Here is a 72089-nt window from a genome sequence, read left to right as displayed (position 1 = left end):
TTCCCTTGATTGCCTCAGGGCCCTTAATTGCTATACACACCACACATTACAAATGCTGCTCCCAAATGAAATTTCTTGTGTGCCCTGGAAAATTATCATTAATTTATTGACACCAGAAAAATCATTCTGGCAGTAGTTTTCTAGGATGGGATTTGAACTGCAAGAGGAAATTTTAAATGGAATGGAAAAGCCATTTGAGAATGATCCTCTGAAAATATCTGTGAGAAAGCATGATACACACATCATATGCTCTAGGGATGCATGCGATTTTTTTATTTTACGTGCAGCTGTACTTGCTGTGGAAAGCAGTTGTAGTGATTAACTGATATGCTAGGAATGAAATACAAGTCCAGAGTCAGCAATGAGCTTGCTAGATAAATTAGACAAGGCCTTGAACCTCAATGATGTTTAGAGGTCTAACACCTATACACAGTTCCTATTTCCAACTGAAATAATAGATGTTAAGCATTTAACTAAGGACCAGTCATACAAATATTTTCAATAAACTAAGCCTTAGCAGAGTCTTGCAGTAGTAATTTCTTAGTGATGTTTCCTGATAGGCAGTGAGTATTCATATTTTGAGGAATGGAACTGGAAATAGAATATATAATAGAATATAATAGGATATCCTATTTCTTTCCCAAGAAAATGATATTCCATGAAGTGATGTAAACCAAATTGTGATGCTCAGGCTTTTTATTTACAAACTAGAGACAAGTATATTTATATCTTCCCATTTTAGGTAGAAGATTTATAAACTTCAGCAAGAATTTTATTTATTTATTTAAATAAGGACAAAACAGTGAAGAACAGGCATTGAATTACACACATACTTCTCATTGCTGAAGTCGGTGAACAGAGTTAATATGAAATAAACCCTTATTAAAATGTATTCACAGAGTTAGAGCTGTCTCTGTCTGGGACTATCTGCTCTCATAGGTATACAAACACATCAGCATGCCTGCATCAGGGCCACGCTTCTGTGCCAAGGCCTGGCACTACATCACAGGTTACAAAACAAAGCTTCCAGCAAACACACAAACTTTTTTCACAGATCAGCTCCAGACAGTAATACACCTACCTCACTCATTGAATTAATAATTAGATATGATCTTTCTATATGTAATGCTGGAATTTCATTCAGAATGTCTGCCTTTTTTAAACAGTTCAAAGGAACTTACTAAAACTCTGTCTGTTTCAGCTTTATTCCTATATTCTTTCAAGATTACCTAGACCCAGGGCACATTTCAATTGGTTACTAGGAATTGTAATATATCACTATAACTACTTAAACATTATTGAAAATTACCCATTTAGCCAATATATTGGGAGAGGGATAATTAAAAACCCCTAAAAGAGATTAGTATAGGTTTGCTGAAAGCCAGCTTCTCTGAGACAGTCATGAAATATTCCCAAACACCAGCTACATTTCCTGCTGGAAGTACAGCACAGTACCCTGAATGGCATACCTATAAAATGGCAACAGAAAAGCTGCTTCATATAGTTAATCTATAGGGTGAATTTGTGAAGGCTGTGAAGGTTAATCTAAGGCAATAAGATACAAGTAAACAACCAAAATCCATATTATATTTATTGCATTTTTAGCTAAAATTTTGATTGTATGATAATTCACGAGCAATAGACTGTGAAGGGTGAAGCTGGGATTGATAGAAGCCCTTGGTTAAAATGCTTGAATGTCTTACTTGTTTACAGAGTAAGACTAAAACAACTTCAGTGAGAAAGTATGCTTGTGTCCCTAGCTAGATTTCTTGTTTAGGAATACTATAATTCACTAGGGGGTTTTTTGGCAATATTACTCCTAGGATCTCTTCGGATGGCCCTAAATGGATTAGGAATAGATCCAGTATTCAGAGAAAACAGCTAAGTGGCAGAATATCTGAATTAAAACACACATGTCCTTGCACCATGTCTTGACTAGGTTGCTGTCATTACGATTTGTTAAATGCAAAATCAACAGGCACTCCATAGAATTAGATCTTGGCAAAAGCTCCAGGTAAGTTCTTTGTGTTATATATAATAATGACTCAATTTCTTTGTGAAAGTGAGTGAAAGAAAGCATAAGGAAGGATCAGGTGCAATTTTCTTATGTTCAAACCTTCAAGCCTAGAAGATACCAAATGCTGATATCAACATGCTCTTTTTCTCATATTTAAAAAAATAAATCTTCAGGTACTTAAACCTAGAAACTTATCCTCTTATGCTTGTTTATGGCAGTTCAGAAATCTTAAAGCATCTAAAAGCCAGACAGGTTTTTCATGTGGAAGCTGGCAGAAGTACGGAATTGTCTTTAAGTACATAAATGGTTTTCAGTACACATAGAAAAATTTTTATCCCAAAATCCTCTAGGAGATGACTGATCCTTCCTCTGGACAGCAATATAGAAGTGCTGATACATTACAAGGATTTTCCTCCATGAAAGTTCAATGTTTTTCGCTTAATAAACTAAAACAACGAGAAGAAGGTGACATCAAGGTTGGACTTGATTTCAGAGTCTGTTTTCCAGCCTAATTATTCTGAAATTCATTCTATGATAACATTACATCATCCACAATCTAAATCTGACTTCAAAGGCATGAGACACAAATGCAACATTTTCCTTAGTAAACTAAATATGGAACGAGGTTTAATTCTCTAGCTCTGAGGGCATGCTGCACAACTCAGCCTGAGTACAAATACTTTCCTGTGTTTTCTAAATCTGTATGTCTTTGCTTTCAAAAGACCTCTTCTCACTTCTCATTGGGAATTACCTCTGGACAATTATTTTCCCAATATTTTGCCAAGACAGTATCTTAAAAGGTCCTATCAACTGTTAGGAAGAGCAGTGCTAGAGCCCATAGAGTAGCTACACCTGCAAAAATAGTGCAGCATATACCATTTGGTATACAACAAAAATATAATATATAATATAATATACAACTAACAAACATATAACTTCTGAAGTTTATATAATATGTTACAAGAAAAATAGTGGTAGATTACACACAGGAGTTATGGAAGACTCTACACCTCCTCTTCAGGATGCCCAGGAAGCTCAAAGTATCCTATGTGTCACCAAAAGTGAATGACTACACTCCTTGGGAACAAGGCAGTGGGTGTGCATTTGGGGTGAACTACATCTCTTTTGTGGCCCTATTAAACATGTTGATGATTTCTCTGTTGCTCTTACTGGACCTGGCAAGTATGCAGAAGTCTTCATACAGACACCTAAATTTGGGTCAGTTTAATTTAATCGAATCCACAATTAGTATAAGGATTATCTGGTTTGTGCCTAAGACATGAAACCTGAGGTCTTCTTTCACAAAGTAAGGACAAACAGAATGATAGATAATCCAATTGCTGTTTCATATCTTTCTTAATGAAAACAGTGAATGCTCTGCTTTTTCCAGCTCTTCAAATGCAGCTGGACAGGTCTGGATGTGGCAAGAATCTGCAATCATTCAACACAGAAAAATATTTTTCTCAACAGAGCATCCATATTTTTTTCAACTATCATTTAGTTTCTAGTTTTTCCTTAATTTCCTACTAAGATTTGCCAACATACTCTTCTGAAGAGGGGAAACATTTGGCAGATCACTCATTTAGGAAAATTTCTGCCTGAACTACTCTGCTGCTGGATCAAGAAAGGAAGTGGGAGGAATCTGTGTCTCTCCCAGTCATGTACCTTTGCCACATCTGCCATGGAAAATTAAGTGAATCTATTGAAAATAATCTACTTCATTGTTTACCTCTATAGCAAAAATGCCATCTAAGGTATTAAAAAAGTGAAATGAGGTATTTTATGCTTGAAAGCATAAAAAAATTCTAGAAGGATTAATTGGGGGAAAAAAATCAAAATTTTTAACAAAACTCTCAAATAGTACTAGCTATATAGAAAGAATTAGAAATAATTCACTATCTTTTCACATGGATTAAATATAGGAAAAGGATTGATTTAAATGAAACCCTTCACTACCATAACACTTTTTTGGTCCTTGAAACTGCTGGGTGGACAATATAAGACTCAATCAAATGTTACTGGCAAGGGGTGTCAAGCCTTATACTAGCATGTAAAACTAGCAGAGATTTGGAGAATAGCATGATAGACTGGCAGTCAGGAAACTTGGTTCTAGTCCTAACTGCTCTGCTTTCCACCTGTGTCACATTGTAATATGAACAATTTTCTAATAATGTATTTTGCAGAACCTTTTGGTTTCTCTTAATCCTAAAGTTGTCCTCCCTGCCCTCAAAAAAAAAAAAAAATCCCAAAAATCTAGGTAGCATTACAGATATTCTGAGATATAATTATTTGGCCTTGAGCACTTCCAGGAATGGGAGTATCCAAGTGACTGATATTGATGACTGATTGAAAACATCTGTTTTATGGCAGAGGAAATTGGTAATTGACAATTGCAAAGGACACTTCAAATATTATATAAACCTCTTAAGCCCTTTTTGCTTTTGGAATTCAAATGTAGTTCAACATCTTGCCTATGTGCGTCCGGTCCTGCAAAGTTTCATATTTATTCAAAAGTTAGAGGTGTTCTAAAAACATCTCAGGTATTTATTTAACTTAGCCTTTACCATTTATTCAAAAGGTAAAGATGTTCTAAGAACACATATTTGCAGTTGCTCAGGTGTCTTTTCAGTTGGTTACATGCATGTACATCATTCCTCAATTCATCCAGATTTTGTCAGGTTAAATTTGGGGTTTTTTCCCCATATACTAGTTCAGAGTGTCTGAAGAAATAAAATTATACAGCCCAATACATCTTTTTGGACAACAGAAATTCTATACCTTGTGTGAGGGTAAATCAAATGAATTCCAATCTCAAGCCAATTATGTAAAGATTAATAGGTGCCATATGGGTAACTACAAGAGTTTAAACAAGTATTGTAATTATTTCTCTTACTGGAGATACTGAGCATATTTAAAACATGGTATGAGAAGTACAGCTTGCTAGAAGTGCTAGTTTTGGGGTTTTCTTAATTATTTTATGCCCATAATAATAAGAAAAAAGACAATTAAAACATAAAGCAGAGCTTGTTTAAAAAGTTAATAATTAACTACAACTCTCGGCACTATATCTCCATTACATGTATGTGAAGACAGTTCTAATATGAAAAGAATGATATCTGTGTCATTGACCAGATCCTTAAACACTTTTTTTTTTATTATGTGGTTTAAACTGGTGAACAATTTGCTATATAAATATTCCTCACAGAAAGCTATTTAAGAATGAAACTTATGGCAATATCATTATCCCTCTGTATAGAGAATATGTTTTCCTTTAGACACAAAAGGAATTGATTATTTAGAATTATGTCAACATTTATCACTGAACCAAATTAGTCTAAGACCAAAGAAATACTTAAGCTCAGCCTAAGAACAGATAACACAAGGTAAGTGGCTTTGGACCTCACAACTTGTAGAGAAAGATGATTTCATGCAAAAATCTAAATACACATTGATTTTGCCACACAGTCATTTAAAATGTATAATAAATCCTCTTTAGAGAATACAGAAAACAACTGCTGTGATTTAAGCATGGAACTTATCCGTCTTTACCAGCAATACAAAACAAGAGGCAGAGGCACTCTCCAAGGGAATAGATAGTATAAAAATTCCAGAAATAGGCAAATAAAATAAAATAAACAAATAAAATAATTGACATAAACTATCGATTCTCTCTTTTCTCCCATACAAAAACAAGAAAAAAAGTTTTGAAATGAAAACCGGTTTTAGCTTTGAGTTTTTTGTTCATACAAAGGCATACAAACAGGCATGCAAGCAATCACTAGGTAAGGATTTATGCTGAGAGGTATGAAAAGTAATAAATGCAAGTCTCACAGAGGGCACTTAAGTTTTAAAAATATATTTCTTAGGACTTTTATTTCCTATCCTAGAATCTGTTTAGTTATAGTCAAAGAAAGACATAAAACAGTGTGAAAGACTGCTTTTGTAAAATTGTCCAGTGTCGGGTATTGAATAATAATTTTTGTTATGTCTTTTAACCTTAGCCACAGCACATGAAGAGGCAAAGTAGAGTCATGGAGGGAGATTTTTATAACAGTCCATTTATTCCTCTTATGGAATGAATAAGATTCCAGTGATGTTTTAGTATATATTTCATTAATATAAAAAGGGCAAGAGGCAAAGTCAAAGTTTCACAGTTTGATTGTCCTCTCCAATCAAAATGTTCAATAACTGCAATGAAGTGAATTCTGCCAACACTGCTTACCTTTGTTCATGGGACAATGAAAGGACCACAGATGATTGTATTGCTTATTAAGAGCAATATTGCAAGCAATGCAGTCTTTACGCTTGGTGTCTAAACAGGGTTGAATTCCACCTGCGGGCAACCTTGCCCTTTTGTACTAGCAATTACATTATTATAAAATATGAGCTTTATAGATGAACTAAATCCCATCTAGAATCTTCACCCAGAAAAACCAGCACTGCTGTGCCTTGTTCAGAATTTTTGTATTCCAGAGCTGGCATCCAGGTGTGTACTTGAAAAATATCTTTGATTTTACATCTACAATAAGCATAACACAATTTAAAAGCATAGATGCCACAGAGCTTGATTTAGAAACTGATGCTTTTATTAAATTTAGCTACTTTTCCCCTGCAGCTTTACATCAATATTGACTTCAAAGTGATAGTAGCTTTCATTAAATTGAATTACTTTCTCCTGTAATTTGAAAAGTAATGAGGCAGTTACTAAATGAAGCTGTTGACAAGAACAGAGGCTATTAAAAATTACATGGCAAAGTATGAGTCATAAACAGTGATGGTTAGTGTTCAGGGGTGGTTTCTGGATAAAATTGCACAAAATCCACAAAATAAGGAATTTTTCAATGTCATCTCCTCTGTGCAGCTAAGAAATGTGAATTCTACCTGATTAATTATGTTTCTGTTCTGTTTCAAACAGGTTCTAAAATGATGCCCTGCTCATTGTACCTTCCAGTTGAGCATTAACTGATACAATTAGTATCTGCTGTCAGAAATTTCTGGTTTGTGTCATTTATTCTTTTATTAAGGGTTGGACTTGATGATCTTGGATGTCTTTTCCAACCTGAATGATTCTACAGTTCTGTGATTCTCCTTAGAGAGAGAAGTAGAGTTTGCTAGAGAAGTATTTTGTGTTTTGGTGTGCTTTCTAAGTGCCTTTCGCTTTCCAAGGGAAAGTTTCTCAGTTTACAGACAAACATGTAAATATGGTGTTCTATAAAACTGATTAAAAACACAACGAACAGTAAAGGAAGAGGATGAGTACAATGCACCTTCGGTATTCTTCAATGATTTACGCATAGCAGCATTCACAACAACAGGAGTTTTCCAAATCCTAAAGCCTTTATACCTGGAGTTCATTTTCCTGGATTCTGTATTGCTTTTCAGAGCAACAGTAATGGGAAACTGTCCTGTTTTACAGGATGACAAAGAATTGGCCGTTCAAAAAGAAATAATCTGAGCATGTTCTCCTTTGATCTTGAATCTTGAGCATACTCTGCTCTGGTCTTCCTTCTGCCTTGCTTGTTGATTGGTAATTTAATGCTGAAATTGACTTTAACTTTGCAAGTGGTCACTTGATTTAGTATATCAGTCCAATATGATGGAACTTTGTACCAGTAGCTCATGATCAATTGAACAAAATGGAGATGTTCACCACTGGTACTCTTTGGATGTTTCCCTTTGCAAATGGTGCAGACAACAGTGATCTGTGGTCTGTGATCTGTGAACTGTGATCTGTTATAGTTTCAAATCAAATGTCTGTATCACATTTTTGCCTGCAGGGAAGTTTCTGCCAGTTCCCAATTCTATTTCTTACCATATATTAATAGCGAGAAAATTGATGAAAAACTTTATGTACACATTGGAAACAGGGCATTCTAGATAGGTGGATGGTTTCAACCTTGTTTCCATCAAAATGCACATATTCAGAGCTACTGTAACACACTTCAGAGTATACAGAAACACTCCAAGTGGAGCTATAGGGAAAATTCACACCAGAAATAACCCTTCTCTGCACTCTGTCACTAATATTATGGATTCAAATGCATAATTTTCAACATTTCTTTTAGAAAATGTGAGTTTCTGTATCTTACTTTAGAGTTTAAAGTGAAGTCAATGTCTTGCTCAAAAGCAAGGATCAGCTGGTGCTTTTCCATTTACTAGTGCTAACTAAAATCTAAGAGAGGCAACGCACCACAACTGCCCCCACCCCAAGTATTCACATTACTGTTTAAAAGCCCAATTTAGTAATGTGTCTGCCACCTCAGACCACTCAAAAATATTTGAACTAAAGGCAGTAATTGTTGCACTATGAACTAACTCTGAACACCTTGTCTGTTAAACAAGAAATGTGCTCATGACTTCTAAATAAACTTATATCACAAATAGGCCTTACTAGAAGTGTGGCATGTTTGGCATTTGTCTCTGAAAGATCTCTGAAACAGGCACTGAGCACAGTAGTCAGTAAGTATCCTTACTTGCTGGGCTGCAAGGAGACTTATGAAAAATGGTTCTTAATTACTTGTTTCATGGGTGATAGCCAATTCTACTACGACTAAATGAATGTACATGGCAATATTATTGACTCTTCTTTCCCAAAGTCCATGTTAAATGCTTAGTGTACAGCCCCATATCTGTAAAGATCTATGGATCTGACAGGAATTTCAATGATTTTTCAGTAGCTGGCTTGTTCAGAAGTGCAGAGCAATAGAGCTGAACACAACTGAATGCCTGCTCAATGCACACTCTCCAACCTTATGGGTTAAAGTAACAAAGAGGGGAAAAGAAAAACTAGTAGTAGTGTCAAATCTGTCTCCCAGTTACTTCATCACTTCAGTGCAATTTGATGGTTTGCTTTATTTATTTACTGAAGTTCCATCAGTATTAGAGGGGTTTTAAGGACCAGAACATAAATTTTTTTTGAGAAAATTTACATTCAGTGAGAACTCAACAAGCATTTTAAAAACTCCACCTCTTCTGCTAGCTGAACATGGCATTGAAAGTAACTGGTTCTCTTGAAGAAGGACCTGGTTGAATACTTAACATTTTTACATTCCAATAAGTAACTAATCAAAATGCATTCTGCAAAACCTGACTCTATGTCATATATATCCTCCCTTTTCTTTAATGCTTAAGTCACAGGAGGCTAGAGTGTAGATAGAATGAAGTAGAGAGAAAGGAAGGAAGTGTATTTATATATGGAACAAGTTTCCTAACTTGCATGAAGTACAAGAAGACAGTAGAAGGTAAATATTAATAACAGACTTGGTTCAGTTTCAGAATTAAAGCACTTTTCAAGGGATTCTCTTGGAAAATGATATCCTGTAGAAATTGTAGCAGATAGAATGGAAAAATTCCATCACCAAAAGCTAAGCACTTTTACTGAGTTATCTTTACTAGGAAATTCCTTATGGCAGGAAAAAAAATATTTCAGTTTTAGAACTGATGCATTTTGAAACTTCTGCAGCTACCCATGAGCTTGTTGCCTTTTTGTGGGCCTCTGTCTTGTTACAGTCTCTAGCTGAGATCCTTTCATAAACAGCTTCAAGATCACTACACCTGTGGTCTGAGCATAGGGGATGAAATCCAGCATAGTGCAAGAAACTTTGCAGCCCCACTGTCACCATGCCCAGCCTGATAATGCCCTGATCCTGGATGGGTTTCCAGACCCTGCCCTGCCCCTCCAGGGAGCCCCTGCTGCCCTCAGCCCCCTGGATCAAGGGATCTTCTGGCTCACAGGTGGCCAACAGTCTGAGAGTCCAGAAGTGGATGATGTCCAGGTGGTTGGATCAAAGGGAATGGTGAACACCAGTGTCAGTCTTTTGACCCACCACCAGTGTGTGGTACCTTTTCTAACTGGAAGAGTTATGCTCATATAAGAGAAGGTGTGTCTTCAAATGACATACGTGATGGACATATTATCCCTGCCCAAGCTTCTTTAAAGGTATTGTTTCTGAAGTTATTAGAGGTAATTTTAATTATGCCAAATTCAGGAATCTCATTCTCAGATAAGGATGGGAGAAATACATTAAGATACTAGTAATTCAAATATATCAAGACAAATATTTTGTTGTAGCCCATAAAACTTTGCCCAGCCAAGTTCCAGTCAAATGTCAGTTTTAATTTCAGTAACCCTTCTTCTTCAATAACAAGTAGTAGTTTATGTGGGAACTGTAGATTTTTCTTCTGTATAAAATTTAAGGGGTTTAAAAAGATTATTATAAAGGCTAGCACACTTTTTGCCCCTCAGACATTGTTAGTCTTATCTTACCCCATTGACAAATGATTTTGTCTTCATTCAAATTTGCCTGTTCACCTTTACCTCTCATATTAATACATCTCGTATTGCTGTGCATACACTTTGTAGCTCTGATTTTATTTTTACTGACCATGCAACAACAAAATCAAAATTATATTAGATTGCTTATACATTCAAATAGAAAGGAAACCCTGCCTGTGGGGATAGAAATAATCATCTGCAATTTAAACTTCCCCTTCAGGACCCTCCAAATATAGAGGATGTTAAACAATAATATGTGGACAAAAGACTGTGTGAGTGATGACATTTTAGAAAAAGCAAATGTTGGCATGGGAGTATAGTCAGTAATGGAAAACGAAATAAGAAAATTTTATTTCAAAACTGATTATGAACTCCTACTTATTTCTCAAGCAGGACAATTTTTGGGTTTGCCCCTTGAAAGTGGTGGTGTGCAGCATACATTGTTTTCCATCGTATGTCTGCCTTATATGATGGAGCAGTGGCACAGGTTGCCCTCAGAGGCTGTGGAGCCTCCATTCTTGGAAATATTCAAAAGCTGTCATGGTCCTGGGCAACAGGTTCTAGATGGCCCTGCTTGAGCAGGGGACCAGAACCTGCAGAGATTCCTTCTCAGGTCAGCCTTCTGTGATTCTGTGAAATGTGACATTAATTGTGCTTATACAAATTATAGTATTCCATGTAAAAAGTTATTACTGAAATTTGACAACCATCTTGGCAGATGATAGTATAATATTTTTCCAGAGTTCAAATTGTTTGATTTCAAACAAGTAAATGCCAAGCCAATTGTTAGCACATTTTACTTACTATCTGGTTAGAAAATGGCTCTGTTTATCCATTCCAACAGAATGCAAATATTGTCACACCGATTTAACATAGAAATAATTCTCCCAATCTATAAAAGAGATATTTCCTTTTTTTTCTTTTCTCTTATTCTCTTCCTTTCCCTACTCCTTAATATTTTCTGCATATTTACATATATATATATATATATATATACACACATACTCTAGTTTTCTAAAAGGCTGATGGAAACAAACAAGAAAAAATATTAATATCACATTGTTTCATAATGCAGTATAAATATGTTCATGATTTAGTAGCTATTTTTCCCCAAAATCATGTACTAAAATGCTTAGGTTTTCAAAATACCTCTGATCTTATCTACAAGTGCCTTCTACAGAGATAGATTTTTCAAAGGACTAGGTGAATTTCGTACTGTTTTACTCTGATTTTATGTACCTATTGTAGTTTCTAACCCTGTACTCCAGAAATCAGATTTTTTAGAAAATTTCTCCATAAATGTACAGGTTGTGTACCACTAAGCATATATGAGTACCCATATATGTACATATTAAATAAAAACCCACCATTGTTACTTCATTCAGGTTCAATTAGGACTGTTTGTATCATTAGATTTTTGCCCTGATTAATAGAAAACAAGAGGTGTGTGTATTTTTCCCTCTGAGTGTTCCTGAAGCAATGCCAAGGAACAGAGGTTTGGGTTCTGCAATACCATACATATTCACAGGATGTAATCTATATTCCACCAAATAACAGCAAAGACTAAATCCACAAAATTAATTTAGAGAGCTTCTTGTTTCCCCTAAATATTCACTAGATGTAGAGGAAAAAATCAGAGCACTCCCCTGGGATTTGGCACATTTTGGGGTCTGGCAAAATATCATCTAGAACTGGCTCACCAGGACACACCTATAAAAACAAATACCTTTTAGTTTGTATGAGACTGCTCCAAACACCTGGCTTTTTATATTACCCATTATTTTCACTGTGCTTAGCTTAAACTCTGGCTCTGAGTTCAGCTTGAATAAATAGGTTGTGTGCTGGGGGCTCTGCAGGGGTTGCCAAAAGAGCCTCTCTCTCAGTCAAAGAAAATTAATGACAGTAAAATTACTTCATGGTGCAAGCTAGAGTTTCTGTCCCATCCATGCAACAAATCCAATTCTCTCCTGCTTTATTTCCTGAAACCTTCATGCTGGAAGAGATATACTCCACTGTATAACCATTTATTTATAAAACATTTATTTCAAAAGCAGTAATTTTTTAAGAACACCATCAATTTAAAGTGAGTTTTGTTTGTTTCCCTGCATTACCATTTTGTGTTGTTGACCAGGAAATGAGCCTGGGAACAGGAAATCGTGCATGCTCTGTTGTATTCATTAATGGAGGTGACAGACTATGAAACCAATTTAGATATCCTTTTAAAAAGCTTTGCCAACGTGTATTTTCTGTGAGTTTTTGAAGACTGTAGCTTTAGAATTCTAAACTATACCATCAGCTCATGTAAATTAGCAAATTTTCCTTGAAGTCAAGATCGCTGGCCTGATTGACACCAGCTGAAAATTTGGCTTGAGCTTTTAACAATCACTGTGAAAAAATGTTGGTGTTGTTTTTCTTGACTAAGATTGTTTGCCAAAGTGGAAAATGAAGCAAAAGCTTCAGGGCTAGAAGAGTTTCAGCTATGCAGCTCAAAGACAGCTGGGACAATGGGCCATTGCAGGCAGTTGCTTCTTCCACATGACAGTAAAGTTAGATGAAATTTTTTTTTATTAAATCTGTGTCCTTTAAACCAATAAATCCTGTTCATTATGCCAGGGCATTTATGCCCTAGCAGAAAGAGATCAAGGGAGCTGTCAGCCGTGTCCAGCACAGAGATTGTCTGAAAGCCAAAAGAACTGTAACTTCATCTCCAAACTTGGCATACCAAGTTTGAGACCAGCCCACATAAGAGAAGAGAGGGAAAGCTCAACTCTTATCTGGGGCAGAAAGGCCTCTAGCAATGAGACCATTCCTGTTTTATTTCTTTGGTCAAAGTAAATTGTACCTTGCTTGGAAGAATATCTTCCTGTGTCTCTGTGCACTATTCTTGTTCACAGTAGTAGAGGGCAACAAGATTAGTCAGCTTGCAGTGCAAAAAAGCTGGCATACAGAGAGATCCACCCAACTGGATCATAGCACAGCACCCCAAAGAGACAGGCAAGGATAAGACTGCTGAAGAAATGTGCGTAGTGGAGAGAAAGGAGTGAGATCTAAGATTAAGCCTCCGCCTGGAATAATAAACACTTCAACTCAGCCTGCCTGAAGTAAAATCAGAGTCAGTCATTCTTATGTGATAGAGAAGCAAAGCATTTCAAATAACTTGTACACTTCTTTGTTAGCATTTTTCTCCCTCTGAAATAATTTCCTACTGTTTTGAATGTTCTATAATTCATGCTATTTCCTCAAACATTTCTAAACCAAAGTGCTTCACTACTTCTGTTCCCCATAGAGCTGTTCTGGTGAAATCAGACAAATAAAACATTTTTGAAATCAGTTCATTCATTACAATCAAATCTCTCTGCTTTGTTTATGGACATAATGTAGAAAAAAAACATTTACTTTTTACAGAGTTTTGTCATATCTCATGGTATTGCAACACTTGCCACTTTTACATTGTCTTCTGAATTGTGCCTATAGCTGATGCAGACACACATGAACAGACTGACACAATGCTTTAAGTTTGAATATGTCTGTCAGTGATTACAAGACTGGGTAAAAGCCACCTGAAACAGCAAAACTGGTCATCACTTTCAGCCTACTGCTCCATTTTGTAAAAGGCATGTTCTGAGGTGGGTATTTCAGGCTCCTGACAGTGGAAATTTGGGGCACTGTTTAGAACTCGATGAAGGCCACAGATGTACATCCAGCTTGAAGAGTCATATGATGAGACGGAAAAGAGTTTTTTTGGAAAATAATATGAAAATATGATTGCATATATATATATATATAAAATTAAGAATAGTGTTTGCCAATGTCTGTAGACTGCCCCCACCTAAAGAATGAAAAGCATCAACTAATCCCTACTAATCCCTGCATTAAACTTCCTGATCCTGCAGCCACTGGTTGAGCAGATTAATCGCAGACTAGAAAAAAGCACAAGAGGCAAGGCATAAAGAGGATACTTCCTGTCAATAGATCAACACCACTGTTTCCCTTAAGACTCTTGCAGAGATGATTAATGAATTATGGCCTTGATGAGCAGAGAGTGAGGTAGATTAAAACCTGGATGAACAGCGGCATCCAGAGAGTCATGATCAGTGGCACAAAGTCTCATTGGAGGCCAGTGCTCTCCAAGAACTTGCACTGGGTCCAAGCCTACTCAACATCTTTATTAACAGTCTAGATGAAAGGGGACAGCATGTTCACAGCCAGTTTGCTGATGACACAAACTGGGAGGAGTGGCTGAAGTGCCAGGTCATATGTCACAGTCTTACAACTGAAGTGGAACAACTCTGTGCACCAGTATATACATACTGGGGGACACCCAGTTGGAAAGCAGTACTGAAGAAGAGAACCTGGGGGCTCTGGAGGACACCAAGTGGGACACGAGCCAGCAGTGTGCCCTGCCAGCAAAGAAGGCCAATGGTGTTCTCCTAGGCTGCATTAGGAGGAGTGTTGGCAGCAGATGGAGGGAGGTGATCCTGACCCTCCACTCAGCCATTGAGAAACCCCACCTGGAGCGATGGGTCCAGTTCTGGGCCACTCATCATAGGAGAGAGACACAGACACACTAAACAGAGTCCAACAAGAAGCCACACAGATGATTAAGGCACTGGAGCTTCTCTCCAATGAGGAAGGGCTGAGAGACCTGGGACTGTGCAGCCTGGAGAACAGAAGGCTCAGAAGGATCTTGTTGATGTCCATAAATACCTGAAGGGAGGATGAAAAGAGGACAGAGCCAGGCTATTTTCAGTGGTGCTTGTGACAGGATCAGAGTTAATGGGCACACACTGAAACACAAGAGGTTTCCTCTGAATACCAGTAAACAAATTTTTACTGTGAGGATGACTGAGAACTGGCACAGGGTGCCCAGGGAGGCTGTGGTGCCCTTGGGGACACTCCAAAACTGTCTGGACATTGTTGTGGGCAATCAGCTCTAGGTGCCCTGCTAGAGCAGGGGGGCTGAACTGGATGATCTCGAGGTACCTTCCCACCTCAGCCATTCTGTGATTCTGTAATCATGCTCCACTTGAATGTCCCAGTGAAGTGGATTAGCTACCTTTATAAAGGTCTCTTCATATTAAAGCACCTAGTACCAACATAAGACATCATTCAGAACAGGCAATGTTGACCCTTCTTCCACTAAAAACATTTGAAACACCAATATAAAAATCATGACATCATCATAAACTTTTGGCTAACAGCTAAAGTATTATTCTTATTAGGGAAAGAAAAGCTACCCTTATTCAGTTTTTGAGGATTCTCACAGATATTGGTGTGATTATTCTGTCAAATTACTTATACCAGTTTAACTAAGAAGAAAATCCAACCTCTCATTTATCAAATTTATACCATTTTATTGAGCAATAAAGAGCTTGATTGCTTCATAATGCTTTTTGCTAAATTTTCTAGTGCTCAAAAACTGTCTGTTGTCATTATTATTACAATGCTGAAGATGCCTTTGTTATCATGCTTCCTTGTACATGCTCCTGCTATGGCAGGACTCCTTCCCTCCCTCCCTCTCTCTCTTCCTCTCTCTGTGATTTCACATGAGCATTTCCAGTGACAGAGCCCTTCAAGGAGTCTGCCATCCCTCTAGCCCTGCTGTGCAGAGTGATAGCACCACAGACATCCTCTCAAGATTTTCTCTTCTTTTGAAACTCACACCTTTGACTAGGAAGGAAAAGAGGCATTTATGCTCTTGCTGAGACACAAAGCAGCTGGGTTAGGTGGGAGGAGAGACACTGCCTCTATTTCACAGTCACTTCTGTCACCAGGCATGAGTTATGAGAGTTGGGTAGCAACTTCAACTGTGCAGATACTTTTTGTAACTCCGGGGTCAACCCCAGAAGTTTTACTGAATAGCAAGTCCTTCACTAACACATATCAGTTAAGTAGTAGGTTGAAAGATGCTATTTCCTTTACACTGGCTTTTGGGGGAAAAAAAACTGCATTCCACACAAGCAGATTACTTTCCTAGCACTGTGAGGATAATCCACATATTATTACAACTTTTACAACCCTTTACCAATGCATATTCTCTGGATTTTCACTCCTAACCCACTGCTGCCTAAAAATATATATATCAGGAGAGTATTACTGGCCAAACTGGCAGAGGTACATGGTGAACTAAAGATTGGAAACAACAAGCAGAGAGAAGAGTCTTGAGTTGAACAGACTACAGGAATATGAATTCAGTTTTAAGTTCTTGTAAATTATTTAAAATAAAATTACAGGTTGGTCCCTCTGTATCTACAAATTTAATTAAATATCCTACTCTAAAAATTAGGACATTGTTCAGTTTAGAAGACAGGAAGATGTACTTGCTAACTAATCTAAGCAATTTGAGAAACCTATTATGGCAAAATTATAAAACAAACAACTCCCCCACCCCATCTTCCACATCCATCACCTCCTGACTCTTAGAATATTTCTTAAAGATGGAAGATCCACAATAGTCTTTATTTCATCAGAGAACACTGAGAGCTGTAGCTCTGAATTATAAGCAGTTTCAAAGCATAAAGAAGTATTTCTGAAATACAATAAGTGATATTTCTTATCTCATCTTACAGCTATCACTAAATAACTTCAGACCCACATTTGTTAAAACTAATTGCAAATCAATTTCTTCTGCCAGTCCTACAAAACACGGGAATGTAACTCAAATAGATACCCATTTAAGTCTTTTGTTGGCAGAAAGAATAAAGCTCACAGGAAAACTGTTTTCTGAGAGTTTGAGTACTTGTGAGTGAACTAGAAAACTTGAAAATTTGCATAAGATTTTTGTGCATCAGTATACCTCCCCAAGTTCTTATCCCCCTACCAGTCAAACTCCAGAAAAATTCTCATTCTCAGCCTCCCTGATTTCAGTATTTGCCTAATTTTACAAACCAAAAAAAAAAAAACCAAACAAACCCAAACCAAAAAAACCTAATGAGCTTTCAGATGTTGCTTAAAGGTTATTTGGTTTGGGATAGTAAACAGACAGTTTTAAAGTATTGAGATCACTCTTTATTAATATTTACTCTGTTTTATAATAGTATCTACCAGTTCTACTCATGGATCATGTGATACAAGCACATAGGTTCATCTCCTAATACATCAAAGCGCCCTGCTTTCCTTAAGAGGCATTTCTCATTTTCTCTGATATCTCAGCTATGCTAGCTTTTACTGCAAATTTGTCTCACATTTCCTGTTAAACATTTTTCCATGCCTTTGACTTATGTTAAATCAGAAGCTGGGTTGGAAACTCAGCCTTCTCAGTGGTCACAGATTGACATTTTTATAGGAGCGGTTCTGAGTTACTGTTTGGGTGATGTACTGATGTGAGAGAAATAAGAGCTTTATGTCTTCTGAGAGACTCTGGTAGAGATGATGATTTTCCTCAAGTATATTTAGGTGTTCTGATTGGACTGTATCCAGGACTTGTAATGAAAACTACAAATTGAATTGAAGCATTAGCAGAAAAGAAAGAACAACATTTTTATTGTGTAGTAGAAGCAACAGTGCATCTCAGTCAAGGTGTGACTTCCTTATTTCTAGGACAAATCTTTGCACATTACAAAACAGTAACAAATTAGAAACTAATTGCCTTATAACTTTAGAAAACAGCTTTAAAATGCTTTAAAAGCTACCAGAGAAGTATCCAAATTTAAATCCTTTTAATATTAGTGTCAAGTAAAAAAATCACAGCATCTGCACCATCTGCACATCACTGAATGTGTTTGCTATAACATACATAAACCCTCAATCACTGGCAGAAGGGCATGTCTTTATTAATAAGCCACCTAACCCATCTGTCTAGCTATTCCTGTTATTTAAAAATGCAAACCGATCTACTTTACACTGCAGCTCTTATTGGATAAGAGAGAAGGGCTCAGAGTATTTCACAAAATTATTTCTTGGCTCAGTTTTGTGGCTGTGCTGGAATAGGACTATCACCTCCTGTACAGTAAGCACTAAATCAACTCATACAATGCACTTCTTTGTGTACTGAACTGAGCTAAATCCAAAATCTGAGACTAAGTCCTTTTGCATAGAATGATTGCTCTGTTTCTGTGTTCAGTGCAGCCTACAGCCTCAAAGGTCTTGGAGTTGTTCTGACACAATGAAAGAAATACTTATTCAGAGGACATGATCTTCAGTAGGCAAACAACCACCAACAAGAAACAGATGGATTTCAACAGATAAATATGGAATAAAGATTGAACTGACTACAGGGAGATTTATTTAGCAACTGTTTCCAATTTATCTTTGAGATGTACAGTAGCAGCAATTTATAAGAAGTCAGAGCCAGCTTGCTATTTACATTGCATATAAACAAGCCTAAGTGAATAATTAGACCACTGAAGTACTTGTTTTTCAAACTGTGTAGGCTGTTTGGACACCCTACTACCTCATAGCACTTCTAATTTCTTGAGGATCTTAAAAATAATTAGTATTACTACAAAGTCTAATGAGTTTCTCAGCTTGCAGACACATAAGCAAATCTAAAGGCAAGTTCTTCTATTTATTTTAAGATCATACTCTTAATATGGATATTGTCATAGAACATCATTCATTCAGAAATAACTGCAAATGCATCAAATAAAGTTTTTCAACTGCATAACCAGACTTCATATTACATTTCAATATTATTGTTAATATTGTCATAAATGCTTATGCTTTAAATTAAATTTGGAGATTTAAAAGCCCAAGAGTTACTGATATTGGCAACTGAAGTCTTTTCTGTGCCTACTAAGACAAAGCGTTGAGGGTTGTTTGGCCAGTATATCTCAGTTTTTAACCAACAGCTTTGCTGCCAACCCTCAGAGACTAACCCCATTGTTAGCAAAGACAAAACCAATATTGGATAGAGCACTGGGGGCAGATATTGAATTGAATAACTGGGCTGATTACTGCAGGAATTGATGCAGATAGTAACACACAAGAGCTTCATGGCCATTTTGGTTGCATGTTCTTGATTTTCCTCCTGTCCTTCTATTTTCCAGTGCCTTACCATACCAAGCTGGTCTGACTGAGGGGCTTTGCTGGCTTCTGAATATTTAACACCCATTATTAGCACTTTTTAAAAAATGCTATGATGGTTTAATGATGTAGGAATCTGTCTCCCAGCAAACAAGACAGCACAGATCATTGATCAGCCGATGGCAAATTTCAGGTGTCACATTAACATCCTATGCTAACATGGAGCAGGAATCACATTTTATTGTATTTTCACTTGTCATGTCAAGGACTTCTGCTTTACTAAGAATAATATCAATAATATAAATAGCGACCATATATAAAATACTATCTCCATCATTTATTTCTGACAGCAAAGACAGGCTAAAGCTAGGACTGCCAGCATGGATTCTTTTCCTATATTCACAATGCATGTTTTTATAAAATCATATGCAATTTTCTGAGTGTTAAAGTATCCTGTCATTTGTATATCCAAAGCTCTCTAAGATACATAATATACACTGAATGAAACAAAAATCTTCAGGCTTTTCACTCCTTGTATTCACCCCTAGAGTTCCACAGATTCTATAAAAACCCTTAAGCCATAGAAGTGTGACTGTACAGTATTTCATACAGTATTTATATACATTTCTGAAAAGAATATTGCACTGTATGAATAATCTTTGTAACTTCCAAATATTTATGTTTCTAAATCTTGCCCTTTGTATGACTGCAGAAATTGCAGGAAATAAACCCTCCCTTGTGTATTCACTGGAATCTGGGTTATCTGGCTTTTAAACCAAATTCAAAACATACTTCAAAAGCAATTGCCACACAGAAGACACTCTTAATGTGAGTAGCTTGGTTACATCTCTGCTATATGAAGTAAAGGGTCATGCATTGTCCTGAACATAACTATCAATACACGCAACAAAAGCTGATGTTATTTTCCTCTTTCAAATCCACTGAGAATCCATAGACAGCTGATACTCTTGACATTTACATACAACTTGAATCAATTTCTTCATTTTAAAAGCTGTAAATTTACACAAAGGTTCTCCCAACCTGTGTTTCAGGTTTGGTTTCAAAATCATTTTATGCAAAATTTTTAGATCAGATAGTCCTCCATGCAGAAATCAAGACACAACAAAGTCTGTGAACCCTTTAATAAAAATTCCTCAGTATCCACATTTTAGGAAATGCTTATTAAGTTTCCTTAGTTTATGTCCAGCTAGTACTATAAGTACATGTCCCAAGTTCACTAAAGCAAAAAATTGGCTTTTCTGTATTTTTTTTCATCAGCCAAGTTTTCTAATACTGTTAGTTATTCTTTTAGGCTTTGTGTGAATTAGTTGTGAGCATCTGGCCTACAGTTGCTTCTGCTGCATCAAGAAATACCAAAGTGTAGCTCCCACTCTACAACTTTCTGGAAATGTCTGCTCATTGACTTATTACTTATAGTAAATACAGAAGAAAGTTTCTCAAAAAGGTGGTGTTAGTTGGAATATTTAGATAAGAACAGGATAGTCATTGCATGGGGGAAAGCAACAGAACTCCAAAAATTTGGGCAATGGAATATGTGATGAGAAAGGGGTGTGAGTAACTTTCTTCTTGTTGCTCTGTTGATTAGTAGAGCTGCTCACAGCAAATATTCACCCATGGAATGTTGGAGCTATCTCCCTACTCCCACCAAGCACTAATTTTATTGTTACGGCCCCAAGGGTCCACCCCTGCCCTATTGCACTGGAACTTGCACTTTGGTTTCAATCCTGAAAAATGCTTAATGCCAGTGTTGCAAAATCTATATAAAAGCTTCTTTCAATGGCCACCACTTGCAGAAAAAAATAGGGTTGTACATAAAAGACTCTTAGTCTCCCTCATCAATTTGACCCTGGTCAAAACTTGAAAAAATGAGGTTTATCCATAAGACTTCTGATGCAATTAATGAAAGTTTTGGGTCTAGACTGCCTTTACAGTTTTAGAACCTCAGATTATGGCTGCTTGCAATGTTTAGGTCAGAAAAAAAAAAACAAAGACATATATTCAGGGTGGCTATTACATTCTTTCTCTTGAATCAGGACAAAAAAATCAGTGAAAGGTATTCTTACAATGTAAATTAATTTTATTCAAAACAGATTAAAAAAACCAACAAAGCTTGCCTAACTACATGAGGTAGTACATGTAGCAAAAGAGAAGGCAGAATATGGTATTCTGAAATATGAAGAATATGAATAAGTTTACAAGTTGAAGTGAAATAAATTCAACAGCAGAAACAAAATATACCAAAAATAAAGTTTAACAGCTTTTCAGTCTTAAAGCACCAATACACTTTTCATAGAAAGAAACATAGTATCACCGCTACATGTTCTTCATATACCATAATATGGTAAAATTAATGTATCAAGCTGTTCACCATAAATGAATTCTTTAAAATTGTGAAGCAACAAATGACATAATTGTCACTGGGCTTCGTACCACTATACTTCCTGGCCTGCAGGAGTATTTGCCAGGTCACAAGGAGCAAGGTGAGCCTTTGTTACCATTTTCTTTGGTTTTTTTGAACATTTACTCCTATATTATTGTTAAGCATATTGATAACATGTACAGCTCAAGGCTGTAAACTTGCAAATTTTTTTGAATGTGTACAATTCTACATTTTCTCTGAATCCAAATTTAGGTAAATTGAAGGAATCACATGGCAAAACTAAAGCATGTGTTTGTGCAGAACTTCAGGCTTATTCCTTAATTCAGGTTACTGCACTTCTAAATACAAAGATTTTATTAGATCCTTCAAGGTTATATATGTCTGTTTCACACACCCATCCCAAGACAGTGGAATATCTGTGAAGGATTGGGCCATAATGAATTATGGATATTTGAAGGAAAGAGCTTAGCAGCATCTAATAAATATTTTATTAATCTATTTTTAAAATAATAGACATGAATGGCCCAGTCTCTTAAGAATATTTTTTAAAGGAAAGCATGTTAGCATGACCTAGGGCTTCTTCCTATATTTTATAGGAATTTATCCCAATTTATTTCAAAATAGGTATTTGTACTTGTTATGATTAGTGTGAAATTGAGAACAATCTAGCTCTTCATTGATGCTTTCATGGCTAATGCTACTTTAAATCATTAAAACATTATATATGTATTTATTTTACTTTAAGGCATGATTTATTTTATCAAAATATTGGGATGACTTCTTTTATGTACATTGAAAATAAAAACTCAGGCCTCCCTCTGGTATAGTTTTAAGGTTACTGTTAGTGGCATATATAAAGCACCATATAATAATATATTCAGATGAAGAAAACAAAGAACATTTATGAGCTTTGAATTACTGTATAGGAGTAACTGCTAAGAAAATATAGCAATATTTAACACAGGATTCAAAGTAATGTTATATATCATTATAGATTTTCAAATGAATTTTTCTCCCATGTTTGTTTTTACAGATTTTTTTCATTAAGATTTATATGCAACTTAATTTTTTTTGGTGGAAAGCAGTATACATCTTCTGTACAATAATGTTACAGCTTTATACAAATTTCAGGAATCACACGAAATGGCCTGTATTAAACTTTTCCAAGTGCTCTGGTTTCACTTGCCTGTTACATGTTTTACTTGCTAGATTCAAACAACAGCAAATACTCTGAAAGCCTTGCTTCCTGGTGGATTCTGTAAACTGAAACATAAAACCAGTTTTTATGTTATTTTTAAGACCATAACACTCCAATAACAACTTTTTAAAAAATTTCAATTGTTAATTCTAATATCCTGCAGCACTTCTTGTGACAACTCCTCAATTTATCTATCTAGGATTTTTTTTAAAACTGCTACAAATAAAAACTACATAAATTTCGGATTTTTTTTCCAAAACAGCTTAATAGGAACAAAATACAACATAGAAAAATTCAAGTAATCCTTTGTGACAAGGGAGAGTGGTTTAAAGAATTCAAGCAAAATGCTATAAGTGTTTTGGAAATAGAGAAAACATACATCTTATGCTTACTCTTCTAGCAACTGTATTTGGAGAGAACTTGCAGACCTAGGAGATCACTCATTTGTTGATTGCTTATACAATGAATAATAGATTTCAACAAAGACCTAATGTCTAACAAAACTAAAGGGAATGCCTTCTGAATGAATAAGTATCTGCTTCAAAAGAAAAGAAACAAAAAAGCCCAATTCCAATCAAATGTTAATAGAATAAGTGTCTTTGCCTTAAAAGTTGGACCATGGACCAGCACGTCTTATTTAATGGTCCATTTTTTTTTTCTTCAGCCGACTCGGCCTGAAGATTATCTGGGAAGGAAAGGGAAATGGAGGTGGAAGCAAGGAAAGGCACAATGGAAGAGGTTGGCTTCAACAGCATTAGAATTCATCATGTTCTGCTTCACAGAAAACTTGTGACTCTCTTCCGAACTTCTGACCTCCCAAACTTTACCAAGATGATTAATATGTAAATATATGTGTATTTATACATATTTAAAATTTATATTTATTTATAGTATCTAATACATATATTAAAGTATAAGTAATCATCAAATTTGCAACATTCTTCCTGTCTGCCTATATTCAAGAAAATTTATATGGACAGCAAAAGTGTCAGTAAGGAAGAACTCTAAGGGAATTGGATGATCACAAAGTAAAAAAATATGTAAAATAAGTCATCCATTGAGCAAAGAAAATCTGTATTTTGCAAGCTTCCAGAATTGTTGAGAGGTCTGAGAAAAAGGGAGAAGACATTCTCCTACCCACCATTAAAAACAAGACAAAAATACTCATTTTCCTACTTCTGAGTTTTCTGCAGAACATTTTTTGAAGTTTTTTCCCACTTAAATTTCTCAGAAAGACTACAGTCTAGTTAGGTAGACATCATTTTTAGTCTAAGAAACATTCTTAGCTTTACTGGACGAAAAGAGTGGTACAATATTTTAAAAATAATTTCTCTTTCTTCCTTTGGAACTTGGAGAACCCTTTCAGGGATTAAATTAAATCTACAACACACAGCCATGTGTTATCATCACACAATGTACAAATACACCCAATACAAGTAGTGAACTTTCACAGCATCTCCATGTCTTTCCCAAAAACACTGTTAAAAACAAATTATTTTAAAAAAGAACATCAAAAATATTTTTAAATTATTGTGAATTTTAATGTTTGTGAGTATTAAGAATGATTCAGGATCACTGGTTTGATACCATGTAAATCACTAATGAACAGTTCATCAGGAACCAATGAACCTGCATCATTAATGTCAATTTTTTAAAAATCCTTAAAGGAGTAACTGTAATTTTCTTATCAAATATTGTGTTAGCTGCAACAGAACCAGCAAAGCAAACAAGAGGTTTACTTTATTTCATAAGCAGCTTTTCAGGGTAATGTTGTATGAGCTTAGAGGAGGCAGGCAGCTCCACTAGCTCAGCTTCTCCAAAGTCACTGCAGCTGCTGTTACACAAGCTCTGTAAATCACCCCTGGTGGCCTGTTGGTTTGGCTTCTAGCACTGCCCCAGCTACAAGCAGACACAATGCCAGGCTGTGGACCTTATCGAGCCAAGAGTGAAGTGTAACCTTTGCAAATGGGCTCTGTACCTTTCTGAATATATCCCATTCTGGAAGGAAGCCACATAGACCTTTCTTTTGTCCACTGGCATCACATCAACGTAGCCACCCTGGTTGCGGACCACACCCGCGTGCACTGCTGCCCGGCAGATGCTGGAGATCTGAGGAGGGAAGACACAGATTAGCTTTGCATTCCTCCTTTTACTTCACCATTTTTAGGAAAAAAGACAAATACAGGTATTTAAACCAAGTCTAGGAAACATAAAATAATTATATTTATTGCATGACTAATTTTATTAGTCTTACGATATTTAAATCAGCTTGATTAGGAATTAGGCCATTTTATAGGAACTCAGAAAGAGCTTTCAGATCGCTTTCACCATGATGCAAAAATAATTTATTTCAGGCTATTTCACTTCAAGGATCAGGAAGATGTTTGAATACTTCAGCCTTTCAAAATGAAAGGATCTATCAGTCAAAGCTTCAAATATTAGTGAAATGATCCATTATTGATGGATCCATTCGTGAAATGATCCTCAAATATTAGTGAAATGATCCAATTAAAGGGAGCATTGCAGTTTTCTATCCAGGCATGGGTAAATATTAAAAGCTAATTAGATGAAGGGTATAATGAGAGCATCAGACAGAAGATAGAGGTCTAAAATGAAAGTTCTCTGTTAACAGCACTTACAGCTGCTTGAAACATATATTTTCTGGTCAGAAATTCCCCTTGTGAACCCATATGTGAATAAATATCCACAGAAGGACTTCTCAGTGACATTCTTGATAACTTTAATTTAAATAATTGATTTAAACTTGCACTACTCTACTACTCTTTCAGCATTTTAATAATTGTCAGAAGAATTAAACTTAGATATTCCAGAAGGTCGGTCCCAATCTTTAAAACATAGCATAGCAAACTGAAGTTCCAGCTTCAGTGTATCTCCACTTAAAAACGAGGTTTTTTAGTGGGAAAAGTTTTCAATGCAATAGGTTTCTCCACAAACAACCTTTAAAAATTTAGCCAATATAAATAACTGGTGAAACAGGCCACAAAAAACTGCATTTCTTCCAGTTATAATTGGAATAATTTATATATGTTATCATAGCCATTTTCAATCTCAATGCTATATAAAATCAGGAATTTAGCAATGATTTTCCTACTTTTATTCTAAGCACAGGACTTCCCAGGTTCACTCATATATAGTTTGTCTTTTAATGTTACAATATTTAAAGCAGTAAAGATCTGAAATAATTTATGCAAATAATCTTTTGCAAAGATGCTTTAGAGTCTTTCTTTCCACACTGCTGGGTGCAGTTTTTGAACATGCCAGAAAGAATGCCATTTATACCCCTCTGTACTTTTCCTCCGCCCAAGGTTGCAAAACGTTTTTTATACCCTGAACACCAATAGATGCCTTATTGTTTCGATTATACCACACCTTATTTATCCATACTGTGGAGTAACTAAAGAGCAGACTGATCATGTGCAATTTCAAATACCCAGGGGGAATAATGGCCTCTGCAATAGAGGATTACAGTCAGAAGAAATAAAAGATGATATTTACAAGCAATTAACTACACTGAAGAACTAGAAGAAACTATTCATTCTATTCATTCCTAGCACAATAACACAGCAGTAGCTTTGTTTTCAGTTTCCACTGGAGATATAAAAAAAGGCTGGAGGTACAACTGGGGAAAAGAAAGATCAGCTTCTTCACCTCTATAACAGTAACCAAAATGTACCCTCACCCTTTACACCATGACATAGGGGTATACTTTCATAATTACATTTGAGGATGGCTAGGACGTGGTGGCTGTTCCAATACTATTTGGAAGTTTCTAGTCAAGTAAAAAGGAAAGGAAAAGTCAAGGGATGGAGATTTTGACAGAGCAGGCTGACTGCTTGTTGGAAACAATGTCCAGCAAAGGATGTGGCCATTGTTAGGGCTGGCACCACAACTGGACCAATCAAGTGTGGCTGGGCTAATGCACAACATTTCAAAGGTGAAGGCACGACACTTGAATGGAAAATGTGAAAAAGGACATGTCGGAAGACTGGGGTTCATGAAGCCAGCTCAAAGGCTATTTTCAGATGAATAACAAACTGAAATTCTGATGCTACATTCCAGATGAGACTGGAGAACAAATTCACATAGTTTTTGAATAAATGAACAATTACATGAGTATAAATTCAAAATTATGAACTAGTTTGTAGGAATAGCTCCAAATAGATGCATATAATAAATGCATAGTTTGTAGGAATAGCTACAAATAGACGCATATAAGAGTTTTATAAACATAGAGAGAATATATTTTTTTTACAAAATATTATCTGTCTTTATCTCTCAAGAACTTCTCATTGTCTTGGAATGAGACGATTAGACATTTAAATGGAATCAGATTCCAGTAGTGATGTCACAGGATTTCCTGTGCTCAATATTATGTCATGCAGATCACACTTCCTTGAACCACTATGGCAAGCCTCCTGTTGATTTATGCAAAACAGGATTTCATTAGGTCTATCACAAATTTCAGCATATTATTTGTGGTTTACATCAGCATCCCTGATTTCCACTTTCTGGAAAACTTCAAAGATTTGGGTTTGTTTCTTTAATTTTGATGAAGAAATTCTAAAGGATGCATAAGACAGTATTTTAAAGTTAGTATGAACACTTTATACAGCATTATATGGCCGTGCTTTATTACTGTGTTGCGAACACTCCTAAGCTTGTTACTATTTTTAACAGGTCATGGGATCTGAATACCAAGTTAATTATTTTCCTTCTTCAGATATTCAACAAATACCAGTATCTACCACAGTATAGCATTACTTTACAAAGGCATTTAAACCACAAGTGTCTTTAACATACCATCATAGGAATAGGAACTATTTAATAGCTTTCTACATCATATTCTCTATATTTTACCATAGCAGAGAATTATGAATACTTTTGCAAAAGTTTCAGGGAATATTTCTATATATGGCTACTGAAACAAAAATTTATATGACCAAAGCCTTCAAATGGTATAAAATTTTACAACTCCATCAAACTCTTTAGATAAAAGATATTTCCTGTTCTCTAGCCCCTGGAAGAAGTAAGGTAGACAAACTGAAAAATTCAAATGAATTCTGCTCTGCAGACACCTACTTATCTCCTTTACCACTGTACTAAAAACTACTGAAAACATAATCTAGAACAGCACCTTCACTGTAAATGTCTACCCTGACAGCACCTGAAGTTGATAAGAAGACTCCCATCTCTGGTTTTCCACCTGTATTTATATCCATTTTTTCCTAAAAGCAGTATGGCTGCACACATCTTTGTATAATGATGATGAATAATGAGATAGTACACCTAAAATAATTTTAAAGTATACCTATATAAGACTAATTAAAGTCACCTGGGACTTCTCCAGCCAAAGAAAATACATATTATGAGACTTCCCCTCTCAAGATTAAACACAAGCATGTCTTCTTTCTCCTACAATAGTCTCTTCTAACTCACTGGGAAACTTTGTCTGTAGCCCTTAATCACAATCACAGAGTTGAAAGAAAATCATCTTCCACAAACTGGACTGGCATTGAATCTATTTTCACTGCCCCTTTTATGCACGTTAAGGATCCAGTTCACAAATCAATTATCTTTCTGAACTGGAAATACCATTCACACCCATTACACCACTTATGGACAAGAGCGTTTTCAGGACAAGACACTCAGGTAATCCAATGGACATCAGTTAGTTTCATAATGCTGAGGAGTAAATATTTCACACATTTCAAAGAACTGGAAAGTAGTGAAAATCATCATCTGACCCAGCTGGTTGCCATACTACTCTTTATGACATCCATAGGACAGTCAAATTAGAGTTTACTGCCAAAAATACAAACTGCTTTCTCTGCCACTACATCCTGGCTTCTTCATGGAAACATGACAAAGGAGGAGCATAAATTAGAAATCTCTTTTCAGACTTCCTACCCACCTCAGAACTAAACATGCTGTAGAAAAGACAGGGAAAAAATTTACTAGCAAACAGAATGATAAAAAAAAGTCTGTTAAAATAATATGACAGTGTGAGATACTTTACACAAATATATCAAAACTGTCGCAAATACTTAGCTATTCACACAAATAAGAAATATTCAAAATAATGAGACTCTAGACATTTATTTTAAGAGCGATATTTTTTGTATAGTCTGACAGAAGTTATGGTTGCATCAGGATTTAAAGTGCAAGGGTTTAAATGAGTATACACTGGTAATGTTGGACAAATGTTGAGCAATGGGAATTTTGATAAAAAAATCTGAAGTATGGGTTCAGAGCCTAGTGAAGACTACAATGAGTTTCCAAATAACCTTCCATATCATCAGCATCTGACTACTGCTACCTTAAATGGGAGCCTCTGAAAAAGATTTTTTGAAAAGAAAAGGTTTTTTTTGTAAAAAATCATCATATGGAAGAAAACTATATATCAATATTCTATCTTATAGTTACATTATAATTTTTTTCATAGAATTTTATGTCTCATTTTATAACACAATGTTATAAATCCCTGTACTTACATCAGAATAAATCCGTGTACCAACTACACGAGCGTAGTGTGGATTTGCATGCATGCAGTTGTGAGGACAATACACCCTGAAAGACCAAAAACAAAATCAGAAAGAGTTAGGAAGAGTATCAGAGGATTAATATATCATGTTCAATGACATATTTAAGTATAAATAAGCATAATTAAGTATAAATCAAGTTGATTGTCTATACACATGGGTCAATAATCCTATTTTACATCTGTCAGTTTTCGAGGTTTTGACCATACAACTGAAAGCATTGCTGATGTGTTGAAGTTCATATGAAGTGCTTAAAATCATACTTTAACAAGTCTGGTCTTCTTTCCTTTGGATAAGTAGATGATGTTCTTGTTCAACATATGTGAGGCAAGTAGAAAAGTCAGTGAGGAGACAGCCTGTTCATTATTCTATAATTTATCTAAGTGCCCTATACAAAATGTACAGTCTCAGAAGAGGTAGATCTGACTGAAGACCTGCTTTGATGCTGATGACCTGGTGACACAAGCCAATTTAGCAACTTATAATGAAGCTGAGCATTGGCATATGTGGCTAGAATGAAAAAACTTGGAAAGTGGTGAGACTCCTAGCTGATTCTGGGAGGTCAGAAACCTACTAAAACAAACACTGTCCTTATTAACTCCATTTTGTTAACATTTGAGGAAAATTTTCTCTGTGATTCATGTCTTCTATACCTTCAAAATGAACAGGAAAAACACGTGGGAACCTATGTATAGTACAAAAGGTGTCAGCATTTTATTTGCTAACTGTGATATGCTACAAGCAAGAACCATCAGCTGACTTTAGGTCTACTCTGAGCTATTTCATTTGAAAAATTGAGCCACCCTACATGGGGCAGCTCTGGACAAGTGTTCTTCTCTAAAATGTTATCCAGGCTCCAATCAATATTTGGGAAGTCAAATCACTTGGGCATGCTAGAGTCTTGCCAGATGGGTAACTAAAACCTGCTGATAAGATTCAGGAAAGATATTTTGTCAGAAGGAAGCAAGAAGTTGAAGAAGCCTGTTGAATTGCCTACTGATTTATGAGCTGGGAGTAAGAGGGAAAAATGAGGTTGTGTAATCAATGCCATGGCTGACTACTGCTTGTAATTCCCAAGACTACACTTCCAGAATTAAGAGCATGCACGGAATCTTGAATGAATCATTGCCATTGTGAAGTTCCTTAAGTTGGCACATCAGCATTACGTAATTTTAAACTTTGTACTTATTCTTTAATTTTCCTAAAACCAAAACCTGTTTTTCTGTCAATGAAGCTGGCTTTAGTTTTTAATAATGAAAAGAAAAAGAAAAAGATAGTAGAATGTACCCAACCATTCCTGTGTTCTAGTCCTTAGCTTACTTCTCCACATCTTCCAGCTCGAAGCCAGGAGTCATAGCCAAACACCAAGTAAGTCCATGGACCCAAGTGCTACATGAAGGGATGTTTTCCTAGCAGTTATGGCTTTGTACTTGTTTCCTGTGTTGGCTGTAGGATTGCTATGAAAGTAATCCTGTGGATATCTCCAGCTTAATTTGTGGTAAATCATGCTGCAGTGTATTTACTTTGACTCATCTATGGTTTTAAGAATTGTTACCAAACTCCTTTGTCAAAATATTGCAGTATAAGTGTCTTTTGAAGAGTTAAAACACAGGCTTCAGAGAAATCACACAGATATTTAAAGCCAACCTGCAGACCAGGCCTTACCTTAACCAGATATATTTAAATATTTTTTTAAATCCAGTTTCTCCAGAACTCCCAAGCAAATTAGTAACTTCTATGATAATTATCTGAATTTTATCCTTCTATTGTATCTGTTTTACAGGTAAATAAATTGAAATAAAGTGTACTTTGCCCAAGGTGCATATATATAATAATGGAAAATGAAATATAAAAATGTACTTTTATTCACAGTCTTTAGTGTAAGGATTTCACTAAGATTAGCAACAGGATCTTACTGAGTGAAAGAAAAAGAGATTTTCCTAATGAAAAATCCTGCAAATCATCTTTACCTACCTTGCCTTCTACTGAGACCAAAGACTAAAACATGACTTGAGCATTTTTGACTTCATTTTTACAGCTATTGTTGTCACCTTTCTCAACAACTTAAGATGACCTAAATAATTAGTAAATGGCAGAAAATAGAGCAGCACTTAAAATTAATAACATTTTATGAACTTTACCTTGGACAGTGTGAGGCTGGTTTTTGAAATGGGCACAGTTGCTCCACTGTGGTTTCACAGGTGATAGCCTGAACTGAAGAAAATAAAACACAAACAAGTAAATGTTTACTATTTAGAAAAAACAGAGTAGTACTGAGTTTGTAAGAAATAAATACTAACCTGTTACTTTAGAGACAGTGAAGGAGTTGGCAGATTGGTATTTTCTGAAGAAATATTAGAAATTATCAGTAAATAACATATTTCAGTGATTTATTTTAGCTAGAATAATTTTTATTAGAAAATATGGAACTAAAGCCAAGAGAATGTCCCCAGACAGTTTTTACTCACTGCACCCTCTTCTCCCCAGTTGGAAACATATTTATTGCAATGACATATCTACTTTGTACTCCCAGTGAATGTGTTTCAAAAACAGGAACGCATGTTAAACTTTCAGGAGTTTCATTTGCAAAGAGAACTTGCGATAGGAACCAATTAAGCAATATATTGGCCCCTCATAATGTAGCATGTGGTTGCTCAGAAGCTTTCATCTACCAAAAGAGCTCATTCACCTTTTGCTAAAGGTTCATTCCTATCAACAACTCCAACACCAAGAAGAGTTTCTCCTCACAGCCTTCCTGAAATGTTTAATTAAATTTTACTCTTGGATCTTGCATCTCCTGTTATCATAAGCATCATTAAAAACCTAGTATAACATGCAAGAGTTCTTTTTTTCCCCAGTAATTATATGGCACTCAGATGTACCTGCTTCCTCTTGCTATAAAAAGTCAGGTACATAGATTATGTTGTTTCATTACAAGTTGATGAATGTTTCTATTTTATTCCCCCCATCTTCTATTTTCCTTCTCTTTTGACTCCTGGGATATGTCTCTGATTGTGGTATTTTTCATCTGTAACAAAGAAGCTGAGGATGCCTTTGGCACCCATAAAGTTACTTATTAAAAAAGAAAAAAAAACAACAAAATAACCCCAAAAAAACAACAAACCTAGGAAATTATTCCCTATTCACCTTTAGAGCAAATTGCTCCTGTGGACCTCACTGTTTTGTTTGCCTGCATCAGTTTGTTTACTTGTATGACCCATCAATTGCACATTGGTCATTTATTGGATTAGCTTTCATTGATGTAGCTCATACTTCTGTTGCCCTAGCACTGTCAAACATTGATGTAGGAATATGATTCTATTATTTAATAGCTTGTTGAGATATTCAGAACAGGTCCCTATCCCAAGAAAATCCAGCAGCTGAAAAAACATTGATATTAGCTATCCTGATACGAAATCAAAGGAGCTGAAGACTAGGACACTTGCTGTATGCTGCCCTGACACTGACTTTTCTGTATTCTCTATTCTGTTTTGCAATACACAGTAGAGGAGAGATCCACTTTATTTCATCTATTCTGGAATATAATAAATAGCAGTTTATGTAAGGCTCCATCTACAGACACTGGTGAGAGTCAGGTAGCTGCAAGGCATCCCCTGCCTTATTGATGGGCCTTTTGAAGGTTTGAAACTTTGACAAATAATCTTTATTTATCCCACAGCCAAAATAACTTCCCCTGAGTTCCAATTCTCAGAGGATAGGTGCTAAATACACTCTGTAGCCTGGACAATCATACAGTTTTTTCTCATATAGCATAGAAACTCAGAGATTTCAACTGATGGGAAATCAATTGGTTCCAGTTTAAAGAGTTTTTTACAGCTTATCTACTCCTACATTTGTAAGCAAGCTGGCTCCTTATATGTTAGTATTGATATAATCTAGATCTATTTCTTTCTTTGTATCAAAGCAAGTAAAAAAAGAGAAATGTTTGTCGTATCTTCATTTTTAGGCAGGTAAATCAAACAGAGTCCAGTCATCAGATGACCCAGAGAAACTGATTGATATCAATTCCTTAAGTGCTACCCAGGTAGTCCAAATTATAGGCCATTGAATTTGGTCTACCATGTCAATGGTCCTCTCCGTGCTGGCTTAGACATATCTGTTGAAAAGGGAAATGATGACAGGTGTCACAGCCTGTATCATTTGTTTGCACAGCACAGAGTGAGAGCACTGCCACTGATTATTACCTATCTCCCTGACTCTTGGGTTTGCATGTGAGCCAAACATATCACTCAGAAAAATTCTGTTTTCTTTCAGCTCAATATTACCCCTTTGAGCTATACATGTACCACTATTACACATATACTAAATATAGACAGAAATAAGGACATCAATGTAAGGCTCTGAAGAATACATTATGATATAGTGGAGTATAATTTGCAAACACCAGTAACACCTTAGATTCAAATATATTAATACTGATGTTTTTCTATCATTGGCTAATTATATGTGAAACAGCCAAGCATTCTCTATTTCTATGTGTTGCTTTTCTGGGTTTTTCTTTAGCATGTCTACAAGTATTTGGAGCTGTTTTCCCATACCAGTCTTAGGGAAGGCACCTCAGCAGTGCAGTACACTTCCAAACTAAGTTTCCACAGTATGGAATATTATTCCATCACTGGCCAATGTAGAAATCGTACAAAATATTGGTGAAAAATATCATATGTAAACTGTGGAACTGTGATGAAATTACCAAAGCATCCAGGAAGAGATATATTTTCTTCTTTTTCCATACGCACACTACAAGAGGGTTATTTACAAACATGAATGTGTAATATTATTGCTTTGTTAACTGGCATAGATTGCTCTGTCCATGTCCAAAACACATAAAATAATCTGTCAGTATGTGCTAGTTTTTGACAATAAATATGTATATATTACCAATTAATTACCTGAATACTCTCAACATTATTTAATTACAAACACTAACACACTGCCCAAGTCATTCTGTAAATTATTTAACCTTCTTTCACATTATAATTGTGCTAACTCTCTGTCCACCATTAAACACTGGCTAAAGTTTCAGAATGGATACAATATCTCTATATCCACATGCCTTTTTATAGCATTTTCATATTCTTTATGACAAACAGCATAGCAAAACATTATTTAAAATGTGATGTATTTCATTTGAAACAAAAATAAACAGAAAAAAACCTTTTCATACATTATAATTTTAAGAAAAAGCTTACCCAATTGACTGAACACCATTTCTGTAAGACTTGATAAAGTAATTTTTCCTCCCTTGCCTAGTCACATCAACCCAACCACCTTCATTGTCCAGGATGCCATAATGTATGGCAGCTTTACAAATACTGGATTGCTGAAAAACAGAGCAGGAAGAGCAGATCCACGTCAGACAAAAAGCAGGTTTTAATTACAATGTGTCATTAAAAACTTGGTAGAGAGTCTTTTATGTTTGACTTAGTCTGTGTAGGTGTTATTTCAAGCAAATAAACCATCATTTTGCCTAACTCAAACTATTCTCATTTACAGTACACCTGTTCACAGTACATGTCATTTTTTTGTGTAAAACAGTGTTTTCCTGTTCTACAGAATAAACTATATATTCTCTTCTAGTATTCAGGTTACACACAAGCAGGTCCATCTTACTGAAACAATTTATACAAGTATACCCACAAATTGCTGTACTCCTCCTTTATATGTAAATATGTGGACACAAAAATTCTACTTCTGTGTATGTACAAGTATGAAGTTCATTTGCACAGTACACACAGAATAGCAGATACAAATTTATGTTATCTGATGCTTTCTTAAACATTTGTTGTAAGCTTTTAGCTTTGGTGAATGCTGACATACTAAAAATCCATTCTTAATACAATTTTAACTAGTATGCCAACAGAAAAGACATTTCATCAAACACTCTACTGGTACAAAATCTAATTTAAAAGTATTTACCATTTCATAATGTACACTCCCAATAACTTTGGCTTTGCTATCCAAACAGCCAGCAGGACATTCATACCTAAGAGAATTAAATACAACTTGGTTTTAAATCCTGGGATTACAAAAAGGGGAAATATTCCAGCTCATGTACAAATATAGCCTTTCAGAAAAATCTCAAAATGACAACTGTAAAATTTACCATACCTATTGCAAGTGGTTCCTTTGCACTGATCTCTTAGCCTTACTTCACATGAAACAATCTGAGCTAAAACAAGGAACAAAAAGCAAATTCACTGTAATGAATTTGATACTAGAAAATTCAATTTTTTTGACCACTTGCAAATCAGGTAAATTCCTTACACATTTGCTGTGTGCTTATCACTTCATTTTTCTCACTGTCGTCTGTGCCTGTGGAGGCTGAAGGTTGATGTGTTCTTGGCCAGCTTTGCACAGTTGCATCCTGGGCTTTGGATCGCTGGCGTTCAATCTCATTGGTTTCCTCTTCTGGTTCATGGGGGGAATAAGGTCTTTCTGAATCCTCTGTTTCAGAAAACAGGCAAAAAAGAAAAAAAATCTCTCAGAAGAAAAATAAAATCAGTGTGGAATGTAAATCCCTTACCATGTTTTGGTAAAACAGCTTTGTTCTCATAAAATGGTGGACAAAAGGAAGAAAGCAAGGAAAAGTCTCCACTGCTTCATAAGATGGAGAACTCAAAATTAGTAGAACATCTCAAGTATGTTTGTGATTGATAGTGAGAAAATATATATACTTTTTTTTTCCCCAGCATGTGCAGCACAATTGAAGTATGAAACTGCTCTTAACACTCCTGTTTTCATATCTTCATGCCATCAGAAAACCAACTGGACAAGGACAATCTCTGTTACACATGGGCAAAATTTTACCAAGTTCATAGACAGCATGAAATTAAAGCTTATTTCATAGTAACATTCACCTGAAAACCAGGCTCTTCTATTCATACAAAGTGAAAATAATTCTGAAACACTCATAACTATATCTACATTTCTTACTTAGAACCACAAGAAAGCTATTTGGGCACACACATGCAGCTTTCATATGGTCCATATGAAATCTCAGAAGTTATTAACAAAATTGCTAAATGAGCTGTTCACAGAGTAGAACAAAAAGAAGTAGCAGCTTCTTTTTGCTGTCTTTCAGTGCTATAAACACTATTCAAAAAATTGTAAGTTAATAGTCATCCTAGCTGACATTTTCTTTAATTACTAATGTCTTCTAGCTTTGTTCTTGGTTTTTCACATGCACCACATGTCTATGTTACAGAGATATTTTTTCCCTATAAACAAATTACTGCATAGACTTCCAGTGTAATTATAGAAAGGCATATAAAGAGCGCACAATGAGTCTCCATCTTTGTGTACATAAACCCCTGAATCAGCACTTATCAGCAGGAGTTCAGTGCACTCCATTCCCTCTGGTGAAACTCAGCCTCATGTATCACAAGTACATATTCCCATCCAGCATATTAAAGTAGGGCCTAACTGGTCTTTGGGCACATATGCAATACATTTTATCCCACTATGTTAAAGCACAGTGAGGAAAGAAATCAAAAGGAAAGATACATTTCTATTCCTGTTTATAGTTGTAACAGTGAAATAGTACATACCTCTATAACAAAGGTTTTCTCTACAACCTCCTCCAAAACTAGGGGGACATGCAGAACAGGGGCGGCCAGGCTTATAAGGAGCATGACCCCACCAGTTACCCCTTTACAGGAAAAAATAGCAAAAAATGCCTTAAACAATGAGCACATTAACATGTTAATATTCAACAGCATCTAATATATCAAGAAATAAATAATGAAAATCAGCAGGCACATAGATGATAACATTCTTCTGATACTCCCAAGTTACAAGCAATAGGATGAGAGAAAATGGCCAAAAGTTGCACTAGGGGAGGTTTAGATTGGATATTAGGAAGCATTTTTCACTGAAGGGGTTGCCAAGCACTGGAACAGGCTGCCCAGGGAAGTGGTAGAGTCACCATCCCTGGAGGTATTTCAAAGGAGTGTAGATGTGGCATTCAATGACAGGGTTTAGTGGCGGACTTGCCAGCATTAGGTTACTGGCTGGAGTCAACGGTCTTAATGGTCTTTCACAATCCAAATGATTCTATGATTCTACACCATATACACGGGATCTAGTTGAAAAGTCCATGAAGAAAAAAAAATTAAGAACTGACATAAATCACTGTAGGATCTTTTCAGACTGGCATAGCACCATAAGACTAAATTTCTCCACTTCATGAGAATGGGCTTCACTCTCTCCGAGATGGAATATCCTACAAAATTTGATCTTAACCATGGGCTTTTTTTTACACATTCCTTTAAGTCACAGTGGGGAGATACGTTTATTTTTCAGAAAAATATCACACTATAATAAATGTCTCTGATGCTGTATATATACTAAAACACAGGCCAGAAAACTGAAGCACCAGAAAACTCACAAGAGTGTTTGTGCAGCCAAAGGCTGTTTGGGAACAATGCTCTATATTGTAACGGTACAAAAGCCAGAAAATCCAGACTGATTTCCTTGCATATTATTTCCTGGACTATTATAAAGTATCTTGCCCCTTCAAGATATTTTTGGGTGTCAATCTACTTACTTAGGAGAATAATTGCATACAAGATAAACTGCTTTTGGCCAAATCTGCCCCCAGATGTTCATGTTATGACACAAATTAATTGCACAACCGATTCTGCTACTTGTAGCCCAAACAACCTATGGGAAAGAAAAGAGGAAAACCAAAGATGATCAACTTAAAATCAAAACTATCTCCAATATACAAAACTCAAATTACCAAAGTGATGTATTCCCCTCTGTTATAAATGGCTTGAAGTGGCCTAATTACAGGTGTCAAAGGCCATTCAGTTATATCCTTATCAGAGAGAAAATTTTACCTTGCTGGTAAAGATATGCCTCTAATTTTATACAAATGCTCTAAGCATATATTTGAAAGTGTAGCAAAACATTTGCAAAACATGATCTGAAGATCTGATTCTTGGAATCACAATTAATTGATAATTGTGAGCTGGAAGTTATGGTCCTGTGTGCTGGAGTTCCCAGTACAACCTAAAGACCCAGAGGGGTTTGGATAGGTTGGACTGACACAACAGATATTTTTCAGCAGTAAAAGGAGGTAAGAAAGGATAAAAACAATAACAAAAATACTCATACACTGAATAGACCCAAGTAATGGGTTTTAAACAAATATGCTTCTATGCCATTGCAACCTAAGGTGGCTGTGCCCCTCTATTCATCTTTCATTGTAGATCTCAAAAATAATAATCAAAATTACAAAGTCTGGAATTTTCAAATAAATAAAATATGACAGGTGTTGAAAATCTATTTATTCAAGGTAAGCCAAATCTGTAGATCCAGCAGGATTTAAGAATTGAAAGAGAGAACTATTGTGAAGAACTAATACCACAGAAAAGCTGTATTTATGTATTGATCTTGCATGTAATAGTAAATGTAATTACAGGTTATAGATACGGTAAATAGGAATATAAAGGTGATTTTATTTTAAAATTAGATACAATTGTAAATTATGCTAGTAAACAGAAAATAAGTGCTTAAAAATTAATAATTTTTAAGTTTTCCAATTTATATATTAAGTTTTCAAGATATATCAAAAATTAAATGTGGAGCATAATATGATCTGAAGATCATGTATTTCCTGCTCATTGAAAGCATGACTGGTACCCCTCAACAAAAATTCAGGCTAGATACACAGATTTCAGAAAAAGGAAGTAAATTATCACTAATTTTAAAATCTTCCTGAAGTTAAAACAAAAAGTTAAAACTTTACGACTACTGTTTGATCTGAGGAATTCACCTAAGAAAACTTTTTTTTTTTAATGATCTGTTTCTTCAACATATTATAGGAAGGGCTATCCAAATTATGCAAAATGCACTGAGCCGTAATACTCAGTTTAACACAGGGGATTGTGTTAAACTGAGTATTACTGCTAAGTTTTCCTCAATCCTGCTGATATTTATGAGGATGAAATCTAAAGATTTGTATGACAATCTTACTTTGTCATTGATACCCAGGGCTCATAACTTGGAGTCTAAACAAACCCTTCTTGGGCATTTGTGCTGTGGAATGTACTGCAGGCTTAGTGTGCTCTGTCACACAGCAACCCAGCTGGAAGTCTCTGCCACTCTTTTCCATAGGTGATTAAAATCAAGCACTCCTACATACCTGTGTGTAATGTGTACAAACAGGACCAGAGCATCTATATGGACAATATGGATTGCATTCATGAGGATGGGGATATGTGAAATCTCTCACTTCATCATACCATGCTTGGACATGAAATGTTGGAGGTCTGTACCTAGGAAAGCCAGTAGCAGTGTATTAGATCATTCAGAAGTTGTAGCTTCTGCCATTTTTTTTCTTTTATTAACAAGCAAATTTTGTTAGATTTTTAAGAATCTCATATATTGCACAAAATAGTATCTTAAACTACCTTCCCCAGTGTGCCCCCAGATTTTGTCCAATTGATGGAAGAAGGCTTGCTGGTCCATGCTCCCACAGACAGGTTTCAGCCCATGACTCTGCAGATCTCTCCAGTTCTGTGTCCCATGTCTGAAATATAAAGGAAAACAAAGGGAAATTTTCTTAAAAATATTTGGTGTGTATCTTATTCTTTAAAAAAAAAAAGAAAAATTGTTATTTTTTTTTAATTTTTGAAGTTTCTTTTACTGAGGCAGAAGACTGAAAAGTAAGAATTGAAAAATGTACGCTGCATTTGCATTTCACAAGAAAGAAAAATGCTTTCACTAAGAGAAAAAAAAGTTTTAAGCCCTTCTCAGCATTCACTTTAGAAACCACGTGCAGCCATGCTGCAGTGAATAAAGCACAAATATGAAACTGAAAGGCTTAGCTCAACTTTCCAAGCTAAATTACATGCATTTTTTGTCCTGTGAGATTGTTTTTCAGTAATGGGCATTTTTCTTAAATGAATGGGTATTATCCAACCTGCTTTCAAACAAGACTTTATTTCCTCTAAACTAATAGTTTATGTGAAATGAATGAGATTTCCTCTTCCTTTTCTATAACCACCTTTTGTTGAAATAATACACAATTCCAATGCAAATTATGAAAACTAGAGTAAGGCTGTTATCCATTGATTTTATGGATAGGTTAGCAAAAAAAGGGACATTCATGATAGTAAAGAGGCATGCTTAGAAGAAGTAAAAAAAAGATTATGAATTGTTGTTAATCCTTAATTTTTATTCTTTAAGGGAGATGGAAGAATAAGCGTGTAGCTGAAAGGCAAATCCAAGTTTCTTTCTTTCAAAAGCATACTATGACATACTTTCCTTGAAAAAAGTCATACCATATTGTGAATATAGTGCAGAATAGTTTTTACTGCACTAAGCTGGGGTTTGCTCAAAGTGGTCCATCGCTCTAGTGCAAAGTATCCATAATTTTGCTTGACTTTTGGGATTTCCTGATAGCTGCAGAAATAGTTTTCAGATACCTGACTAATACCAACATTCAGTTTAGGAAACTAGAATGCCTCCAGGAAAGAAAAACATGTTGATAGAACCTGAAGTATTTCATCATATGTTCAGACTAAATTTCATTAAGTGAGACTATGCTATCAAAATAACATTAATTCAGTATTTCCAGATCCAAATTCCCATGCAGACACTGGAGATTGTATCTACTAATTTTTGGCATAGATAAAAGGCAGAAAACTCATTAACACAGCCAAAGATTGCACAAATATAACAGACAAATTCCGCATGCTAAAATTTATTTTTCTATGGATTTTGATATGCAGTTTTCGAATTATTAATCAGATAACTCATCAAAAACAAGTATGTCCTTGGTTATGTAAGACCATTATTATGTAAAGACTTTATTCACTCAATTTAATCCTAGAATATCTGTTCTTGCTTCTCTTCTTCAGAAATCTGTAATGTATTGGATTGGATTTTGTGTGGTATTATTAATATTATCAGCAAGTAAACAATTTGCAGGGTATATTTTGACTCCCAAAATGCAACATTTATTTTGACAGAAATACTCAAATAGTATAGTAATGACAGAATAAATCTTTTAACCTACCTATGGATACAAAGACCACTGACTTTAGAAAACTGTATGAATTTTCCACTCACTCTCCTAGGCCATTATTTCTGTGTCATAAACCACAACATTTAATCTCCAGAAATAAATATTCTAATCTTAAATCATGAAGTGACAGTTTGTATAATTTTTTTCCCCTTCCCTTTAGTTGTCACACCACCACAAAATGTTGTTCTCCCCATTGTACCCATTGTAAAAACACATGATGATTAACACACTTGCTCCACATAAATACTTTGTTCTTATAGGCTGTAGTAGAGTTGCTTCATCTTCTACCACAAAATCACAAGACCATAATATTTTAAAATAAAAGCCACTACAATTTGTCTTTGTTGCATATATTGTATTGTCACCTCAAAATCTTATAATATGTAGATTTAGTTCTTAGGATGAACGAGTCATAAAGTTAATATATTTCCCAAATAATTGCTTTTAAGAATGGTTTTGCCAACGGAACTCTGAAATACAAATTTAGAATAAATTAGACTTACGATAGAACAAAAATTTCAGCACTTGCTCAGTTTTAGACCTTCCTACCTCCAAGGCTAGCTACAATTTCTTATAGCTCTTACCACCTCCAGAAAGACAGAAGATATTCTCTTGTAAAGCATCCCCCCACATTTTCCACTTTTAAAACATCAGTCACGGTTAAAGGAATTGTACTATTGCTCTATTTTTCTCACCACACAAATTTAAAAATATTTTATGCAGCTATTTTAACTGAAATAATTATACTTTTTTTTAAGTTTAGAGCTAGGCAATCAATAGTAGTTGCCTGAATCAGCTCTTCAAACCTGTGAAGTAATTACCTTTAACAAAATTTTCTTTAAAGAGTGATGAAAGCTATGCATGACAGAGCCATCCAGAACTCTGAAAGTACAGCTTTTCGATGAAAAACTGAAATTCATCGTTAATCCTCCTGACAGATGAACATCCACACTCCAAGTACTGTTGAAATTGGATATGGTCTTGAAAAAAAATTCCATCTTCTTTAACCATTTCTCTGCCTTCATCCACAGTATAAGATATTGTCTTTACTCCCTTTACCTTACCTAGCCAGAGATAAGCACACTTCCCACTTTCTAGGCCTCATCATAATGCACTTTACTTGAAGCAGCTTCATTTATGAGTACCAAGATATAACTTAGTTTCCTTCTCATTTAATCACTTAAGTATATTTTGAGATGTGATGGAGTAAATATCATTAGTGTTACATATTCAGATATAAAAAAAATCAGTCAAGTGTAAATTCCACTACAGGGGGAAAGAACTCGTTAAGTGCAATGTTCATTGTTCTATGGGCTCATTTTCTCATCAAAGCTTCCACTTCCTGAAATGGAATAGAAGTTAAAATAGAAGTTTCAATAGAAGTTAAAGTTAAAAAAAAAAAAAAAACCAAAAACCCACCTGTCTACTAAGGAATATAAATTTTATAAAACATTCTGGAAGAATGTCCAAATATCTCTGTTCCAAAGAGTTTCCTAGAGATTAGTCACTTTCTTGATTACCAGAGACTTCAAAGAAAAAACATTAATAAAGCATTGTTAATCTCCTACACCCAGTAGACAAAAAAGAGATACAAGTGCTAGAAGTCATAATTACTTGTGCCTCCAAAACCTACCATGACAGAAACCATAAAACACAAATCCAAACCAATGTGGAAATGAAAAGGTTTTCCAATCTCTAGGATCACTATAATGATCTTTAATAAAAAGAGGGAAAGATATTCAAGGACCGTTTTCTCCAGACTCAAGGATGAGGCATACTGATGAGCAAGAAATCAGGCAAAGAGAGCAAGAGCCCTGTGTGGGTGAATAAAGAGCTCCTGTCATTACTCAACCATAGCCAGGAAATACACAGGAGATGGAAGCAGGGTCAGGCCAGGGTTGTCAGAGTAAATAAAAATGAAAGAAGGAAGGCCAAGGCCCTTCAAGAATCTGGTCAAGGACAAGGACAGAACAAAGGACTTGTCAAATACATCAGTAACAAAGGAAAACTAAGCATACTGTGGGCCTGTTACTAAATGGAGGGGGGCCGTGGTAGCAGGACACAGAAAAGGCAGTTACTGAACACCTTCTTTGCATTGGGTCTCACTGACAAGACCAGCGCTCAGGGATCTCTGATCTAGGAGACCAGAGTAATGGAATGATAGCAGGAAGACTTTCCCTCTGTCAAGTAGGATTGGGTCAGAGAACATCTACCCAAACTTGACATCACCAAGTTTATGGGCCCTAACAGGATGCATCCAAAAGTGCTGAGAGACCTGGCAGACACAATAGTGAGGCTGCTCACAATCATGTCTGAAAGCTTGTGGAGATCAGAGTGGTGCCTGAGGACTGAAAAAATGCAAATGTCACCCCAGTCTTCAAAAAAGCACAAGAATGAGGACCCCGGAAATTGCCACAGAGGCAGCCCCACCTCAATCTCTTGAAAGGAATGGAGAGCCCCATTTTGGTGGCCATCTCTACCAATGTGAAGGACAAGGTGATCAGGAGTAGTAAGCACAGATTCACAAAAGTTTAATCATGCTTGACCAACTCGATTTCCCTCTACCTGGCTGAATGAGGGGAGAGCAGTGGATATCATCTACCATGACTTCAGCAAGGCTCTTTACACTGTCTCACACAACATCTTCATGGTCAAACTCAGGAACTGCGGACTTGAGTGAACAGTGAGGCGAGTTGAGACCTGGCTGAGCAGCAGATCTCAGGGTTGTAATCAATGCCACAGGGTCTATTTGGAGGCCTGTCTCTAGTGATGTACCCCAGGGTTTAATAATGGACCAAATATTGTTTAACTTTTTTATGAATTACTTGGATGAAGGGGCAGATGTCTCCTCAGGAGTTTCATTGATGACACAAAGCTGGGAGCAGCAAGCAAAAGCCCAGAGAGCTGTGCAGCCCTTCAGAAGGATCCTGATAGAGTGAAGAGACAAGCAGAAAAGAACCATCTGAAATTCTGCAAGGCAAATGCAGGGTCCTGCACCTGGGGAGGAAAAACCCCAGGTATGAGGGTGCAAAGAGATCGGAGCCAGGCTCTTCTTGGTAGTGCCAGGGAATAGGACAAGAGGCAATGGGCAGAAACTGATGCATAGGAAGCTCCCCCAACCTGAGAAAGAACTTTACTGTATGGGTGACTGAGCACTGGAACAGGTTGACCAGAGATGTTGCTCAGTCCCCCTCACCAGAGATATTCAAGAATCATCTGGATGCTGTCCTTTGCCATGTGATCTAGAATAACCCTGCTTGAGTAGGGAGGTTGGACCGGGTGACCCACAGTGGTCCCTTCCAACCTTACCAATTCTGTGATTCTATAAATGGTATCCTAATCCCTGATGCAACCACTTGGCAAACTGTCTTTAATTTATATCTGACTGCTCCAGTAATGCAAAAATTATACCCTGGTGCTAGTAACATGAATTCGTATGAAATTTCTGAAACAAATTAAAAACTTGTACAAGAAATCTGTAAGACTGCAATGCCACATCACAGCTTACAGGTATTTTTGAAGGCCAATTCTACAGTTACATGTAGGTGGAATTTGAAGAATTCTGAAGATTTTCCACTGAATTATCAACATGTTTCAGACATGGGATCAAGAACAGAAAGGAGCCAACCACTTTACATTTTTGATACTACCTTGAATTTTGTTCTTCTCTTTCAGTAATTAAAATAAGAGATCCAAATTTCTTTCCTCAACTAATTATTCTAATTGAAGTTATATGAAGAAAAGCTGTGCATCTTAATTAATTCTAAGGATAAAAGACTGTTTATTTTAAAGTATTTTCATACTAATCCTGTCAGATTAGTTCCAAATATAATGCATTTCATGCACAAAGTAGGCTAAATGAAACAAACAGGTAAAACAATCTCCCCAAGTATTTAAAATATACCTCTTTAATGGAATACAAATTTTATTCTTGTGCTTTTAATAGCATTCCCTTATTTCACTTACATGATGGCAAGCTTTGAGTTTCAAACAATGAAAGCATCTCCATATACAAACAAAGATAAACACCTAAGTTTTATTGTTCATTCAGATCAAATAACACAATTAATGAGTTCAAATACAAAACTAATTAGTGATCTTTAAAATGCCAAGGTGTTTGGGATTTTAAAAGAAGCCAGAATAAAAATGGAAGAATATGAAGAGTCACCGCAATCTATTTATTTTACATCCTACCAGAAGTAAGCATTTCTCAAATTTTAACCACAATGTCATTAGTGATATTAAAATCTGGCTACTGAAATAAATATAGAGCTGACCTGAATTAAGCTTTAAGCTTAATTCAAGAAGTTCTTCCACAATACTCAGAAACAGTCAGTATTTTACAGATTTAAACTAAGGACATTTTAAAACAACTTAACTCTTTGAAAGAAATTGTAAAGTTGAAAAGAAATCTCTGCATAGCTATAGACAAGACATCCTTTGTTTGCCAAAGGATGAATTAAGTCTTCAAATGCTGTTAATTAAAAATATAGGAAATTTCTTTCCATAAAAAGGGAGACTATAATTTTTTGAAAAACAGGTGTGCACAGCACCTTATTTCTCATCCAGCAGTTCCCTCATCCATGCTCTGATGTCACCAGGTTTCAATGACTGCTCTATGAGAATTCCTTGGTAAATGCAGGGTACTGAAGGGAGCACAAGAAGATGGAAGTTCATCAAGGTAACTGATTCCCAGCACTTTGACTGGGAATCATTTGATACTACATGCAAGGTAATTCAACTTGTTTATCAAGAAAAAATATTGCTCACTTTGTCAGAAAACTACCACGAGATTTATCTTTTGGACAAGGTACCATCATCAGGGTTGGCTTTCTACATTGAGATAGGCACACACTGAAAATTTCACAAATTTCTTGGCAGTATGAACCTCCTTGAAACTATTCCTTTTGTTTTGCATAACACTGCTAGAGTGCACTTTGAAGTTGTTCATGGGTATTCATTCCACACAGAGAGACAAAGCAGAAAAAAACAAACCCTGAAATGCAATTAGCATGAATGTCAGGTTCTCAGCATCAATTCTTTTGCTCTACAAATCTGCTTGAATGGCACCACAACAGTTGTCAACACAGGCATTTCTTTCATCAGTATCCTGTTAAAACTAGTTCACCATCAAAGAAACACAGATATGGCACTATCAGTGTTTCACAAATGTTCTCAAACACTACTCTGTCTGAAGCCAAAACCCAGCTGGGCAGGTTAAACTAAATTGTAGCAGCAGTTACTGCCTCCAGCTGCTGAGTCTTTTTCCACCCCAGAAGATTGCACCACATTTTGCAGCAGGGATGTTGCAGAAAATATGGATCTTATGACTGCTTCTGGTTTGCACCATATCACATTTACATAAACCACAACTAAAGCCAGTTTAGCTTTACATACTGGACTACAAATTTTGGAATTTAACCTGTGTCAACACAGGATTTAGGTACAGTGTGGACTGAAACCAATGTCCTGCTTATTGGAGGAGCTGCTGTTTCAGTGAGACTACCACATCTTAAATTAAAATTCATCAACAGCCAAACAAATTACATGAGGTGGGATTAATGTACCCTGAATTTAAACAGCCTCAAAGCAGATACCTACATCTGAGCTAATTATCTAAATAACTTTTGCAGTTACATAGACAAATAAGCATCTACAGAAGGAGATAATTTTAACCACCCACTTTTAACTGCGATAAACTGTGTGTTGGAGGTTCTCATTTTTCTCTACTTATTAAAGGGGACTGGCCCAAATGCAGACATCTACACCACAGACATCAAAAGCATTGTGAGATGAATCCCACCATTTGTGTTGCATGAGTGTTAAATCAAAAATGTACATTCTCATCCAAGGCGCACCAGCAGGAGTCCACCTATTACACCAAAAAGTATTGCAACAGAACTGCAAAGGCCAGTAGCTCAAAAAACATTTTCCAGCAAAAATAATTTTTAAAAAACCCTCAACAGAGGTAACATTTTAATTGGATATATTTTCACATGTTGGAAGGCAGAAAAAATCATATGGACTGGGACTATACAGAAATTAAAGAAGAGCTAAACTTCAAGCTCAGTAAAGATGGAAAAGTAAGTACAGTGGGCACCACTGAAAGTAAACATTTACCATGGCATAGTATAAATACCTCATTGCTGTATACATTCTAAATATAGGGAAAGAGTGGTAAAGTAAATACCACGGTACAGTATGGGTATTTATTTACTTTTTAAAGGAATCCACTGTATTAAGACTAATGACACTGAGAAGGAAAAAAAAAAGTAAAGATGAAACATAGAATGAGAAATGCCATGAGCAAATATGCCAGAAATACAGTTGAAAACTAGAAATGACCTGCATGGCACCAACAGAGAAAAACAGAAAGGTACACTTAAAAATTACTTCAAGAGACTGATCCTGACTGTAGTCTATCTAGCCTTTTCCACTGAGCCAAATATATGTGTATTATCCACATTTTTATAATTTAAAATAGTAACAGTACTTTCAGAATAATATTGACTTTTTTTTCCCTCTGGATTTTTATGACTGTAAGAGTAAAGAGGATCTCCTTGGTATGCAACCTAAACCTCCTGCCCTGCAATGCTAGCTGATGATTTATTGTCACATAAAAAGAAATCTCTCTCTTTCCTGTAACTACATTTATTTATTTATTTATTTCCCTGATTAACCAAATTCAGCTGCTTCATTCCTTCAATCATCTCATAAATCACATATTCTGTCTTCATAATCAATCTTATTAATCTTTTTTATTGTCTCTAGAATGGGTAGACCAGAAATGGACATTTCCATTTCAGACAAATTCCCATCAGTTTCACACACGGATAACTCCCTTTACAGATTGGTGCCACATATTATTTTTTAAGTCAGTGCAACTCCTGCATCTCTATGTTGCAGTTTTACCTCTACATTTTATCCCTTGTACTTCAACAGTTTGATTTCTTCCTCATTCCATACCTTGCAGTTAAGTTTCAGCATGTTAATCCCCAGCCATTACTTCTACTTCTCAAGTTCTAATTTTAATCATGCTCTTTAAAACAATCCCATCCTGTGCCCAGAATATATATATATATATATATATGTGTGTGTGTGTGTGTATAAGTATATGTACACACACACTGCAGTTTTCAGGTGTACTCCTTGCTCACACAAGTCATAAGTGTTCAACCAAAACAGAAGAGGCTCCAACACCTTCAATCTTCTGCCTGTTTCAAAGGAGATTCTGACAATTTTCTCTCACAAAAACATCAGGGTAGAGAGTATCAAGAACTTTCCAGAGTCAAAATATGGCACCTACTACTTCCCTAACTACTGGGTGATTAAAAGAGTAAAAATGGATTGGTTTGACATTATCTCTTTTTGATGAACAGGCATTGGCAGTTTTCATCAGCTTGTCTTTGAGTCATGCTTCAGTGAGACAATTTCATCAGTACAAAAATACTGAAGGAAGTCCATGAAAACTAATCATAATTAATTAGCACATCTGAAAAGCAAATAATTTTCACTCAACTGAGATGCTTACCTCCAGTCATTTGAGTCAGAAAAAAAATGTGGTCTCCCCACAGCCTGAGGTCCTTTATGCAGCAGTGACCACAAAAACTCAGGCAAAAACACCAGGCAAAATTTCTTTGAAAATAAAAACCCAACACTACTAACTAGTACTGATATATTCTTTTAAGTACAAAGAAAGAATAGCTAAAATTGCCAAACTTTCCTCTACCAAGAAAGTTAAGACAGGCATTTTCTGCTGGAAAACTACTACCTGGCTAGAAGCGAAATGTAAGGAACTTACATGGTACCATGTGGCAGCCTGGAGTTTATAGAGCTTTAAACTGGGCAGAGATCCCTGAATAGACCTTGAGGTTTCAGCTACTCTCTTGGAAAAGAGTAAAAAGCAGGAAAACTGTGGCTTTTGCCTGGAAACAGGAAAGTGGTATATGGCCAAAAATATTGTTCCCAAACACTGAAAAAATTGCACCAATATTTAGAAGTATCTCCTTATTACAGTTTCATGTGTTTGAGCTCCTTGTGTTGAAGAAGTAAAACCAGGAATAGGAACCAGCAGACATGACTAATCACGTTTAATTCTCTGTGTACTCTAAGCATGTTAAAAACACCATGCTGGAATATTCAGCTTTCCAAGGTGTTCTGAAACAGTGCATTTTCTTTGCTGCTTTTTAAAAGGAGGGCATTGAGACTGTCGATGAGGACATGACTAAAAATCATTCACTTCTATATTCTAACAGGAATAGAAGAGAAGCAACAGCATGAAAGCTGATGTTAATTTCTCTAGTTTGTCCATTGTCAAATTATGAATTGCACACATTCATTACAAATAGTATTCATGAATATGTATAGCTAATCACAAACTGACCAGAGCACAGGTCCTTACCTCAAATCCTAGTAGTGATTACCAGGTTAAACTCACTGTGACTGATTGCTTTCATACAGCAGTTTTAGACATGTTACAGAATTTCCTGGACTTTGAACAGGAATTAGCTGTGGTATCTCAAATATGTGTCAAACTAAATGCTTTTAAAAGATGACCACTGTGTTTTGACATAAGTGAATTGAACTTACTGCCAGAAAGCATTCATTGATCATTTGTGACCTGGCATTACTCTCAGAAATATTTTCAAATAAAATCTCAAAAAAACATTGGAAAATGTATTAAAGGAATCCCTGACCACTTGAAGATCCAACAGGGAATTCAGGACAAATCTACTGTGATATGTATCAGGCAGCCAAATTTGGGATTTAACAGCCTCATTTGAAGAAACTGTTATCTTCTTTCATAATAAAGTGAAATTTATCCATCTTTATATTACTAGAGGATAGTCTTTTGCTTGAATCACACTTTTTTAATGATAGTGACTCACACCAAATCTAAGGCTGATTATATATACATAGAACAGGATAACTTCATATCTAACATTTCAATGAAATAATGTTGGGAAATATTTTTTTTTCTCAATTAAAAAGAAAAAAATTAGTTGAGGAAGATTCTGAGGCAAATATCATAAAAATGGCAGGCAACAGGGACTATTCAGGGAGCTACTTTCATAGATTTCATTGATCCATTCTGTGTTCTGTTCATATGTTATACTTTAGCTTAGATTCTGCTACTACTGATTAATATTTAATGATCTTCTTTAATTTGGGGACAAAAAGCTTCTCAAAAGGAAAAGATGAACAGTGTCTGTCCTGTGTTGCTAATTATTTTATTTTGGGAGAGCTCCCTTAAACTTTGAGACAGTGAGCCTTTTTGCTACTTTCCACTTTCAGTTTCTTTACTTGGAGTTGCTTAGTTGTTGTTGGCATTACATCAATAGAAGTCATACCACTTTTTTTCCTTGGCCACTTCACATTGCACAATCCTTTGCTAAAACTGCCAGGGAGAATAAGAGGATAAGTCAACGTCACTGTGTGCTTTGATGCAGAGTCAGTAGCCTTTGAGCACAGGCAAAGGAGCTGAAGCACTTCCACCAATCTTTGAAGTGAAGCAGAAAAGTGGAAAACCAGAGGGAAAGAGGGCAGGTTCACTCTGAATAGAGCTGCTCTGTTCTTGGCACCCAAAGTGCTCTTCAGCCACTTAGGCAATTCCACAAACCAAAGCCCTCTGCTCAAAAGGAACAGGAATTGTTTTTAATCAAGCATCCCTGAAGAGTTTTGGCAAGATGGGTAAGATGCACTAAACAGAGACATCAAAATATTTTGTCATAAAGGTCTAGGAAATTTAAAAGGGCACTTCAGAACAGAAAAATTCACCAAAACATGAATATGCATGGTGAAGGTCTTCCTTTATGTTTTCTAATGCTGTTTCAGTTCTCCTAGGGATACTACAAGAATAAATAAAACCTCATCTTGGAGCTTACAGATACACATAGAGAGGAGCTGCTACTCCCTGATTAAACTGATCGTAAAACCTAAATGCATCACAAAACAGCAAGAAAATTTATTTTGATCCCTATTTTGATCCCTATTTTGATCCCTTATTCATGCCTATGATGCCATGAATAATCTTTTACTATTATGCAAGAGCTCTATGCACTAGTGGGTTCATATTTATCCAAAGTCCAATGGTTTCTATTTAACTATAACAGAAGATTGCCTACAGGAAAATTTAAAAAAAATCTGAATAAGCAAGATTTCCTATTTTTTTTTTCTTCTGAAGTCTTCCTGAAGGTACTGAAAGGGAGGCAAGTCTTCAAGCCTCCCAAAATATAAAGTCCTTCATAGAAGTCATGAATTAGTCATGGTTTTGAAAGGAATTATATGGTATTAGCACTTTCAACACATCACTACCAAGGTTTTCAAAGACCTACAGAAATATTATACCAAACATTATACTAAACTAAGAAAAAAATATATCTTTTTCCCCCCTCTGTGAACAAAATATGGGTTCAACACTGCTGCCAGATACACATCCAGAATTTTCCTGAAGAACCACACAGCTATATGGTACAGCTATACACAAAATATGTACAGCTACAAACAAAATATGCACAGCTATACACAAATAAATATTCTAATCTGAACTGTTTTAAAAGCACCTCTAGAACTTTGTACTTTCCTCACAAGTCTTCCAAAGTAAAACTTTATAGAAGCAAGTTATGGGCTTTGCAATGCCATCCCTGGTATTTATTGGCAGGATCTGGCCAAAAGACTAGAGATAACAAAATAAGCAAAGACTTCCTTGCCCTAGAAGACACCGGTGTCTCCAATTACAGTAATTACAAAATGCAGTGCATGGCTTGGGGCCAAGAAATACCAGGTTGAAATGCTCTGCTATCTATCAAGCTGAAACCTGAATACTCTTTAAGTACAGCAAAGGCACATGCAAGGAATGAGGATCTCACATTAATCATTTGACTTCTTTCTTTGGGAAAATATGTATGAAATCAAGGAATGAATACTAAAAGAAGGATTCAAAATAGAGTGCATATAAATTCATTAACCAAAATTACTTTTGTGAATATTATTCTTGGTGATTTATTTTATTTTGCAAACTACAACTGTTTGGAATATAGAGGAATTAACAACTTCCACTATCCAAATAATAATGATGATTTTTATAGTCTTGTCTGCAATAATCACGAAGGAAATCAGTTTTCATTAATATATTCAGATTTAATAAGGTGCAAGGTTACCAATGAAATTATTGGGAAAAAATGTTTCCCAATTTCAGTTCATGATAGACAACTAATGCTTCAAAAAACAATATATATTAGGAGTTCAGGAAATTTTTTACCTTTTTATTAAGCCTTTACAAACTAGTAAGAATTTATTAATATGCAGCAAACCCTTTCTAACTGAATAAGAGAACTACTTCACATGAATCCACAACAAACCCTATATCAAAGCACAATGGTTCCCATTTTTTCCTTAAAGGATAGGTCTTTGGCAAGAGAGGCTGGGCAGGCACAGGCAGCTCCAGCACAGCAGAGGGCCAGGCAAGGACACCTGAGCGCTGCAGGGCAGCAGAGCCACAGCCCCCCTGCTCTGGTCAGACTGAACAGGGCCAGCAGCCCTTGGCCATAGTTTCCAGTATGTCTCTTCCACACGGATGTACCCCAAGTGCACACATGGTGTGAAGGCCACACTGGTGGCAACAGCCCAGGTGGGACATGCTGAAAGCATGACACAATGCTCTAAGCTCTGCTCAGGTGCTTTAGAGGGGGAGCAGGGAAATCTCATTCCTCTCTCCTCTCTTTCCAGTGCTGTTAAATTCATGTGTGCAGCAAAGAGAAAATGTTCCTTACACCTTTCTTTAAAAGGAGGCAATCCAAATAAAAAATATACAGCATGCATTTGCCATGCATTTTCATAACACACAGTTCATCATAACCTCAAAAAAAGATTTTTCTTTTTCTATTTAAGTCATAATGTCAACAACCCAAAAACTCTCTCAGCTTTGAAGGAGGAGGTCTAGGAAAGAATGATCTAACATGCAGTCATAAGGTCATATAAGGCCACTGCAGAAGAGTTTAATGAATTTTTGCAGTACTGTTCCCTACAGAGGAGCTTATGCACATTCCCACACCAGAATTCTTCCATACAGGAAAAGAGACAGAAGGTGAGGTGGAGGATCCAAATCAGCCTTAAGAAACAAGAGCCAAAACTGAAAACACTGACAGCATCAAATTGCCAGGACCAAACAATATCCTTCAAGAACCTGGAAGAACTTGCTCATTAACCTTCTGATTACTGCGCAGTACATTATCTCTCTTGTTACCACATTAACAAAAACCAGCACATGGTTGATAATATTTTTAAAAGCTTCTAGAAGATCCTGAGAAACCACAGACTAAAAACTGACTTCCATAGGAATGATTTTATAGGGCAAGTTAAAAAAATATGAAATAAACAGATAATTACTCCCACATATATTACACCTTGAAGGTGTCAACATATAAATGCAGTGAAGTTTTCCACAGAGTTCCTAAGTTACTTAAAAATAACAAACAAAATTAAGCTATCATAAGGAAAAGGAAGAAGTGATAAATGACAGAGAAGGGATTTGAGAATACAAAATAGTTTTCAGATTCCCTGCAAGATGTGTCCATGGTCTCTGCAGCACACCTTCTCCAAAAAAGCCCAAGAAAAGAGAATGCAATATAGTGTTCACTATTTAAGATAGGTAAAAACAGGATAAGAAAAATAAAAGATAAAGACAGGAGACTCATTAATGCTAAGTGATTGGACAACAAAATTATTTATAGCATTCAATGTGAATGAATGCAAAGTAATAAGGACATTGCTGGAGATAACAGCCAACTATATATACACAAGGGTGTAGTAAATGACTTAGCACATTAGAAAGATCTTGAAGTCATTGTGAATAGCTGTATGAAACATGTCAGCTGTAGGACACTAAGTCAAAAAGTAAAAGAATATTAGAAATTATTAGGAAGTGAAGAAAATAGATACAAGTATAACAATTTGCAGTATGCCATAACTATCCACAGTTTGGTTTGTCCCTTTTGCATTAAAAGGAAAACAGGACAACCATTGCAAAATGGAACAGCTTTTCACATAGAACAGTTTTCAAGTAAAGGAATTAGGATTCTTCAGCTGAAAGCCTTGTGATCACTGCGGAAATTACTATTTCTCACAATAAAGAAAAATAAGGCATCAAATAGAAGAAGTTTAAAGGAAAAAAAAAATCTACTTTTTCACCCACTACATAATTAAATTTATAGAGCTTTGCAAATTGATGCCATGGATTCAAAAAACACAAGTGGACTCAGAAGCTTTCAGATTAATAAAGAAAATTTCATGTGAGAGTATTCCATCTGATGCAAAGAGTACAAGAGCAGATTGAGGAAGTCCCTTAGCTGCTGTTTGCTGGAAGCTGGGGTGCTTCATTGCAGAAGTTCACATGCTTTATTCTTATCCTCTTATCTTAGGAATCCATTACTGCTCACCACCAGAGCCACAGTACTTGGGAAGATGACCTATTCATACAGTAAGTTCAGCCAGACAACCATGAGAACACTTTGTTCATTAGACCTAGCTGCTGTGAATCTGCCTGTACTGCAACTTTAGGTCTCTGAACTATGACAGCCAGTAATGCTTGCTTTTTCAAAGCTAATGGAAAGAGTGTACAGCTCAGTAATGCATGCAACTTTTTCATTTTCCTTGGGTTTTTTTGGGGGGTTTTTTTTGGCTTTCTTTGGCTGGGGTTTTTTGTTTTGTTTTGTTTTTTTTTGTTTGGTTGGTTGGTTTTTTGGGTTTTTTTGGTTTGGTTTGGTTTGTTTTTAATAGAACCAAGGTCTTATGCTGCAGGCCTTATCTCAAAGGTAAAGCTGGACTTTGTAAGTGAGTAATAAAACCAATACCTCCTACCCAATGTGGTTCTCAATCCCACCCATTCCTCAGTTATGCATTCCAATGTTCTTTTATCAGCACTGGTACTCATCTGATTCTGCTGCATAGGGAGATAGTGTCATGACTCAGAATGAAAAAAAAAAACAACCTAAAATACATTTTGTAAAATTAAAACTGATTCTTCAAGTACTTGGATCAGTCTCATCATCAACTCAGGTGCATTCCTTCAGCAGGAGTAGGACAGAAGCACTTCAGCCAGAGCTGCCTTTTAGTCTGGAACATCTCAGGTAACCTAACAGTGCAGTGAGAGCATGCAGCCCCCACATACTTCTCCCAGCACTCTTGGATATCTTAAATTTCTCAACTCTACCACACATTTATAGAGATACAAGTTTATCAGGGAGGCACCTGGACCTTGATCATCTCCATTCAGGTTCGGTGAGACATAAAACTTCACTCCCTCAAGCAGAACTAGCTCTATTCACAAGGAGAGGGTTTACTAATACAAAGGGCAGTTTACAGGGACATGAGTGTGCCAAGAGCAGGAGACCTGTTTGCCAGCATGTCTATATTAATAAACGACACCAAAAGTAGACAAAAAGTATTTCAGCTGCATTCATTTATCTTGCTAAACATCAGGCATTTAGATGGATGGTTTCCCTCTTCTGGAGCACTAATAATTATCTTTGTTAAGACATTGAAAGGAAAATCTCTAAGAGTACCATAAAAATATATGTGTAAACAATCAGCAGTCCTGTCCTTTCCTCGTTCTGCTCAAGCAGCATGTGGTTCCCACTGTCTTCTGAGCCCTCCTGTCCCCATTCCCAGTATCAACTCTCACCTGCTTCCTCCAGATACCATCTTCCTCCCCACTTACTAACAAGTTTAAACTTTTCAAATAGCCTCTCTTAGCAAATGTCTGTGCTCTTAACCTCCTTCCATAAACTTCTGATCCAAATCACAGTCACAGGTCTTAGAGCATTTGAGGAATGGATATGGTTAATCTTTCTCTCCATCACAATGATTTCTCAACACCTGCTTGATCACCCAGGCTCTCTCCACACCCTTCTCATACCCTCCACAGGTACCTATTCCTCTGACCACACACTTTACACAGACCCTTTCACAGGTCTCAAACCCCTGCCTATCCTAATCCCTCATTCCCTAGGATATTATGCCAAAATTGAATCCCACTCTCTTGAAAGCTGCTACCCTGTTCTGAGTAACATCCTTGATGTTAAAACTGGGTAATTGTTTTTCCATGCTACTTGTACTCTCTGGCTCAGGCATCCTTGGAGAGCACAGAAAAAACAACAAAACCAAAAAAACTTGTTCCAGATGTAGACCCAACACAGAGTTTAAGCCCAAGTGTGTGCAGTGCTGGAGGAATCTTTGAATAAAACTGTCAAAAACCTTACTTCTGTGAGTATATCCAAATTCTCCTTTCCAAGATATATAAGACAGGCAAATGTAGTATGGCATTAGGAATGGAAAAAGCCACATAATTACAAATACCTATGCTTTCAGAGAATCTCAAGAAAAAGGCTTGCAGTATTTTAACAAGGGAAAGCAACAGTCTTCCCATTTCTTCTTTTACAAAAAACCTTAATAGCTTGTTTTTGAGCTTTCCAGAAAAAAGCTGGCCTGAGTGACTGGGAACAAAATGTTAACCTCTATTACAGCAAGGTCTGAAAAAGTTGCAACAGAAAACAAAGTTTATGAATATGTGCAGACAATTGTAACTGAATGGGTTAAAGGGGTTTCGGGTATTATCATCCCTTTGTTTGGAGATGATATGTGGCAATATATCCTGTGATTTCATTCCTGACGACTCACATACAATAACACTCACATAGGTAAACTTAAGTTAAACTGTCTTTAATGGGGGATGGACTAAAGAACATTTAAAGGTCTGCTCCAACCCAAACCATCCTATGATTGTACTGATGGTTTAAGCAAGCATGGCTTCTCCAGGACCCATATATACTCAGTTCAAACAGATCTCCAACCTGAAAGACACCACTCCAGTCTAGGAAAGATATTTTTATCTGGAAATGTGTTAATATGAACCTCTGTCATGGAAAGTGACAAGAAATCTGTAAAATATTTGATATAAACAACTCAACCTATACCAATACTCTTTCTCTGGTGCATGAACAGATAAGTCAAAAATATACCATGTGGACACAGGAAAAAGGTGCAGAAAAAAGAAAAGTTCCCCATTTTTGTTAAAGCTCTAGACTTCTTAAAAGCTCGAATTACCTGATTTCATCTACTTAGCAAGGAGAGATAGAATTAGCCTTGAACTATGGCATAAAAACAAAGTTCAGAAACATGGAACTTACTGCCACTAATAATAGGCCAAATATAGAGGCTTCTTAAGGAAAAAAAAAAAAAAAAACAACAGAAATTATATTATTAACTTGAACACAGAAATATACAGCCCTCCAGTAACATGTGCCAACTTAAATAGAAGACGTTCTTGTTGTAAGATTCTCATTTTGTTCAGAAATGCCATCCAACCTAGAAGCATGGGAAAGAATACATGCATGCTATCTTGAAATTTCATTGCTCAGTACTCTTCTCAGATGCTAACCTTTTAGGCCACAATTACAATCAACTCAATAGAGTACTGCAATTTTGGAAATTGGCCCCTAACACTGAGGAACTGCCACTTAAATTTAGCAGAGCTATGAGAGATTAAACACATTAATGTAAGTAGAGCATGACACTTAATCCACAAACAGGCATTTTTATCTCACAGTTCATACCTGTACAAAAAAAAGAAAGACAAACAAGTGACAAGTACTTTAAATGAGAAAACAAGCAAGCAAAGACTGAAAGTATGCTGTTTTATAAAGTGATAGCAACTATTCTAAGAACATTTTTTTCTGCATGTCACTATCCATTTTTCCTTACCATATATTCCATATTGGAAGCTGGTGGATACACCTGACCCCGTAATTTATTATGAAGATCCAAGATACTTTGCATATCACTGTCTGTGATAGCCCTTTTCCCTCTCTGCTTGGCGATCCACCACTCACCATCTTCATCCATGTACTTTTCCAAAAGTTCCTCTAAGAGCGTGGCATTGGGAAGAACCATTGGAGAAACTGCTTGAGCTATGAATAGCAAGGTAGTTACTCTGAGCCATTCCTGTACTACATACTTCATGATGAATGATCTCAAAATGCTCAGGAGTTAGCTCCAAGACAAAGTCTTTCTTCCAGGTTTGCTGGCTGTAAATGCATAAGAGAGAGTAATGTAATTTGTAGACTGAAGGACTGGCCTGTATGGACTCATTAAGCAACAAAATCTTTAGTTCATACAGATTTTGTAACTGTTGTTCAAGGGGGAGAAAGCAGGATGCTGCATTTTTTACTCTAAAAGTGCACACTGTTGATTTGGGAAGATAGCTTATCTTCAGCCTTATGAACTTCTGTTTGTTCAAGTGGTTTTATATATTACATTGACATGCACATTTCAGTGCCTGCATGCAAAAAGCATGCTTTTCATATCTGCTTAAAAGGAGCCAGACATCAATGAAGATTAGACTGTTGATAAGGTCTTCCAGTATTGGAACTTAACAAAAGAAGGTTAAAGGCTTGCACTCATTGCCAAAGTGTAAACTGAAATCCACAATTAACTTGATACAAAGAATCCCCTCTTAGCGCATTTCAAAAGATGACCTTGATTAAAGCTTTTGTTTTACGATTTCCAAAACCCTAATTAAACTAAAGATATTCAACTCGGACTCGAAAACGGGGGAGACGGCGTTTTTCTACTCATCAAGCAAAGGAAAGCACTGAAAACTCGCAGAAAAAGTAGCGCCACATGCAAGAATGCGATACTCTAACAACGCCTACTACAAGACTGAGTGCTTTAGGCAGCAAAGCCGAGGTCGCTCCTTCTCCCTGGGCGAGGACGCGCGAATCCGGCCACACCGGACCCGGCGGCCGGGATGGAATCACAAAGAGGCGCTCGGGCAGAGCCGAGCGCTCCCCAGCGCGCCGCCCGCGCCCGGCCCCGCTCTCGGCGGGGCAGCCGACCCGGCCGGAGCGCCCCCGGCCGCCGGGCCTGCCGCCGCCGCGGGAGGATGCTGCGGGGAGGATGCTGCCCCCGGCCAGTGCCCTTACCGCTCCGGCGGCGGCTGCCTGCTCTCCCCGCAGCCAGCTTCGCTCCGCCGCCGCCTCCTCGCCACGCCCGCCTCGGGCCGGGGGCGCGGGCACGGCCTCGCCCCGCCGGCTGCGGCGGAGCGGCGCTGGGAGCGGCGCGGCGGGCGCGGACGTGTCCAGCAGCGGAGCCGCGGCGCGGCGCTGCCGCCGAGCTCAGCCGCCGCCGCAGCCTCCCCCGCCCGCCTCCGAGTCGCCACCACCGCCCCGAGTCGCTCCACGCTTCTCCCCACGGCTCCCGCCCCGCCGGGCATTTATCGCAGGCGGCGGTGACGTGCGGCGGACACCCCTCCCCGGCATCCCGCGGGGCGGGACGGCCGCGCTTCGGGCACCGCGCCCGCCCCCGGCCCCGGCCCCAGCACCCGCGCCCCGGCACCGGCATCGGCACCCGGGGGCGGCGGAACCCGCAACAGCTCCCGGGGCGATTCCTGGAGTCCGGCAGGCAGCAAGGGCTGGCTGGCACCGCAGCCTCAAGCAGAAGCTGGCCGCGGTCCTGCAAAAGCGATCGCCCAGAAAAGTCGAGGGGGGCCCCGTCCCCAGCCGCCTCCATCCTTGGCAGCAGGCAAGAGGATGCTAAGCCGGCCTGCTCCTGCTGAGACTCAGGAAACAGTAAAGCCTGTGAGCTCCGCAAAAGTCCAGAACATGTGAATATGGCTGGAGGTATCAGGACGGGAATTTTATTGTGGATTCAAACCAGCTACATGAGACTTCTCTTTGCAAAGTAGAATTCAAAAGTTTGTAAGCACTCATTGCTGTGCCAAGCAAGAATAGGCATCAGATACATACTTTTTGTTGTATCAAAGTCTTCTAGACTGAAATTTTTTGCGAGCAGATGGGGTTGACATTTCATTTACTTAGTATAATTTGTTACACTGAGCTAACGGCTGGATTGACCAACTTCCAGTCTTCACAGGACTGCTGTATCAGCTTCCAAAAGTTTTCTGTATTTTCATTTTCAGAAACTGAGAGGCTGAGGTTAAAATTCATCAGAATCCAGCTGGCTTCAGACCAGCTCTATAAATGCTTCCAAATTTCATGGGCCCAAGAGAAACAATGCCATGCAAGTAACACACTGCTGCTTCTTGTGCTCTCTCTTTCTCAGTTTTAGTTATAATTTCCCTAAGGGCTTTGGAATTAAGTGCAGGATGCTATACATAGTCTTTTACATACACACTTTTACTTGCACACTTACATACACGTTCAAAAGTTCTTATGCTCCATATTGGTTTTTTTCTTGCAATCCTGGAATTGGATTTCTGTGCTCAAGTATTGGGCACTAAACTTTTTTAATAGCAAAACTGTGTGAGGTAAAACGCCACTCTGCAGCTGCATACACAAACTAGATGCAAGATTTTTCAGTGTTTATGTACCAGGATTACTTATCACTTGTCATTTTGGGTACAGAAGAATGAGCCATACTTACAGAATGAGCCATGTTCTTACTTACATACTTACTTCTGGCCATGCAGAAGAGTTTAAAGAAACAGGAAGGAAACAAAATATTAGAAGCTTTTGCTGGAGTCTATATGCCACATCTGGATTATTTTTTTAAAATATTCACATCACTTTTGTATTGCTATATCTTGTTTCCATCACCTTTAGGCCTCTGGAGGCCAAAATGCAGATTCTGTTCTGTGTAGGGTCACAAGTGTTATTTCAATATAAAGCAGCAGAATAGCTGTATTATTAGACCCAGTAATGCTTGCACACAAGAAACTGAAAAATTTTAAGAGAGTGAGGATATTTGTGGGGTTCACATCAACTGGAAGTTGCATTAGTCGCCCCTTTCCATCAGCAGTGGATACTTGCTGGGCTTCAAACAGAATATAGATCAAATATCACTTACTGTCTTTGATTTTGAGTATTCATCATACTTTTCCTTAAAGCACTTGATCATATTTGGTCTTTGTCAAATTGAAGACATTGTTTTATGATGCAAGTTTCAGATTCATTAAAATAAATCCTAATGCAAAAAGAGATAGGCCTCATTGAAATAGGTTTTTTTTTTCTTTTGTTGGTTATCAATTAATTTTTCAGCAAATGAATAAACCCTTTTCACTCCATGACTGGGCCCTTTGAGTTTGATTTATGGCTGTATGGTTTGTGGTCACATAAAAGTGTTATGATTTTGACAAACAATATTTTGACACATCCACTAATTTTTGTATATTAGTATAATTAAACATTGCTGGATCTCTTAATCAGAATTGGAGTGGCCCTTTTCTCTTTTTTCTCTTTTTTTTTTTTTTTTTTTTTATTGTTTGCTTTTTTGGATTAGTTTAAACCTCTGCCATTGGATACATAACTGCCGCCCACAATTTAAAATTATTATAATAAACAGTTAAGCACCATTACATCTCTTGAAACTAAAACTAAGCATCCTCCCTTACCAAAGGCACATGCAGACAGTGCATGTGCAAACAGATGGACTGACTGTTTTCTGAATAATTGTCACAGCAACAACAAAAGTTTCAACCAAAAACCCACTTGAAAGAAATTAATAAGAGGTCACCAGGTACATGCTGGACAAACACAGACAATTTGGCAGAAGATTCTGGAAAGGAAGATTTGAGCCTGAACTTTGGCTAAAAGAGATTTAAAGTGTGAGAGGAAAAAAGTATCTTCTGCTGACGGAATCTTCCTGAATTTGATGAGAACAAGTTCCAGCAGTCATTGTAAATAAACAAGGGTATGAATAAAGGATACTTCACTTCACCATCAATTTGCTTTCCTAATAGAAAGAAAACATGGAGTATGCAAATATGGGTAATTGGGCTAAGAAAGAGTGACACTGCCAATTAAGGAAGACAAGGAAAGACTGTGATACATATAAAGAATATTTAACAAGTAGGCTGAATTATAAGAGCTGGAATTTCATTTAGAACAGAAGGAAGAATCCAAATCAAGGCCATTTTTCTGTTGATTTTAAGTGTTTTTAGTTAATCCAACTAGTGATATTCTGCTTGATGTTACAACATCACAGCACTGTATTGACTAACCACTAAAAAGTCTGATCCATTGCAGCGATTTGGGAACATCTTGTATTTTACCCAAAAATTAGACTCACACAGTGTTTAATTGTTACCTAGTCCTGACAGTGACTAAAAAGGCAACTAATAATCATGGGAACATTTTTTTGTCAGAAAGACCTGCTGTACACCTGAAGTTTAACCCCTGGAGGTGTACATTACTGAGTTTATCACAAACCTGCTGTCAGACACACAAACTCCAGTGACTCCCAAATCAGGACCCCCATCTGCCTGTCTGTACTAACACTGTGGCCAATTGTTTCAGACTCACACAAAAATGGCCAAGCAGGAGACATTTCAAGAGAGATGTCTGAAGAGTGAGAGACCAATTTTCAGATTTAGTCTCTTCCTAATGTGGAGCAGGTTATTGAATGCTCCTTTGCTGAGATCTAATATGCCTACCTTTGCTGAGATCTAATATGTTGCTGAATGGTCTGAATTGATTTTGCTTTTGGTGACTCTTGTTTAATCTGTTATTTTTTAAATTTTTTTTCATAATTTTTTGCAATACACAGAACTAGAGAAGGTAAATATACCCATGAGAAAGTCACTGATTAAAATGGATGAACTCTGCTCAAAGCCTTGCTTTAAGCTTTTGCCCAAACTGTCCAAAATTGTTTTGTTTTGTTGTTTTTGTGGGGTTTTTGTTTGGTTGGTTGGTTTTTTTTTTTGTTTTGTTGGTTTGTTTTTTTTGGTTTTTTTTTTGGTTTCTTTTTTTTATTTTCTGCTCAGATTAAAAAAAAAGAAAAAGACTTCTGGGGAGGACAACAAATAAAGAGATGATGGATGTCAGTATCCCTGCTGTTCTGGGTGTGGTTACAATACTGTGCAAGATTATTCCAGTGCTGCAAAATCTTTTGATAGATGGATCATTTCAGCCACAAATATCTTGGACACATCCATGTTGAAGACTTTGTGAACTGACTTCTCCTTGAGAAGCACAGTTTTATTGGTAGTTCAGAGACAGAACTCAGGCGGAAAAAGCCTCACATACACACACATACACACGCGCACACACACACAGAGGGGGAAAAAAACCCAAAAAACAAACAACAACAACAACAAAAAAAACAGAACAAAACAATTGTGGAAATGAGGAATAGCTTTCCTTTGGCTAGATTTACAAGAAAAAAAAGATTCATTAAGATCCTGTACCACCTATCAGCAGTTGTACAAGTGCCTGGACAAATTGCATTTACCAGGGAGCATTTCCATGCATTTTCCTTTACCTTCCATACTTTTTCCTTTTGGCATTACTGTACATTCGATGGTAAAGTTTGTGCTACATAATGCTCATTCAAGTGTTGGTCATCTTTAGACATTGGAGCATCATAGAGAAAATTTTGTGCCCATAGCTTTTGCTGGTATGCCAGCAGAGCTCCCAAGGATTGTATTAACCATCCATCTCTCAGAAAAATATTTAAAAGACTAGTATCTAACAGATACTTGTAGCACATCACAGTTCCTGGCCTTCAGGAAAAGTAGCCATGTCTGGTATCATGTACTATCCATTGCTAAGATAAAGAGCAAGATTGGCAGAGATGTTTTTCTGCACCACCCTCACCAGCTATTTCACAAAAGCAGATGGAAAAGTAATCATATAAATCTGTAAAAGTGAATAGTCAAATATAAATTGCTATATAAAGATATATAAAACTATGAAATGAAGTCATGCAATGATTCCTAGAACAATTAGTTGAACATAAGGTTTTATACTTGTTAGGAATAGATGGAATTAAGCTTTTACTTTTTTGTTACTAGTTTAAAAAAATTAATTTTAAAATTTTAATACAGTGATTGCATGAGGACAGAACTATTATTTTATATCATTGTATTACTTTGAAAAAGGCATTCTTGTGTATTTACAGGGATTGGAAGCAATTATTTCTACTAAGGGGAGCTTCTACTCTGCTTCTAATTGAGACTAAGAACTGTTTATTTTTTTAGTTGGATTTTGTCTAAGATCAACAATGAACAAAAGTTATCATCAATTAACATTCTTCAACTGGTATGAAATCCAATAAAGATTTTAACCAATGGGGAAATGTCAGAGCTGCAGGCCACTGGGGAGCTGGTGTAAATGGAAGGCAGGATATCATTAAAAAGAAAAATGTCATGATTTAAATTACTCTGAAGATACATTTTAAAAGAAAGATACAGGAAATTGTTCTGATTTCTGAACTGTAGTTTATTATGTAACTGGTTAATTTACTCCACTTGCCTCTTAAGTGCATCGAGATCAAAAAGTATCTTGTTTACCAAACAAAAAGCTCTTGAAATAAAGAACAATTGGACTCCTTCAAAATAGTCTCTGACATTAGATTTTAGTACACAGAATCATTATTTCAATATGGCTGTTCATAAAATAAAACAAAAGACACATACTGCCTTTTCCTTTGCACTGTATCACAAGAGATGATCAGCCAGCATCTGAAGGTATAGGTTTCCATTTCCACCCTTCTCTAAAAGAATTTGAGCCTGATTGCCCATGATTAATTTCCCCAACCTGTACATTAGAGTGAGTCAGAACAACATTCTCTCTGTCACTTCTATTTCACAAAATAATCAAGTATACTTTGAGCCAGAAGGATGTGTAGTAACACTTCTGTAACCCAGTGACAAGGGCACTTCTGGTAAAATGAAGTCACACAGAAAACCAATATTTACATTTAATCTATGTGAAATAAAGAACTAATTGTGGCAGGTTTATGGTACCATATATATTCTTATTGATGTAGTCTCACATTTATGCTCACTCTCAAGCTCACCACCATATGCTTTTTTTGTTTTGGGGGAATAGGGTACTTATGAGCATGTTGTTTTTTCTGCCTAGACAGATATACCCAGACAGCTCCAATAAATTCAAGCCTTAAGCACAGAAACACTTAGTTTTAAATCCCTTTGCCACTGATTGATTTGGAATACAACTGAGAACTTTGTTGGAGGTTATTGTCTCCAGCTATTGGCGCTGGTAAAATTAACTCAATTAAGTGTTGCTCTTGTGCACAGTGTTGCTGCAGAAACAAGACTTGAGCATTTTGCCCAAAACTAACTTGTATTTCAAGGGAGAAGTTTTGTCCAGATAAGTTTGGAACAAAACCTACTATCAGATTTCATTGTTTTTTTTTTATATTTTATATTAAATGTGAAGGGAGCTGTCGCTCAACCCAGCGAACAGTTCTGCAAGAGCAACTTGCCAGGAAGAGATGTGGCCTCTTTGGGGAGACTTCCAGCACAACCTGTACAGCTCAAACTGTGCACAGCTGTGGCACACACAGACTGCAAGCATCAGCCTCACACATGTTACCCATGGTGATGGAACACTTCACAGGTGTTACACCTCATCTCTACTCTGTGTTGAAAATGGTTGGGAGTATTGGAGGAGAAATAACTGGTGATCTTTACTGTGTGGAAAAAAGTATACAGGCATCTATGCTGAGCTGCTTTGACCACTGAACAAACCAGAGGTTCCCACTGACAGTGAGGAAGTTGCTGTGGGTATCTAGAAGCCACCATCTTAAGATTCCAAATATTATATTGCCAGCAAATTCCAGGCTGACCTTTACTGTGCAACTGCATGTGAATTATGCATTTTGCTCTCTGGAAGGAAGGTGAAGATGCATTGTCAGACTTGACGTCCTATTATTTTTTGTGTGCTTTGTCCTTCACGGTAACAGTAAGGCAGATGATTACAAATTATAACTTCATGTGAATTTGTCAGATTTCAGCAGCACTATCACCCTGTCTCTGGCAAAAGCAGCATTTACACAGCGCTGGAATGACCAGCACTGTGAGGTAGCTTGAACTGATATCAGTGCTCCAAACCCTGCAGGTTCAGAGCTCTTGTAAGTAAGCTGGGAGAGATGCATGGGTGAGGTGATGAGAAGTGTAGGAAATAGCACTGCCCAGCCCCAGAGCTAGAAACAGTGCAAGGCATAAATGTTTCCTGCTGATAGAAATGCTTGGGTCTGTCTTGTCCCTGTTATATACATACTTATAGAATCAAGGAATCATTGCTTGGGGAAGATCCTTAAGATCATCAAGCCAACTGTTAACATTGGACTGCCAAGTCCACCACTAGAATATGTCCCTAAGTGTCATTTGTTTGGTTTTTAAATCAAACACCTATGGAAAAGGACCTGGGGAACTGCTTCTACATGGTCTGCTCTTCTTTACTTACAGTTTCCTGCAGCATAATCAGAGGATTTCAGATGTCTTGACTAGTCAGGAGTAATCTTTCTCTAAAGAACACATTTTCACCCTGGGAGAGACTCTGCCATGTCTGTGCCCGTATCTTGGATTCATCTTCATCATCCTGGTTCTTAAAATCTGCGTGCCATGGTGAGGATAGGAAGTGGAGAAGAGCCAGCCTACTTGCTTAGGTCAAACTTCATACCACTGAAAGAGAACAACAAACTAGGCTGACAGTGACACCAGCAGAGGCTCTTCATGTGAGAAACTTGTTCAGGTGCCAATACAGAATCATCTGCGTTAGCACTAGTAACATCTCACAGCATCCAGGCCACCCTAGTAAGTGTCTGTTTGGCAGCAGCCTTCTAGAGATGTCATACATCCAGCACATCTCTGTAGGTGCAGATATTCATTGTCAGATCAGGCAGTAAAAAACAGTATGATTTGCAAGTCTCAAGCCTTGCTTGGTCTTAGCCACGTCTTTTCAATCTGCGCAAAAACAGTAAGAATATTTAATTCTGATTTTATGTTGGCATGAATAAGCATGCTAATTCTACTGTTACGGGTTGTTAGTAATCCTTTTTTCATATACATATAAAGCACTCATACCCTGCTGTGCAAAACAAGGTCTTTATAAATTATACCAGTATGGGCAGTTATGGTCAACCTATTAAGAATTAATTTATGTCGTCCTACATATCACCTCAGTTTTCAATACCAACTCATTCTAAATGACAAAATATCAACACAATGTTTAAAACAAAGATTTCAATATTATTAATCTTTGTTATTATTGTATTGCCTGTAAATTTCCAGATAAGTATAATTAAATATAAGTTTCCAAAAGCTCATGAAAGGAAAGAATGGTTTAAAAATTGATTCATAAAGGAAGTTTTAATTAGAATTATGAAGGACAATGAAAGCAATGAACTTTGTCAGTAGGAATATGGCTCTTTCATAAAGGAATATGGCTCTTTCAAAGCAGATCTTTGAAGAAGGTGGTCATTAGCATATTTCTATATTTTGCCTGGGAGCACTTCAGCCAGACTTATTCAAGTTTCATTAATATTTTAAAATTTGTGGCAAAAAATGTGACTTTAATTATGGGGTTGGATTATTTGAAAATTAAAATACTGCCTTCAGCTGTACTAAAAGAGCACTCAAAAGAGACCTTGTGAGAATCTTATTTCTCCTTAAATCCCACAAGATGGAATCAATTTCTATTTTAATTAATAGCTTATTTGCCAGTCATTTACAATTCAGTGCGTAGCCTTGACTGTTAGCACCTCTAAATACTCATTCTCATGCCGGGTAAATTATTTTCCAGCATCAGGAAAAAGTGTTTGCTGCAGGGTCTTTTTTGAGGCAATGATGGCTTTGGGAATTGATCCACGTGGCACATTTGGTTGTCTCAAGGAGATACAGATATGAACATGGAAGACTAAAACCATTGCAAGGATGCCATGATGTGGATGGGCTGCCACCCTTGGCAGCAACAGCAGCTTTCAGCTCTGTGCCTCCAGTGCAGGTGGTGCAGGAAGAACCATTCTTCCCTCATTTCTCCTTTAAACTAAACAGTGTCAAATGTTAAAAATGGAAATCAGCCAATCCTCCACTCTACTTCCTTCTGTCCCAGTCCCACACTTCCCTCTCCCTCCACATGTGTGCTGTGTCTTCCACCTACAAGCAGCCAGATTCTGTACTCTCACAGCAAGACTCAGTCCCTTATTTTATGCCTCTTCAACTTTGTTGCTGCATTTACTTACCTGCCTCATATTGGGAAATCTGACTACTCCTCAGGAGCAATGTCTTTACAATTCCTTAACTTCCTACCTCACCACTCAGAATAACTGTGCACATTTCTAAATAGGTATGTCATTTCTTTACCACCTTTTTTGCCTGAATAGCAAGTCTGTGCATTAAAATCCTACATTCTGAAACAGTATGGGCCTGGGTATACAGGTGGCTGAAAAATATAAAGGGATGTTTATTAGAGACCTGCTTTTCCCTAGGATTCTCCCATTTCATCAGTCTTCCATATTCTGATGTTCTGTACCCCATAATCCAAACTTCCTCTTTCCTCAAACCCACTGTTAAAACAGAGCACCACAGCCAAGGGTTGGGGAAAGTGCTGCATCCACAGCTGCTGCAGTGGAAGGCAAATTCACACAGCTACTGCTACAGCTACAGCAACAAGAGGGTATGTGAGGATTTGCGTTGCTGCTTTGAAGGAATAGAACCTTTAAAGGAGTGCAGGATATACACATCAAAATACTGACCTGTTTATGTTATAAAACATAATTAGTTGCTTACAGAATGTGGGGCCCCAGCAGAGGAAGTTCAAGCAAGCAGTGTAGCACAAGCTTTGCAAAGAAGCTTTCAGGTTTGCAAAGTAGATCGGCGCTTTCCAAAACGGCGTCGCCAACGTCAGCCCGGTAGGTGCCACTGCAAACACCACCAGGGTAAATACTGAAAGGTCAGCTCCCCTTTTGTGCCAGTTGTGTGTGCCTGTTCTTCAGCCTTTTTGCTCTAAACAGACCGATATCTGTATGTGTGCAAGTATTAAAACGTACATTCTTACACTGGTGCCAGTGTCTGTTTTTCTTAAAGAAGCAGTATTTATATGTGCAAACAAGACTGTTACAGAGGGTATGGACTGCAATATTTACACACCAGAGATCCTTCTTGCCTTGAAAAAGGGGAAAAGGGACAGGTCTTTCCTGATGAGGAGAGTTTTGGGATCTTGGCATCTTTGCAGTAGTACCTGACCAATCTGAGGAAAAACTTTGTGAGCCATGTGGTCTTTTGCAAATGATCCTCCAAAGGATGATAGAAAATTCAGTGCAGCCAAGTGGAAGCAACCTAACAACATTTACTCGACGCCTGTTTCCTTTGGGGAAGAAATTTGATGTGGTTTTATTTTAATTAGTTTGTACTCTTTGAGAGAGGACGTGTGAAATGTTCAACTACAGTATGACTCATGGTCTGGGTCTTGCAGGTATTTGAAAGGCTTTTTCACATCATCCTTTTGGCACACATCAAAGAGGATGCTGAAGTGTCTGTGGCTGTCACAGTATGATTGTGCTATGGAGATGTGTACCAGAAAATGTCATGGAGTGGGACATTTGGGCTGCTTGGGAAAGATATCACTGTCTGTTGCTCTTATCACCAGATGTGCAACTTCCCCACATGAGAGTGCATGGCTAAAGGGGGAAAGTTTGATTTCTTCATTTCCTCTGTGCAAATCATATTGACTCAGTAATGGAGGGGAAAAAAGAGCTATCCCTCACATATTGTTGATAGTCTGTATGTCCTTTGCAGTTAGAAAATCAAAATACTGCTGTGTTTGTGTCCTTTGGTATTGCCTGTCAGTCTCATAATAGAATAGCACAAAATTTCTGGTCTCTGGTCTGTTATTATGAAAGTGACATTTTAATACTTGGGGGTTTGTACTATATTCTGCAAGAGGTGTACAGCAGTTTGGTTTGGGCTTGTGCTTTTTTTAAGTCTCATCATAACCCTTTGAAAAAATAGTAGAAATGGTAAAATGCTGCCACTTATGTGCAAAGTTGTCAGGGTGCAAATTAAGAAGGTTTTCTTAAAAAATGCTTATGCCTGGGGTAAATACTTCTCAGAAAATTCTCAGAAGTTGAAAGTTTTTTTGGAAGATTGTGAAAACTGATCCTTGTGGTTTTGGTGAAAACTTGTGGATGACATTTTTTATGTACTGTGGCCTTTTTCTCCTAAATATTTCATATCACTTGAATTTTCAATGGAATTACTATGTATGAATGATAGTGTATCATGTACTCAAAATATTACTGTCATAATAAAAAGTCACACAGCATTAATGCGGTGACCCTCTGGGCAGATTTTAACTCTACATGTTTTCTCACCTCAGCCACTTTTCCCTCCACAATCAGTTCCTGACACTGGGACCACCCACTCACTGACATATGATAAGGTTTTGAAAAATGACCTGTCAGCAAGACTCAACATTTATACTTAACTAATCATGATAAAAATAACTGAAATTTCTAAGGTTCCCAAAATACACTTTAGAAAAAATGTTCTGAGGGAGCTATATAATGCATTATTTCCAGATGTATAACAAATATCATGCTTTGTTAAAAAATGCTAAGAAAGCACTTTCTTCCAACATTTAAGACAATTTAAGGTACAAAGGCACGTAAAGTAAACAGCATTAAGTGCAGAAAGATATTTTGGAATGGTAATGTCTATAAGGATTTTTGTAAGGAAACTAAAGCCCAAAGTCCTCCTAATTATAAAGCTCATAATAAGTAGCTTTAATTATAATGTATATATTTTCATGTGTAGAAGAGTTATTTAAAATATCATAGTGAAAATATTTCTATTATATTTCACGTTTCCCAGAACCAACTCCTTATTCAACTTTTATACCTTTCCAGGCTGCTGCTCTCAGTACAGTGCCTTTGTCAGTTCATAGAGGTACCTCCATGGCTGCACCCAGCCTTTTCTTCTGCGTGAGATGCTACTCCCAAATCTCTTTGGGAAGCCTTGATTCCTCCTTGGACTACAGATATTCTTCAAACCATGCTTTGGACCTCTAGTGGTTCAACATTTTCCCTGATCTCATGGTACATTTGGTAACACAAGCTAAGGCAAGTTGCACACTGCCTCCAGCAGCTGCATCTCCTAGGAAAGTGGGAAGTATCAAGTTGTCCTGGAGAACCCCCAGGAAGGCCAGCTGCCAGTTCAGGTCTTATGGACAACCATCTATCCTTGATAGAGCCTAAAATAAGTCTAACCAGGACTAATACATTTTGAAGCCTTTCCAGAGGGCTTGCATAAATAACTCATAAACACTTACATACCATCTACTGAATATAAAGAATCCACTAAGTTTTATTGGAATGCATTGATTGTTTTGTGTGTGCAGCATTCAATACTGTACCCTATATTTTGTGCACTTAGAACCATCCTTGTTCACATTCAATCTTTTTCTCCAATTAGCCCTTTTAAAATATTTCCCACTCTTTGCTCACCACAATATTGTTCCAGCCAGTTCTTGCCCACTAGAATCAATTTTCTGTCTCTTTCATTCCACAGTTTGTTTTACAAGCCTGAACTCTTCCCTGTCGCCTTTCTTATGTTCACTGTCTTTTTCTTTTCATTCTTAAAACAGAGTAGACATCTGTTTCTTTGTCTCTATTCCTTCAACTCTTCAAAAGTTGTTTTCCCTTTCCTTGACTTCATTTTTTCATCTTCTCTCCATCTGTCTTTTCCTCATACTCCACCAGCCTGATATGGTAGGTCAGGCTACACCATTGGATGAGACCCAGGAAAATCTGTCTTCTCTTGCTATAAGTGCCAAATACAGCAATGATAGAAGACAGCTGGGTC

The 72089-nt window shown here is 36.9% G+C and overlaps 1 protein-coding gene across 2 annotated transcripts; it reads right to left on the bottom strand.

Moving 5' to 3' along the window:
• Positions 1-21331: 21331 nt before the first annotated feature.
• Positions 21332-59501, bottom strand: CRISPLD1 (cysteine rich secretory protein LCCL domain containing 1). Of its 2 annotated transcripts, XM_066547239.1 has the most exons (15): positions 59449-59501; positions 58229-58551; positions 39852-39970; positions 39584-39716; positions 37982-38097; positions 36984-37084; positions 35701-35880; positions 35545-35605; positions 35353-35419; positions 34626-34756; positions 31716-31759; positions 31557-31629; positions 29368-29443; positions 24834-24964; positions 21332-22920 (listed from the first exon to the last, which is right to left on the bottom strand). In XM_066547239.1, the coding sequence occupies exons 2-15, from the start codon at positions 58484-58486 to the stop codon at positions 22869-22871; spliced, it is 1542 nt and encodes a 513-aa protein (XP_066403336.1). In that variant the 5' UTR covers positions 58487-58551; positions 59449-59501; the 3' UTR covers positions 21332-22868. The 2 variants fall into 2 exon arrangements, with proteins under 2 accessions (XP_066403336.1, XP_066403326.1); XM_066547229.1 differs by lacking the exon at positions 21332-22920 and having other exon boundaries at positions 24755-24964.
• Between the last annotated feature and the right edge of the window lie 12588 nt (positions 59502-72089).

The sequence above is a fragment of the Molothrus aeneus genome, chromosome 1, assembly GCF_037042795.1.
Source record: "Molothrus aeneus isolate 106 chromosome 1, BPBGC_Maene_1.0, whole genome shotgun sequence".
Lineage (NCBI taxonomy): Eukaryota > Metazoa > Chordata > Aves > Passeriformes > Icteridae > Molothrus > Molothrus aeneus.
The sequence above is the reverse complement of the archived record's forward strand: the minus strand, read 5'-3'. Positions and strand labels throughout refer to the sequence as shown.

Bases quoted from the DNA above. Each gene is read 5' to 3' on its own strand.
- CRISPLD1 (XM_066547229.1), bottom strand. From the start codon at position 58,486: ATGAAGTATGTAGTACAGGAATGGCTCAGAGTAACTACCTTGCTATTC. The intron at 31,760-34,625 runs GTAAGCTTTTTC...ATATTTCTTCAG, and splicing joins AATGGTGTTCAGTCAATTGG to AAAATACCAATCTGCCAACT. The intron at 31,630-31,715 runs GTTAGTATTTAT...TATTTTCTTCAG, and splicing joins CACTGTCTCTAAAGTAACAG to TTCAGGCTATCACCTGTGAA.